Source organism: Rhopalosiphum maidis, chromosome 2 (genome assembly GCF_003676215.2).
Source record: "Rhopalosiphum maidis isolate BTI-1 chromosome 2, ASM367621v3, whole genome shotgun sequence".
NCBI classification, from domain to species: Eukaryota; Metazoa; Arthropoda; class Insecta; order Hemiptera; family Aphididae; genus Rhopalosiphum; species Rhopalosiphum maidis.
The window spans coordinates 45097196-45169284 of NC_040878.1; the positions used below are offsets into that span (position 1 = coordinate 45097196).

At 26.7% G+C, this 72089-nt stretch overlaps 1 protein-coding gene across 2 annotated transcripts; it reads left to right on the plus strand.

Moving 5' to 3' along the window:
- Positions 1–31913: 31913 nt before the first annotated feature.
- Positions 31914–48410, plus strand: LOC113553273 (ABC transporter G family member 23-like). Of its 2 annotated transcripts, XM_026956515.1 has the most exons (15): positions 31914–32023; positions 36310–36442; positions 36502–36656; positions 39165–39272; positions 39333–39426; positions 41921–42055; positions 42838–42965; positions 43044–43269; positions 43497–43662; positions 43822–43934; positions 44864–44934; positions 46512–46600; positions 46661–46843; positions 47724–47810; positions 47883–48410. In XM_026956515.1, the coding sequence occupies exons 1-15, from the start codon at positions 31914–31916 to the stop codon at positions 48113–48115; spliced, it is 2031 nt and encodes a 676-aa protein (XP_026812316.1). In that variant the 3' UTR covers positions 48116–48410. The 2 variants fall into 2 exon arrangements, with proteins under 2 accessions (XP_026812316.1, XP_026812317.1); XM_026956516.1 differs by lacking the exon at positions 31914–32023 and having other exon boundaries at positions 36518–36656; positions 47883–48115.
- The last annotated feature ends 23679 nt before the right edge of the window (positions 48411–72089 follow it).

Below are 72089 nucleotides of genomic sequence, written 5' to 3' on the forward strand. Positions count from 1 at the left end.
CGTATATTTTCCAATGCACGATAATCGTTCGGCATGTAAACAATATTTTATATTTTAGTATAGCCAATATTTACTGATTAATGTCCATTTGTCCACGTGTTGCATACTCGTTGTTCAGTAGGAATTATTAAGCTATAATATGATTTATTTTCATAAAAAAAAAATTTGTAAATTATTAAGAAAGAGAGTGAAATCAAGAACATCCCACGTGCTTAGAATGTGCTCTTCTTTACTATGGTAAACAATGTATTTTATGTAGGCATCTACTAAATATTATGAAGTAGACCGCGAGTAAAGAGTGTTCACTTTACCAATTTATGGTCTGATTTGAATACATTTAATAAACAAAAATAAAAATCACACATTTTGTGATTTCCTTTCGATTAGTCCGTTTCTACTTCTTTTTTGCGGAACTTATTATTTTAGTTGTCCGTTCTTTTTCACAATGAAGTACTTATTTACCTTGTTATCTGTATCCTGGATCATTAAGCGCGGCTATCCTATTACGCTAGTTAACAACGATAATAGTTGGTGTAATATCCAATTATCAACAACGTGTGAACTTCCAGAATGTTGAAGTCTTAAAAAGAAAGTTTATGTTATTGAAATTACTATTACGTCGAATAAACGATAACGTCAACTTATGCCGAACCGCTGAATTGCCGTTTACATGGTGACCGAACACACATGACCAAAGGCTTGATTAATTTAATTGTTTTCAAAACGACCCAACTCAATTCAAGTAGGACCTTTTAAGACCATTGTTTTACGACAAACTGATGCTCTAGATTTTGGTCGGAAACTCGCCAAACTAACCGGTGAATTACCTTCGTAGTGGTCAACTGAATCCAATCCATCAAGGTGACGGATCCTTGAATGACATATTTCAACCAGACTGTTAACAACCAGCAGCCTACAAAGTGAGCAAGGTTAAAGGTTAGCTAAGCACACCACGTATTATTGTGAAATCGGGGATGGGTAGTATCGAAGATTACTTGTATAATTATATGGCATTCTCGAAATAATTTTTCATTTGAAAAAATTCGATTTATTTGTGATTAAAGAATTCATAAAAATGATTTACATATTACAATTCTATTTTTTGATATTTTGTTTAATATCTAGATAATAATGCGTTTTTTTTTTCAAAAACATAATATATAATATTTGATTTCATTAAAAAAAAAACCAAAATCGGACATCATAGTCATTTTTTTTTTTTTTGACCTGAAATACGGTCTGTTTGAGCGAATAAGACAGTATGAATAGGGTTTTCGGTAAGTTATTATTTTATGACATACTGTATATTATATACTATACATAGTAATGTACTATTTAATGTAATTTTCAAATAAATAAAATCAGATACACCGTACATAATATTAATAATGGTCTCTAACTTTAAAAATATATTGGAATAGTCGTTTATTAAGATCTAGTAATTTACAATACAAAATTAAAAAATCAAATCACATGCACATCAAAGCCAATAATAGATACCATATTAATGGTATTGCTATTATCGACTAAAATACAAAGATTAATAAATAGTCATCGATTAACGAATGTATCCCTCTCCCCCAGACACGGTGAAAACCCGGCTTCGACTTTCGGGGTCTTAAACAACTACGACAATAACGATATATAATATTCAGTAGCAATTATTGTAATCTATTTTGTTCCCAGCTGGCCAGCAAGTATTTTACCGCCGTGTTTTTCGGTATTTACGATCGTTTTTACCATTACGTAATATTTTTATTTTTATTTTTTTTTTCATAATAGACAATATTATTTACTTTATTTTCTTGGAGACATCACGAGGCGCTACGAGATGTTTTGGCGGCGACTACACGCAAGTGTATTACTTATAACGGTGGCGGTGACGACATTGTACTTTAATGTACAACTTCATTTACCGCGATGGTGGTAATGGTCTGACGCCGTTTTATCCCTTATAAAACGTAACGTACAGTCATTATATTACCATTACATTAGAGTTCAGCAAGACCACGTGCAGCTGTGAAACCATAGCGATATAAGGTCTTCACCGCCAAAGCGTATTGCATAATTATTATTCACGTATAATGTAGTTAAATGATTATACATTTATATGTATACGTAGGTATGTATAATTAAACCGTATAATAACATAAATCACGATAATGTGTGGTTTACTGTAAATTTATTGTAACATACGTCTTGGAAAGAAAAAGAAAAACTATTGACATTTTTCTTTTTGTCAACCGTGTTAAATCTTAACTACGATCTATGACGGTTAGATACTAGAATTTTTTAAAATTAAAGTATATTATTGATGATTTAGCTCTTACAATATAGTATGGTGACCAGCGTGTAACACGATCTAAATTGAAAATTATTTGGCCGCAACTATTGTCTTTTCTATTGCATCGATTTTCCCGTTTATTTTTGTAATAATAAGTAATACCGCTCAATGCACTAAAGTTATGCCTCCGTTCGCATAATCTGTCTTCGTTATACTTTGCATTGTGTTTGTATTAAACGAAAAATATTTCTGTATGATTACAAGATACGGAAAACTCTTTAACCATAAACTCGTTAAAATATTGTTTGTATATTTAGGTACCCACACTAATTTTTGCTTTTGGACGATTTACAATTTGTTTTCCTTATGCAGCTCGTATTATTCGATTACCTATACGGTTTTATTTGATAAGTATTTTATTATTCTCAATGACGAACCTTAGTTTTGATGGTTATAACTATGTGTTTCACAGTGGGCCATATAATTAAATTATAATAATATTGTATTCATCTCTGATAAATTAGTTTTTCGCAAATAACTCATGTTATCTTATTATGGACTATGATGATGCATATTTAATTATTATTTCGTATTTAATATTTACTTATTATTAACGTTCGTTTTTTCTCAACGGTTTGGGATTATTTTTTAAGTCTCTATTTGTGTATAATTTGTGTATTTCGTATACAAACATTATAATATAAATGATCAAATAGTATTTGTGTAAACAATTTCCTTCGTTCGGTGCACACAAAACATATATTATAGTAAATATACAGTGTGTATTTGTGTGTGTGTGTGCGCGCGCGCGCATACATGACTGTGTTGTTTACCGTTTACCGTTTAATTTTCCTATATTTTCCCACTCAAATATTAAAATACTCTCAAAGACAAAACTTTTCACCGCTTATATTTCTTTTGAAATTAATATGTACCTATAGTTTTAAACAACAAAACAACAGATAATTTAAAATCAAAAGATTAACCTTTTTGAGCACTATTCATAATAATATGTTCTTTATGACGTTTTTCTAATCAACAACAAGAATAATATAATGATTATTTTTTTTGCTAACAATATATTATTACTTAGTATAATATCTGACTGATCGACATCCGTCATCATATAACAATAAGTGTTATTAGTTTATTACTACAATAATTATTACGTTCCGGGATACCAAGTATTTCCAATCAATTCAATCATATTATTATAAAACCATCCCCGTTAAAATACAGAGTAATTCAAAAGTATTCACCCGAATGAAAATTGATAAAGTCAGCAACCGTAAATTTCAGGTTAATTACCTGTGTACAATTGATGATATAGGTCAATCAAGTTTATTTTCGTTTTATTATTATTATTTTTTTATTTTTGTTAACGGTAAGCATGCATATGATCATTTGTGATAAGCAAGCTGCCGTTTTTAAATTTCAACTTTCGAGATGAAATATTAAAAATAGTGTATTTTTAATGTCAGTGGCCAAGGGGGTCATATTGTACATTTTTAACGCACTATATCAAAAATTGATTTTTTTAAGAATATCTTTTACTTCATCCTATCCCCGTATCATAATTTTTAAAATAAATAGGAATTTTTGAAATCGAATAGATTTTTTCATGACTGTATGTATAATATTATATTTTAGTGCGTTTCGTTATTACTATTTTCCGTAATGTTAGTTTTTCGTTAAGCCGTACGAGTAAGTAAATAAGTGCGTAGTAATTGAACTTTCCACGCGCAAAACATTAATAAATGTGTTGATAAATTTAATGAGAAGTAACATCAATAATGGGCTGTAAATTTGTAATAATAAACGATTAGGTTAGTTCGTTAACCCGAATCTCGAATGGTGTGGTGTTCGTTTCTGAACAATGGGCGGGTAGTAATTCTAAGTGTCTTGACATATGGTAATATAAATAATAAGGGTTGGTGTAACGTCATACGATATTACGTAATACCCGCACACACGTAACCATATAAAATATTTTATGTTAATATTAGTATATTATTGTGCCTGTAGATGTCACGGGGACTGGATATTTTATTTTCAATCCCTATACTTGACGCACGAAGGAAATAATAATATTGTATAATAATATTCCACATCAGTCTGTTATTATTATTATTATTACTATTATAATGATGTGACACTTTCGAGTGCAAACCATCTCTTTTCATTATGATAACTACCTGTCTATTCGTCGTAACGCAATTGCATGACTACAACTACCGAGCTGAACTTTATTGGAGAAAAAAAAACCTCGTCAGAAAGTCATTATCGATGTAATTTGAAACAGGTTCGACGTAGACTCCTGCGTATTGGCGCGGCGAACTTGACATGTTAACATAGGCTATACAATGGTCTATAACAGTGGTTTTCAACCTTTTTCACTAGCCAATCACTTTTTTATTGTAAAAAATGTTTTCTCGAATCATGCCATCTTGGTTAACTGTGGAAAAAAAATGAAGATAAAAAAGCCATTGCAGATGTATCGATATAATTATAATACGAACTAAATAAAAAAGTTGATTTATGTAAGAAATATTTTGTTTTTATTTTATGTGATATATATTATGTTATATTATGTACCTAATACAAAAAATAATTAATGCGATGTTTGGATTTGACTGTTTTCACTTAATAAATTCTACCTTGGTTCAATTTTACATAGTGTAATCCGTAAATCATGTTCGGTATGAAGTCAGCTTCTTTTTAGAGTTTTCAGATAGGACATATAGTGGAAAATCCCTTTCCACATAAATAAGTTGTTGGAAATATAATGGAATAATATCATATTAAAATTAAACGCTGCGTGAAAGGTTTTTATTTATAATTTATCGTAGTTTAATAATCTTATTATCTTTATTTTGATAAGAAAAGACCTGCCGCGACTGATTTTTAAATCTTGTGGAACCCAAAATTGGGTCACGACCCATCGGTTGAAGACACTAGTTAAAATATTCCGCTAAATCCCTTGACCAATAAGACAATAAATTATTATGAAAATGCTATCAATGTCACATTTTTACATACATATAATAATTATAATACCTATAATACTAGTTAATAGTGAACTATTATGCGTTGGCAATTTATCACACACACACCCACTAACCCAAATAAAAAGTCAGAAGTGTCCACCTCTCGATTATCCCATCGCTCTACCACTGCTACTACCCATATGAATATATCACGCGTTATATATATATATAATATGTGTTGTATTTTATTACGATATTGCACCGGAAGTTGGCAGCGACCCTCGTCGGTCGGACACGCACGTCCGATTGAAAACGTACTCTCGGGTATATAATATAATATAGTAGCAACGACCAAAGTATCGCCGTCAGTTTGTGCGTTGCTGGGGGATTGGGAGGGGGGGGTTAGATTTTTGCCGATCATTATAGGTATAATCGCTGGACCAGTCGGAGGCCCACTATAATGCGGTCGCGTTAAACGCTCGACCGGAACACAGCAGTCGTGTGCAAACGTCCCTGTACGAGTGTACATAATGCTTCATCGCTAGCTCGCGTGGGCTCGTGTGCGTATTAATATTTCCTTCTCGTGTGTACGTATTGATATTTTCTCCCGAGTGGCCTCACGTATGTGTGTACGTGTGTGTGAGTGTATGTGTCGATATTTCCTCACCACCCACATACGAGTATGTATGTGTATATATATATATATAATACATATTATGTACGGGTTTTATTTACTCGTCGTCGTCGTCTGTCGCGTAACGTCGTCACGTCCGGTCGGTATATCATCAAAGAACACGTCGCTATACACAAGCCATATATATATGTGTTAATGTATAAATAATATATATATATAGGAGATACGCTACGACGACGACGGAGACTATCGTGACAACTATGGACTATTCGAATATCGAGAGAGAGAGAGAGAGAGAGAGAGAGAGAGAGTGAGTGAGAGAGAAAAAAAAGAGACCGAAAACCAGAGACACACTCGTCGTTTTATCTCGAGTCGCCCCTCGTGTATAATAATAATATCTCGTCGTATTGTTTCGATACACTCCTCCGCCGATCGTTTCCTCACGTCACGTTTGCGCCAACGGGTTCGGTTTTATTACCCGCGTTTTACGACACCGCGTCGTCGTCAACTTCCCCCGCACGACTCGATCAATCTTACTTTCCGAATTCCGGTGCACGCCGGCGAAATTTACCACAGCGTATACCTACGACTATAATATTCATCGGTTATAATAACGACGATGTTTTCCACATTCTTTATGCGCACATCGCGATAATTACGAATCGCTGTTTGCGGATTTATTGTTATTGCACACGTTTCCACGCGATTACGGTAACATTATCACTCCGTCCGGGGGTGGCCTCTGAGCACCGGAGACGCAGAGTGCGCTCTATATATTATAAAAGTGCCCGTAACTGTATTATTTTATATTCCTATGTGCGTCACTCGTAACGTCTTGATAATTCAAAGTTAAATTAATATATTTACGACGTTTTCGTTTGTTTGTTTTGTATGATACTATGATATAATATATTACTTTTGCATACAGTTTTAAGATACGGTTTTATTATTTTATGAATTTCGGAGTGCGTTCAAGGTGTTTAGACTTACGTTGCGTAATATTAATATAATAACTAATAAGGTATATATATTTTTTGTTCATTTCTGATCCAGGGGAAGTTGTTATTTTACAGAGCTGTATCTACTGGTTAAGTAGGACGTGTACATATAGCAGCACATGCTGCGGTCACCAGTCATAACGATTAAACGCGGTTCGTTGACGGTAGGTCTCGACGGGCGACAAGAAAACAAGATATGTAGCATGACCAATATTTTTTAATTAAAATACAGTGTTGGGGAAAAAAAGGCCTTTAAATAAACAATAATATAATTAATACTATATGATATATTCACATTATTTGAAATAAATCAATTTCTATAAACGCGCGCGGTAGAAGTGTCAATACAGAATATTTAATCTAAGCCCTAAGGATTAAATTATGTACTACGTACTGTTGTTGAAATAAATACAATTTGACTATGAAAAAACTAATTAGATAAGTTAATCGTACTCCGTAATCTGAAATTCAATCATTTGCCATGATTTAATTTATTCAGCTAAATTTTAATTAATATTAAAATAGGTTTTTAATAATAATTAATAATACAATACACGGGAATATTTTATTGGGAATTATCAATTTTAAATAATAGATTAGTATAATCCTTACAAAGTTTTAATCGTCGGTAATCATAGAGCTTTTTCCATAACATTGTTATTAATTCGATTATATTGAAATTCAGAGATTACTGTAATGTAAATTTATAACTATATGTACTGCGTTTAAACCCTATGCCATTTTTTAAATATATACATATATATAGTATTATGGTGTGTTCTTCATAAGCATTTTTGATTCATTGCAGATAATATAGTGATTTGTGAATGTCCATCAATATAGCACATACAAGACTATTAGTGTATTGTGGATGAAAAACATTTACATAATCTAGGGAAGTCGCTCTGCTTTTTAAGTTTAGCGTGTACATCATCGTTGAGTAGATCAATATATATGTTAAAATTGAATACGAAAATAAATCATTGTGAATAAAAAAATATTATGAGTAGAGATAACTTGTCTGTGGGTATGCAGATATTTTTTAAGATATTATCTATATAATTCTATAAGTTTAATAATTTATTTTCTTATAAATATAAAAGGTAAGTTGAACTAATTTTAGTAAAAGCATAAAATATATTATAATATTAATGATTTAAACATTATTTGTATAAGTACCAACGTATATTATATATAATGGACTGAATGGAGTGAATAGAATCCTGTATAAATAGATTTAAATGAATCTAAATATTTTTAAAACGTTATCATGCATACAAAATAATATATTTAACGGTGAAAAGTTTTGGATCTCAATATTAATATGTTTTTTAAATATACCAAATTAAATTGATAAATGAAAAATACTTCAATTCCGTTTAAATATTTAATTTTTAAAATTTGTCATTATTTTAAATTAGTTGTACAATAAAATAAAAGGACTATATATTTTTTATATTTTTAAAATACTATATAAGTTAACATTTAAATAAATTGTGTATTACATTTTCAAGTTTTTTAACCAAAAATCAACAATTTTATCAAAATAAAAAAATGAAAAATACGAAATACAAAATATCTATGAATACGTAATAGACTAAAATAGAGAAATTAAGTATTTTGAAAATGATATTGTTTTTATAAAATTCTAATATGATTATATGAATAGCTTGTGAATAATTCAAGTACCTACAGTTATTCATTTTTGAATTATACAATATTGTAAAACCAATATATTCATCGTTCCGTTTTAAATCTTCTAAATTATTTTTTTTTCAGATATGGAGTATTGAAATACTCAATGTATGTAATTCGTTATGTTCAAATTTAAATATAATTTAATTAATATTTTAAACAATTGAAATAGAAACTTTATTTTTGATAGAATACTATTACTGTGAAAATAATAAATCTGAAGAATAAAGATTCTGTTGTAATTTTGCAATTTAAATTTCACTTTTTCAATTTGTTTTTCATTAATCCATATTATAATACGTATAATAATTTGAATTCAATGATATATCATTGTATACGAAACATGATCTGAGCTAAGAACTAGTGTCAGACTTAAAATTTACTAATTTGTACGGTTTTTATGAATAATATTAAAATTTGAACATTTAACGCACATAAAAAAATACTGAAACTGTAGATTCAAAGAATTTTGTATCAAATTTTCAAGAATTTCTACCCAGCAAAATACTTTTTAATTAATATTTAAAAAAAACGAACTAAAAATAATTAGAATTTTATTATAAATAAACACGATAATACAAACATTTTATGAAAATTTTAAATATCTATAGTTATTCGTTTTCAAGTAACATTAAAAAAACAAAAATAATTTTGTCAAATAATGTATTTACGTGAAAATTCTCGTTTTTTCTTTGACTTTTGCGGTGGATCTTAAAAGATCGATCCAGAATTTTGGGTAACCCAAAAAGTTGCTCTTTCCATAAAAATAATAAATAAAAATATTTACTGTTATAGTATTATATACAAAATGTATATTACGTAATACATAACACAATTATACTTACATAACATATCAAATGCCTCATGGGCAAAGCATTGTGATTTTTAAGCACAGCCTACTGAGTTTAAAGTACCAATTTATTTTAAAAAATAAGACTTGTGAGTGGAGTCTGGATGTTCAAGACCCGACGATTACAACCCACCCATCTCAACTATGAAATGGGTGCTTGGGCATCTTTTTAGATTCGTGTATCCGCCACTGACCATAACAATAGTGTACAAAGGAAACATTATAGGTAAATACATAATTTGGTAAAAAGTGCAAAAGATATTTTCTAGAAATATCATCAGTCGAACTTAAACCATTCTATTGGTTGATTTAAATGCCACTTTTCAGGGAAAAAATAATACACAAATACACATAAAAGATAAATATCAAAAATAAAATTATCTTACTTTAGTTTATTTTAGAATCCTATTTTTTGGTGGTTTCGAACTTCAAAAAACTTGTAACACCTTCCAAGAAACGGCGTATTTTTAAAATACTCACATAACTACATGTAGTACGTACAAGCAGATCAGAAATGATTACGCGCGTTTTATGTTTATTACTTTCTAGTTCCTACGATCAGTGTATAATGTAAAAAACAATAAAGATTATTATGTCCTATAAATCACAGACGAACGTGGTCACTTTGTCGTTTGGTGTATTTATTATTATTACTGTTGCTTGACGCACAGATAGCTGCAACAGATTGTAACCACACTTGGCGACATCGCATTATTTTTAAGTACATTTTAAAGCAGTTGATATTAAATCGAATAAGAAAAACATAAAAGAAAGTTAATTTGAACGTTTTCAGCAGAAGTGTTTGTAAGTACGGAGCTATGATGCAGAACGTACACGTAGTGTAACATATATGCGTGGTGTTTGTATGTGTGTGTATAGGTGTTTAAAATTCAAGAAGAATAAAGTATTAAAAGAACAAAGTTAGTAGGGAGCTGTAAAACGTTAAGAATACATACAAATAAGCAAACAGGGACGGAGAAAATAATAATAAAATGACCAAAAATACCTACGACTTTGCATATATAGGTACTATAATATATTTCCTGGAACGATTAAAGTTAAGGCGTATAGACGCGTCATTTCAATACTTAGCCATTGGTGCCAAAATGTTTATAGGACATTTTTAAAACATTATCATTTACCAGACATATTATTTTAGTTTATAATATATTATATAGTATTTAAAAGGTAAGTATAAAATATAAACAAATATAATGCAATATATTTTTAGAATTTTAAATTAGGATATTTCGATGGAAAATTATTGCTAAGTTTTTTGTCAATGCGATATAGCGATCAGGACTTTTAGTTCATATCCGTAGTTATAACTTGTACAAACTACAAAATAGTATTATTAAGGAAATGATATTGTTATTATTGTTATTAGTTCTTTATAATATACTATATTATATTAATATATTATCGGATTATCCGTTGGTAGTTGGTAATTTGTCAGAACATAATAAAAATATATTTGAATCATAAAAATAGGCGGTAAAGTGGCTAGGCACCACTCTACTGTGTAGTATACAGGATGATTCTTTTATCAAACATCACTCATTATTTCCAAAAGTATTAATGTTTTTGAAAATATTTTTTTACATAGTTTAAAGTTGTTAAAAAACAACGTTTTTATTAAAAATTTATATTTTATCCTTATAATTTTTTAATTTTTTTTTACTTTTTCGAATGACAACATAGTGTTTTAATTTCATATTCTAAAGCAGAATAATTTTCTGACTATTTTGATACATTAAATTCGAATTTAGGATGAGTAGCTTATGAGTTATACTTATTTAGAGTTTAGACAAGCGGAGTAGTGAACAAACATTTTGCGGGGTAACCCCGTAAAACTCCACTCCGCGCAACTAAACTTTAAATACGTATAACTCATAAACTACTCGCCTTAAATTCGATTTTTATGTATCAAAATACTCAAAAAATTATTTTCCTTTAGAATACGACATTAAAAAGCTATGTTGTCATTCAAAAAAGTAAAAAAATTAAAAAATTATAAGGATAAAAAATATTTAAAAATTAAATTTTTTAATAAAAACATTGTTTTTTTATCAATTTGAAACTATGTAAAAAAATATTTTCAAAAACATTAATACTTTTTGAAATAATGAGTGTTGTTAGATAAAAGAATCACCCTGTATATATATTTATATATTGAGAGTCACTGTGGCGGATGTGTTAAATTTGAATTCAATGATAAGTAAATAAAAAAAAAAGCGATTCTCAGTGGAGATAAACTAGTATATTTTGTGTTATGTTTTATTGATATTACTAATAAATTAGGTACATTTATTTATCTTACTACCATGATTTAAACATTTTATTTTATTTTTATAAGTTATACAGTAGATTGAATTAATTTTTTACCGAAAACTAGCGAAAACATTGCATTTTAAAATATCATTATTTGTACCTACATAAATAAAGTTGTTTTGGATAAAATATGACTAAATAATAATTCAAAGATAAAGACAAGTATTCAATTTCGTTTTCTCGTTTATATTTTTATTTTGCTTATCCAGAAAAGTTATGGAAATTTTTTTGCTTTTGACCCATAAAGTACTAACTAGATTTAATTTTCTACCAAAAATAACTCTTAAAATTTAAAATTAAAGCATTTTTGTCAAAAAATGTGATGGTTGCAGACACACAAAAAAAAAAACACACACCATTGTAAAAAAAATACATTCATTGCTCTGCTCAAAATTTAAAATCTGTATCTCGCAATGATATTTTCTGTATAATTACTGCATTATTATTACAGAAAATATGAGACGGGAATATCATATTTTTAATAAACACGATAATGGTGCAAACTCTTTCACACACTTGCCACAGCTGTTCTGTAGGGTATTTACAATTTTTGTTTTTTTTTTTGTAGCATGTGTTCAATTTTTATAAAATATTTTTGTAAAAATATCGATGGTAATTAAAATAAAATTATATTTTTGGGTGTGAACGGTAAGTGACCAATGACCATCTACAGTGGTGGTTGAAACTGCCTTTATAATATACACTTTTCTTTCAGAAAATATAATATATTGCACTTGGTCGTCGGCAACAAATACATTTAGACATAATGTGATTACTTAATGAATATAGACATAATACATTTATAGGTATTAAATTAAAAGAATAATATTTACCGGCTTCAAATACGCAATGCTATAATATTATAATATTAGTAGTATCTAAAGCCCATTTTGTGGGTAAATATAACGGGCTTAAATTATAAGAGACAACCGCCTACGCGGGTATTACGACACGGTATAGTATAATATTATACCTGTAGTATATGAATGACATTTTGTTCCGAGCACGTCAAGAGTTACATTAAATTAAATTAAATACATAAAGTTGAATATAATATTATTATTAGTCGACCCGTTGTGAGAAACAAAAATGTAATTACCTACTACAGGCATGTGTCAAAGTGAGTATTCCCAGGTAAAATGTTTCTACGTTTCAATTTTCTTATCAAACGTTTTGATTTCGTATGTTTTTAACTCCAGTTTCTTTTATAAAAGCTCAGACTTCATTTCGTTTGATTTTCGCCAATGTGAGTTCTATAAATACTAAAGTATTTCAAATCTCCAACGACCTACAGCAATACAGCTGTTAAAATTTAGGAAATTTTATCCAAACCGGTCAACGCTGTGCACACTCTACGCTCAAATGTATTGAAGTTTAGCACAAGACTAATAATAATAAAAAAAAGTTGGCTAGATTAGGTAATTATAAGCATAATGTTTTGTTGCTGAAAGATGTAGGCGAACGTAGTATCAAATTATTATAATAGTATATCAGCTGCTTAGAACGCCAGTAACGTAACACGAGATAATGACAGAGAAAATCGCGAGGGCGTTGAGGTATATATAAAATATAATATTATTTAATTATTAATATCCTCGAGGTATTTACGGACTTACTATCAAGTATTTTTTCCGCGAAGGACGTACATGAAGTCGTATTCTGTCTAGAGTCCATTGTATGCACGTACAAAAAGGTCTTTACATTATACAATGATATGCATTATGAATAAATTGGAATGAATATTCAACATGGAAAAATCAAAAATCACGCAAACGCAAAATGTATTGCGGAATAACCAAACAAAACTCCATCACATAAATGTTAAAATCTCCCGTACAAACATATGCCTATCCTGTTTCTATCGTCTCGCGCCTACAGTGTGATGTACAATACGTAATTACCAAATTAAAAGCAGTACGGCCGCGGTCTGGTCGCGATTCTGATCACATACACAGTCGACTATCGCACTCGTAATATATTGTAATAGGATATCTGCCATTTTTCGCCGTAAAAAAAAAAACGAATACGAACTGCACTGCAGTCTGAAAAATATATGATTTATTCTGTCGGAGTATTCTCCATTTTACGACGCACATTCTACGTATGCATAGATACACCCGTGTTCGATCACCGTCGTGATGTACGTATCTCGTCCGCACACATCGCGTGGGCCACGCCGTTTGATAAATCATACCGAAAACGATGCTGGTACGCACCTCCGCCCCCCGCCCCACCGCCAACAGCAACATAAGCTCGCTGGACCGCAATTTGTTTGCCCGCGTACACGGTACGCACACACGTCGGAAAATCTTTTTTGTTTATTCGTTTTTCCCACACGCACACACACACACACACACACACGCATATATATATATATATGTATATATACGTATACTCATGATACACTCGCACCGGTGCAAATATACGCACTAATGTGTAATATCCCACACGAGCGGGTATTTACCTACGCGAGATGCTGCGTCGGACCCGCATCGTTACGGCGTGTGTAATGCGCTCAGATTTAACAACATTAAGAGCCCGGCCGGGACCGGTGATCGTTCGTCTGCTCAAACACTGCGCGTGTGGGTGTATGAGCCGCCGAGCAAGACAAACAGCGCAGCATCCGTACTGCGCGCCGCCGTGCCGTGTCTGTAATCGTACGCCGCCGCCGTCCGACGAATTCATATAAACGTTCCGTTTTGTGTGTGCATTGTAAATGCGACGAACCGCGACCGCCACAAAATACTACTACATTATGTGTATATATATATATATACACACGCCACTCTGCCACGAAAGGATTACGCACACCTATGCCAGACCTACACTCTGATAATTGCGGCACACACACGCCCGTCCGCGATATGACATTCACGCGTTATATATATATATATATATATGTACGACTGTCATTTATTCATATAGATATATGTATATTTGTATTGTAACGAATCGTGCCGATGTGCGTTCACTCGTTCACTTCCGGTTCACCGTCAAAAACAACATCGCTCTGCATATATCTATATCTATATATTACAATATCAGAAACGGATGAGGAGTCGCAAAATAGCGAACCCTAGAAATCACCACAAAACAGTGGTGATGTGCCTGTAATAATATGATCTCGTGATGGAGAATTCAAACGGGAGAGAGAGAGAGAATATGAGAGTATCCGACCTAACCGAGTGGGAGAGAACCTTCGCAACGAGCTCGTAACCATCGCTAGTTCGGCCAACCGTACCACCTGTTCCGTGATAGGACGAGGTGCGAGAGTCGACACTGCTGAAATGCACACCGTTTGCGCCCCGCGGAATGGCAGTGGACAGAAACGAGACTATTGTCCGTGGTGCGCTGTACTATTTGTGTTTGTTCCTGATGTGCACCACATCCGATTTCATACACTGGCGTGATATGGTTTGAGTGTTTTCAAATTTTGTGCGGAACACCCGGAAATACACTTTCTAGTCATGTCGGTATACTTTATACCCAATCAGAAATATGCATATACAAATTGGTATTCGACAAATCGCATGCAAAATAATATCGTTACAATATATTATGTTATCGTACCGTGTCTGTGCGGATATTTTAGTAATAACTTTTATGTAACACATCATAACACCGTATAATACGATGGTGTACACACATCGATACGTTTATTGGTCGTCAATGTCATCATAATCATATTAGGTGTATAAGGTACATGTCCTTTGGGAATATTGATAAAATTATGATATTTTGTTGGAAAAGGTCATAAATAGTCAGCGTCGCCGCCCAAAGGTAAACCGAGATGACTGCATTTAACAAGCAGTATATACCTCTAAAAGACAATAATTTATTAGAATATCTATATTTAAACTGATCGCATACACTAACCAATAAATAATACGTACCTATCTACTTACAAGTCAAATATTTTACAACTACACGTTATTTAGGTTATGCTTATTTGTAATATAATTAATCAAAAGTTAAATTTGGTGTGCGTTGGTCGTTGTTCTGTAGAGGAGTTGATGATTTATTTAGAATGAATCACAAAATGTTATTTTTTGGTTAGTAATCTACGTTTTATTAATATCTCAAATATTGACATTCCATTATATTATTACAGTTTATACCTAATCAAATAATATTATTTAAGAACATTTGGACGGTTTGCATAATACTAATAAACTGAAACGCTTATTGTTTTATACAATTTCTTAAAAGCCAAAAAAAAAAAAGTTCAATAAAATGGTCGTGTTTAATTTAAAGTGTTGAACATAATAATTATCAAGTTTTTGTTTATAAAAAATATTAATAATTCAAAAATGTGAAAAAAAGAATATTTAATGTTCATGAAAACTTGGTCAATATAAATAGTTGCATAATTCGCTTGAGTTTTAATAAATTCATAAGATAATATGGCTGCGGGGAGTAGGTCACATTTATCGAATTTATATAAAATTAACAAAGGTATTTGTATCCATAAATATGCATACCAATGAAATAGGTGAAAGGTTCAGACTCATTGGTAATAAATTTATAATATTAATTATGTTTTATCTATTACAACATATACATTGTACAATGATAGCGTCGTATGATATATAGCGGAAATAAATTGTCTGCTATATGAGCGACATAGTCTTATGATTTTGAAACTAAGTATTACCCTATATTATTATGTGTCCAGTTTATTTATTACAACTAATTAAAACTAATATTTACATGGAATGAGAAAAAATAATATTTATACATAACAATATATTACCTTAATATTTTAACAGTTTTGTGACACACCTGTTACGTTATTATATGTCTTCAAAGTATTCTTATTTTAAATACAATTTTTACTGAATACTAAACTTAAGTGTTAATAATATAACATATCTTACTATTTTATCTAACATCAGACTAGTGATCTTTAACAAATTATTGCCAATTTTTCTTTTAATAATATAATGGTTTTTATAGTCATATAAATATTCGTAATAAATTATTATTTTTTTATGGGTTCAAGGAACGTTGCAAAAAAAACAAAGGTTTCATTAAAATAAAAACAAAAATACTCTGACAAATGTTTAGGGTCATTCTTAAAAGGTTGACTTAAAAAAAAAAACAATTTTATATTATACGAACAGCTAGTACAAGTTATCCAGAAGTTCAACATATATTGTGTTTCATACATAAATATAATATAAGCATTAAATATCACTCACTAAATATAAAATAATGGACAATTACTGTAAAAAATGTACATGAATATTTTCGGTGAACAACCAAACTGCTGCTATACAAAAAAATTGTCTTGTTTCCAACCGTTTGTAAATTGTTAATTTTATAATGGTAGAAATAAGAAATAATTTTAAACTTCAAAAGTATATAATTTCTAAAAAACATCAATGGACTTTTATAATGTATAAATAAGAAATAATTTAAAACTTCAAAAGTGTAAATAATTTCAAAATAAAAACATCAATAGACGACAATCTAATTTTCAGACAAAAAGTCGAAGACCCCAATAAAGCAATAAGAGAGTTTATTTTGGAGGAAATAGCAATAAGTTAATTATAATCCCATTCACTTTTCTCTCGTTTAAATACAAAACTATTTTAAATTAGATTGTACTTATTCTCATCAAAAGAAAAATTAAAAGTGATTTGTTTTTAAATTTAGTAAACTTTTTAAGTCAACTTAATTAAATTTAAATAACGGTAATTTCTTTGACTTTTATTTGTAAAATTAATATATATTTATATTTAAGAAATTATAAAATATTAGGTTTTAAATGAAAATTAAACTAACATTAGGTAACTTTATTTATTTTAATTTTTTTAATATTATTTTTTCTTTAAAGTTAATATTATAATTATTTTTTATCTAAGTAAAGATATCCAAAATTATATTTTATAAAATATATAATTTAATATATAGATATTTTTATTTGATTTTTTACATTGAATAGACAGCAGTAAAAGTGGGGATTCCATTTCGTGACATGATTCATTTTTGGGATTTAATTAATTGATTTAAATTAAATTATTGTAGATTTCTTTTTAATTTCCGAGCTAAGTGATATTTGTATTGAATTTACCATAATATGTAATAATGTCATGTTGTCAATTTTTCAGTTAAAAATATTAAAAATCTATAGCTATAATATGTTTTTATAAGCGCATAAAGTTCAAATTTTTACGACATTCGAAATTCATTAGACAATAATTTTTAATGGACATTTTCAGTTTGGATAAAAATACTTGTTTCAACGACAAATAATGATATGTTAATTATTTAGTTATAAATTTAAAAAACATTGGAAATGATATAATATCATTGAATTCAAATTTAATATATCTAAATAGTACAAAAAAGCCAAACGACAATTTCCCGCAAATCCTTTAAATCCTATTACCTCAACCACCCTAAATATTATTGTTTATCTATTATTTTTATTTTTCAAAAAAGTCTCCAGCTAATGTCATGTTAATAGGTTCTTATTAATAAAACTAATTATGTAACTTATTGTTAGCATAGATTGTGTAATATACTTAATCATATATAATTAGAATAATACTAATAATGGTAAAATAAATGAAATCAATTATTATAAAATATTATTTTTATTTATATAGTTGTTAGTTAGTATCTGATATATATATCACTCTACCCATCCTATACATTATTTGTTAATCCTTGCAAATCGCATAAGCATTATGAGAAAACTAAAATATAATGTCGTATAAAAAAAAACTAATTAATCATGTGATTCTGCACACCAACCGCTTTCATCACGAGCACACCATCGGTCTGCCAATCTTCCGGAAGACAATAGTTTAATTTCATTTACATACCCAAGTTTGACGGATTGCAGCGAAGTTCGCGTGAAATCGCATCGGATGTCATCGATAAACAATTTAGTTACATATTATACGAGCATGGACTGCCTCCGTACACTGAACTCAAGTGATCCACCGTCCGATTTGTTTGTATCAAGATCATGGATGTGGTTTTTTACAGTCACGTATAACACAAATCTACCCACAGCAGTGATGACAGTTTGTCGCAATATTCTGTATAACACTGCAATCAGCGCAATCTCTCGATTCGATAACTAACTAACTAGGGCCATAATGCGAGTAAATTCTCCTTCGCACAATCGTATAAACAGTGATAACATCATCTTTATTGTCTAATAATATTATCGTCGGTAACAGCAGCAATGGCTGAGCCGTCAATGTCGTTGCCCATGATGCTCGAGAATCGGATATTGTCGATTTAATATAGCACATCATCGCAGGTATTCGATATGTATATAAGCTCTTAACTGATATCCAATGAATCTTGTCGAGCTTAACCAAAATCGTAATATAATACTGAACACTCCACCAATACCTCCGCTACTGGGATGGAATAATATGTTCAATAACTTTTGGCTTTGAACATTTAGCTCATAACTCGTGCTATCAATTAACACTGTTAATTTCATTGTTTTACGCGATCGTTTATGAATTAGTGGAATTAGATATTTCACGGGCAAATAAATAAACTTATATATTCACATATAATTAATATATATCTTACTTGCAACCAACAACAAGTACTTTCCATCAACGCCAAGTACGAGCAATCAGCACCAAGTGCGAACCAAGTAAAATACTTTTTTACTAGAACTTTTACGTATTAAGTGTCATATTTATTTAGTTAGGTCGAAAATGTAACGAAACTAACCTTGTTGGCTATATTTAAAACTCTCAGGGGCACTAGTTGGTACTAGTACCACGTACTTGGTACTAGTTGCAAATTATTGATGTTATTAGTTTATTATGTTTTTCTGTAAGCGTAAATTATATGTTAATATAATATAATATGTTATATATATATATATCGTAATTGTATTTATATTACACTACGCGATACACTATTTATTTTGTGATTATTTTATTCTATTAAACTAGGTATTTTCATTTTTTAAATATTTGTAAAAATAATATAATAATATATTAGCGTTATGTATTTTATATGTATGTAGAATAGTATACAAAATACCTTTTTTAATTTTTTAATATTATTCTATGTTATTATTACCTATTGGTTAATATTTATTAGGATCCAATTATTATGCTGAACATGTATTTATATTTGATTTTTTTTTTTTTAAATTAAGATATGTAATATGTATATAACATTATATTACATATTATATTATGTACATTTTTGATATTAAGTTAATACTTAAACGTATTCTAATTTAATAAGTTTTGATCATAATTGTTTTATATTGTTTATTAGATATTGTATTTTATACTGATTATTTACAGAATAATGACGATTTATTATTTTAATAATTAAACCAAACATTGAAAATAATTTATTTATCAAGATATTATAATTATGTAGACGTTTTTTTTAATAGGTAAATTCTACATCGGTATATTATAATAACAATCATTAGCAACATAAAAGAAATATTGATATCCCACTCACAATATTATTTGATATTATTATGCTATAGACGATCTGACGATCTGACGATATTATATTTAATACTATTCACAAATCAATCATTGTTTTCTTTCATTCAATAAAAAAATCAAAAACATATTTTTAATAATGAGTATTAAATTCCAAATTCCGTAAATTGCAGATTTCTACGAATCAAGACAAGTAATGATTTTTTTTTTTTAAATTTAAACTTTGTATTACAATTAGTTTTGACAATTTTATATTAGAGAAAACCTAAAAGGAACAATATTAAATAGAAGTTATTTACGAAATGAAAAAGATGAATGCAAAACTAAATTAAAAAACCTGTACGATAAAAAAAATATAATATTAAGATATTCTTTTATTGGTTTGAAAGGATATTTTTGGTGTTAAACTGTTCAAGAGAATGTTAAAGGAATTGAAAAGGGATAACAGGCTAGCACGTTGGAATGATAGACTGGGGCAAGAGAAGATTTGGGGAAACATGTCACAAATCGTAGTGTTGTTGTGGAGTGTGCAGAGAGCAAAATCGTGCAAAAAAAATTTAAAGGAATAAAAATGAAGTAGAATATGGTCAATAGTCAAAACACAGACGAGACAGCAGGACGATACTAAGTTTTTTAAGAGAGATTAAGTTTGTGTAACCAGGGTAGTAAATGGGCTAGAGATATATTACTTTATCAGGTGTTTCAGCGTTTAAGCCATGAATTGATAGATTGGATGTGTAAATCCTAAAGTTGGGGATAAAGTCAGACCACGGAACTGTTGAATTCTGAGGGCATCTGAGGGACTGAAAATTTTACTAATGTTTTGTCGAATTCATTTCAATCTATATTTTTATTTATTTTTGTACTCGATGAACATTTTTTCATAAGAATGGCATTATATTTTAATCGTCTTAAAATGTTGATAGTAAACTATTTGTTAATGGGCAAAAAAGATTTATATTTTTTTTAATTGACATTAAAATTTCATTTATAACGAAAACATTTAAGCACACTATTTGGTACAAGTATTATTTTTAGAGAAAAATCAATTCCCAGCACCTATATCTTTGTATCACGTCCGGTTATTTAGTTACACAATACAATGCTTTACAAGGCGCGCCCTTAGGCAATATTAGTACATTAATTTGTATTATAGTTTGATGATTTTTCACAACGCATTCAATAAAATTGACTTTTATAGTTTTACTAGCTGTGCACTTCGTTGTTGCACCCATGTTAAGTTCGGTTGCCTATAACGCTGGCAATGATAACATTTAGCGTAGGGATAAAAACTATTGTTGGTGTTCTGATTTGGCGAATAGATGATATCTCTGACATAGTGACATATACATTTTACATAACTGTCCTCGCCTAGAGTTGTATTTTTTTCAATCGATTAACCGATTATGTACCATTCGTTAAAAATAATCTATTATTCGAATAATCGATTAAATAATCGCATAGCCCTAAACATAATAAAGAGGTATTGTATTGAGGTCATCAAACGGGATTAAAACTATCCTATCTTATGATGGAGATAAAATTACACGCATTGATCGAAATCGGTTGAGTAATTTCGGAATGCATCGAGAACATGCATATGTATTTGTATATTTATAGGTATACAATTTATACAATTTACAATTAGTAGTTAAATCAAAGGTTTTGTAACTTAGGCAAATACGATCGCGATAGAAACCTCTTCCGTAATATACTCTTTCGTTTAAAAAAAAAAATCAAGAAGATCTGTTAAGAAGTTCCAGAGTTTACCCTGTACATAAAGATTTTCATTTCACATTTATATACAGTGAAACCTCCCTTAACGGACGCCTCTAAATAACGGAAACCTCTAAATAGCGGACACTTTTTGGGGAACGGGGAAATTTTCACCACTTTTCTATAGGAAAACCTCTCAATACCGGAAACTCTAAATAACTGAAATTTGATGGCATTTTAACTTTTGATTTTAATAACTTTTATCATAACTTTGCGGAATTAGAAAATGCATACGAAATGGCTTCGCGTCAATATACGAAACTTATCTTTTTATCTTCGAATTTTTAAAAATACATAAAAATAATTAAAATAAATAAATATATTTTTTAGTTATAATTTCAATTTTTAATTTCTCTAATATTATATTTTTCCCTCTAAACACCGGACAATTCCAAATAGCAGACAAAATTTCAGCGACCAAAGGTGTCCGGTATTTAGAGGTTTTACTGTAAATAGTTAGATTATTTAATACATTTTGATTTTTCTTTATGTATATATAATCTTATAATAATAATAAATATGTTAAGTGCAATTTTCTTTGGGATGTAAATTTGTACAACCTACAAATATACTTATTTAAAACGTTATTGTCCACTGTGATTTTTTTTTATTGAGATTAGAAATAATTATTGTGCTATACTGAAATAGTATAGCCATATTAGTAATTAGTATATTACTAAAATGTATAATAATATTATGTAAAACAATTATATTTAACCCGTAATATTCAAAATATTCAATAATATGTTATAGTATAAATGCTGTTCGTTAACATTATAACTAAAATAAACGATCAAACAGAATGATTAATAATTGGCCAGATAGCAGATACACTTAACATAATATTATATCAACTCCCCTGTTTTTTTTTTATATATATATTTTTTAATCATTATTTATTAAAATAATTAACTGTGAACCTGATTATCAAACAATAAGTCATGAGTATTATTACACATTGATTTAAATGCATTAAACTATGAAATTATTGATACTTGGAAGTTAATTATTAATGCATTTACCTATTTATGAGTGCTATTATGAAAAGTAGTATTGATTCTTTTGTTATTTGAATACTTATTCTTTTTAGTCTCAAATTTTGTTTGTGAATGTGACTTGCTTTTAAATTGTTATTATAAATTATTTTCATGAGTATTTTCTATGACAGCGAATTTATATTTTTACAATACATAACATTATATACATTTTAAGTTAAAATTTACTTTTTTAATCAATTTCGAATTCTAAAACATTTATAAATCCCTCACAACTCCTATCTCGTCACATCTTAAGTCCTTACCTGTCTAACAATAAACTCCCACGTACACTACTTGTTCTGCTTCGGGCCTAGTCTTTGAGTATTAGATTTGCCATCTAAAGTATCATATTATCATGTAAGCGTGAAAAGAAAAATAGATTTTTAAAATACATAATAATCATTCTCAGTGAGATAATCCGGTCTGCTTTTAGACCTTTGGTCGTGGCTGTGATTTCTATTGTCGGTGTTTTTCCGTCGTTTTTATCATTCATACACGATCAAATATCCGGACGGTTAAAGCAGTAGTTCGTTCACGTATACGAATTGCTTAATAATAATAGATAACTGACTTATAATATACTGGCACAAATACGTTTCATATTGCGTGGCTACCACGATTATCCTTATTGCTGCTTAATTGCATGTACATTATAAACCAAATGTAGCGCTCAATTTTAAGTTATCTTAATAATTTCATACTAAGAGTAGTTCTCTATTTTGAATTATATTTATGTTTATTTATTCTCTAATATTAGTTCTTACCGAGTCCTTTTTCCATTTAATTATAAGTTAGCTAAGTATTTTAATGTTATGGTATATAATGACCAAAAATGTCCTACCTATATTATACAAACCCAATGGAGTCGCAATAATGGTAAGATAAATTTCAACAAAATGCCACAAATACTCAAAGGAACTCGGAGAAACTAAAATACTCAACACCTTAAATGAAACACTGAGGACCCTGACTAGACTCTGAAACTAATCTAAATCTATTTTTTTTCCTTAAAAAAAACCAAACTTATTAATGTTATATAAAAACTAGGTTAAAAAAATATTGTATATAGCCATTAACTATTGCAACCGAAATGTATTATGATCAATAAAATATAATAATAATTTTGTGTTTAATGAATGCTCAACGCCTTGTATATTCTGTTTAAGTCTAAAAATGAACACAATTACACGTTTACATTTGAAAATATGTAGCCAAAAAACATAAAACTTTTATACAATAGTAAAAAAATTCGTAGCATAAAACTTTTATAATTGTTTTAAATGATAAAAATAACTTATGACCATGAGTAGAATGTATACGTATGTTAACAGTCCATTATCATTTTTCACCGTGGTAATCTTCCGAGTCCAAGCGAGAGGAAAGTCCCATCAAAGGTCATCAATTTTGCCGTATGCAATTCACAGGGATATTACATCGTAAATTTCACACTTGCACAAAATTATCAGATATGTTTCCCATACTTAAATTATTATTCCTTCTTTTTTTTTTTTTAGGTAAGGAAAAATAAAAATTGAATAAATATACTTTTTATTGATATTTACTTTCAAAATATACATATTTTACAGTACAATAATTAATCGATAAGCATGATGAGTAGTTGTTACACTTGTAACATATTCTGATGCTTCAATTTTCAATTGTACATCTACTTACGAGGCTATCGCTGAATCATTATCTGTGTATCACAAAATACACGGTGATAATGTGGTAAGGTAAATAATTTTGCATAATTGTGAAAGTCATTAACTACCTGTAAATCATATGTGGTATAACTGATGATATTTGACAAGACTTTTCCCGCTTACACTTTGACGCTTACCACAGTAAAAATTGAAAATGGACTGCGAGCACAAACACATAGGTACTATTAGCATAACTACAAATCATATTAAATTGTATCAAATAACATTTTATCTTGAATACTCTTTGTGTCATAACTATATATTGTATATATTGTCATGAAAAATTACCATTTTTTATTATTAATGAGTATTCATTTATTTATATGATATAGTATGTAACGGCGTAACACAGTAACAATTAATGTTTCTATGAAAATAATAAGAAAAGAGAAATTAGGTAATAATCACTCTCCTGTACATTAGGCATTGAATGAATCTCGTCATTGAGAAATAAATTACTGTTAAGTCTACTACATTTATTATGCTCAATTTAAATTTGAATCGTTGTATATGAAAAACTATTCTGTTAATCTATAAGTAAATTTTGTGATATATTTATGCCCATTCCTATTAAAGTTATGTAACTATTGTAAATACTGTTGCTTGAATTAAATTTTTCTAAAAAAATTACAATTGAAAATGTAATTGTGTGTATATAATATAACATACATTAAAACTTTCAAATATTTAAAAATAATATTTTTAAATAACAGCAAATTATTTAAGTACCTAAAATTGTAGTTTTTTGTTTAAATATTATCTAATTTATTCATACAAATTTGAACATAAAATATGAATAAGAAACTATGTACATATATTTTTATTTTTTTTATATATTTATATAGTATGTTAACGGATAAACAATTTTGTAAATTTATATTATTATTTATATAATTTAAAAAATTTCAACTACGAAATTAAAATATGTACCTACATTTTTATTATAATGACGGATTTTTTTTTTAAATGTTGATTTAAAATGTTTATGAATACAAGTCAAGTCTATATGAACCTATAATATTTTATAATATATTTTCATGCATTTCGGCTCAACGAAAATTATCTTATTTTAATTTATAGAGAAAATTCCAAAAAAATTAAAATTCCAATGCTTGCAAAAACATTTAAAATATTTTAAAAATTGTATCATGTATTGAAAATTAGCATATCATAAAAATGTGGTGAAAATTTCAAATGTCTACGGTTAACCTTTTTTAATTAAACAAGATATTAAAAGCGGTAATAGAGAATTTATTATTAAACAGCATTAAAAACGTTAACATTTTAACTTCAAACGCCCATATAGAAGTAATGATACAACCACCGATCGCTTATCAACTTTTCAAATTTAAATTAATTAATTAATGTAAGTAAACTACATTTAAAAATATAAATAAATAAATGTAAACTTAAGTAATTTAAATAATTAAATATATTTCAATATTTGTGATTTAAAAAGTAGATAGCTATCGTTTCTGTGGCTAGATATATAATAATAATAAAAAAAAAAGTAAAATAACATGCTCGTAAATTTATTTTTATATTTAAGGTAGAAACGATTTCGAAGAATATTGTATAAAATGTTCAAATCGTGTGTGAAAATAAAAAATTATGAGTTTAAACTACAAAATAGTTTTCTAATTTTTATTATTTTTGATACATTATTTCAAGATTAACATTTATAAAAAACTATATATATATAAACACGTGTTTTGATATTTTTATAACTATTAAATGAACAGCTTAAGAAAGAATCTTGTATTTCATTTTTAAACTTTTTGACCCAATGAAAAATACTCTTAAGTTATTACGAATATGATTCTCGTTCTAAGACATAATACACTTCTTATTATGGTTATCAAGGTATAAGTTCTCAGGTTTATTCTTGTAAACAAATTATGTTCGTACAACTTTTGAGGCCAGCGGAAAAATGTATTACTTATAAAAGTAAGTGAATATGATTTACAGAATAATTTGTAACTATTGCGTTATCATCGCAGATACAAACTTATTTATGCTTCTTAATAATAGAGTAGTATTTACTATGTTATAATCTAAACATGTACATATTCTAACTTTGATGAATAATTATTTATGACCTTGACTATTATTTCAGTTCATAACTAAATGTTTAAGTATAGGATACCTTATGTTTTGAATGTATAACATTGACCTTCAGACAATACATTGATTTTCAACGTTTATAATTATGATATAATATGTGGTTATTAGACCTTAATCAGATTCAAGTTTGAAGTTGGTTTTAAAGTGATTTTACAAAAGTGTCAAAATACGTTGTTTATATGTATTATATCTCGAAAATTAAAATATTCAATATACAAGAAAAATGATAATTAACATACCAATAAGTCATATAGAATCTAATTCAAGATGATAAATTATAACAGCTATGCAGGGATGAAAATACCTTGTATCTTTTTTAATATTTATATATTAAATATATATATTTTTTTTAATTTAATGAAATATTTTAAATTTATCAAAATAAACCTGATAGTTTATACCTACGTAATAGACAATATTTATCTAGGCTAATTTTAAGTTTATACAAAACAAAATGTTTAAAAAAAATTATATTTTCACTATATTTTTTTTTCATTCGTTTTTTTTAAATTGTTTATCTTTTGAAATAGATTATTCATACAGGGTCCGGCAAAAAAACCTCTCATATTTCAAGAGGCAGTTGCAAATAAACAAACAAAGAAATAGAAAAATTCTTATATTTTTTACTAATAAATTTTATGCGATTTTTAATTATTTATCTTAAACATTTTATCGGTTAAGTGGTGTCCTCCATTGTTAACACATTCACGAAGCCTTTCCCGATAGTTTTCCATAACTCTTCGTGTCATTGCTGGTGTAATGGAGGCTAATGCCTGATTATTGGCTCCTTAAGTGCTTATAGGGATGTGGAGCAATGATTGTACACTGTGCCTTTAAATATCCATAAAGAACGTTAACAAACAAGGCGATCACGTTAAAAATTTAAATTTAGAAAATATTTTTAAAATCACGTTTTATTTTCGTTATTTTTGTTGGTTTTTATTTTGTTTTTTTTTTGTTTTGTTTTTTGTTCCTCGCCATTATATCTACTAAAAATAACACGTTTACCACTATCCATCGATACCCTCTCCACTGCTGTACCACCACCACAAACTCACACAGCCCTATTTCTAAATAAATGAGGTTTTTTTGACGGACCCTATATTTTATTTAATATTCCGAAACAAAATATTATTTGAAATATTTAGCTATAAAAATCGAATTTCAGACGAGTAGTTATAAATATAAAATGTTTAAAGTAAGTGATGAGTGGAGTAATGTACCAATATTGTGTGGTGTATCTCTGTTGAACACCACTCTACTCATTTAAACATTTAAAACTTATAACTTCTAAATCAAAAATTAAAATTGTATACATCGAAAAAAAATATTTTTCTCTAGAGTAAGGAATTAAAAATGCAAATTTTCATTAAAAAAGTAAATTAGTTATATAATGATCAAAATATAGTTTTTTTAGAAAAATTATATTTTTAACAACTAAATATATTATTTTAAAAATAAATTCAGATTTTTTAAAATAATTAGTGTTACATTAGGTATCTTCAAGTATATATATATATATTTAACATTTTTTTCGGTTATATCTTAAGTTTTTTGTAATTTAATATTCTTAAAGTCGATTGTTAAAGGTCGTATTATGTTAATTTACACGATTCCGGTATAAAAAAACTAAATATAATACAGGTTTTGTGATAATTTTACTGTTATGTAATTGTTTTCTTATTGTTATTAAAAAATTATAAAATTAATATAAATTATAAATCAACTTGTTAAGATTAAAAGAAATACATTTAACTAAATTTGTATATTAGAAAAGAGAATATATAAGCTATATTAAAATTTTTAATTTTAATTAGGAAATTTTATTTTATGTTTTCAACAAATTCATGTAAAAATATGTAAATATTGGTATTAACTTCAAAACCTTAGTTTTATATTATTAATAATAAATTATTCTATATATATCAGACTTAACAATAATTGTCAATTAATCTCAGGTTACGTTAATGTAGTTAGTGATAATAACAAAATTCTTAATTTTATGTAATGTTTACTAAATCCAAACATCTACCATGGTTATAACTAATTATAAGTATTAAATTATTTTGTTTCCATTTTAATCAGCTATTTTATAATTAATTAAGTTTTGTTTTACAACGATGGCATACGTGTTTTCTACTATAAGTTGACTTTTCTATGCTATTTGATTTCGAAAAACATTTGTTTAATTTGAATAACATGCGTATTTTTTTTTGAACATTTATTACAGTTATAGTTGTTAATTATAGTTGTTTTTTTGATAAATATTCAAAATAAAAATTATTAATACCATTTGTTGAGAACATGTATGTTTATATTTTGTTTGTTTTGTGTTGTTATACAGGGTGTTCCGTGAGGATTTACCCATTGCGATATTTTCTAATAAAAATAGAGATATCATAATTCTGTTTTCTTAATAAGATTCATAATAACTATAAATATTTCGTGTTTTATTTAATTTAAATATATTGGTAATAATAATTATTATTTTTTAAAAAATTGAAGATATCCATTTTGTAAAGTTCGTTTTTCTGAAAATATTGACGTTTCAAAATTTTAATTTCATTAATCTTCTGATTTTTAATATTTTTTTTCGAACATTACAAGTCACAGTGAAAGCGTTAGCTGGCCGCACAAGCACGTGGGCCACATGTTTGATGCAATTATTATACCACTATCGTATTAAATAATTCACAGTTTTTTTAAAATCAGGAGATTAATGAAATTAAAATGTAGAAACGTCAATATTTACAGAAAAACTAACTCTACAAAATTGTTATTTTTAATTTATTTGAAAATAATTAAATAAAAAAATATATTTTTAACTTTTATACCAAAACATTTAAATAAATTAAAACATGAAATATTTGTAGTTCTTGTTTCTGTGAACTTTATAAAAAAAAAAAAAAACAAAATTATGATATCTCCATTATTTCAGGAGGTATCGCGATGGGTAAATCCTTACGGGACGACACTGTATATGAATGTCTTATATCTGATAGGGAAGATTGCCAAATTCCATCATTATAATTATAATTTAAAAACAAAATTATCAAAATATATTTGTTTAAAAATAATTTTTGTATAGCAGCAATTATTTAGTAATGTGGCATACCTAAGATTATTATGTATACATTTATGAATTAACGTTATAATATATACGATATCACGTGAATCAATTTTTCACTAATGGATAAAACCTATATATTCTTAAGCTTATTTTAATTTATAGTTTTAGATATTACTATACTTGCAAGGTTACTTGTATTATTGTTTTCATTATAACATATTCAATTAATTATTCTAATTTAACTTGCTTTTTAATTATTATTATATTGTGAATAATTCGAATATATATACTTATATACATATATATATGTACTTGTTTTCAAATTTTAGGACGTACCCATAAAATCTCAAGGCTAAGTTATATATTCTACAAATTAAATTTACTACTTACTCAATTTCTGAATGTACAGATTTTTAAAATCATTTAGTAATTTTTGATTAAACAGTTGATTTTTATCAAGTTATTTTTTATAAAATTGTATTTTATTTAGGTTTACGATTTGAATAAGATTTTTTTTATTTTTATTAAGTTAATCTATATTATTTTATTGCTTAAATCACCTTGCAGTTGCAATGATATTTATCATTACGTCAAGTATGTATTGCATGGGTCTACGTTAATTAGTATCCATAACTTGTAGTTCGGATGTTTTGTGACTATACTTCAAACGTTTATATTTTTGAGTGATATTTTTGTATACATCAGTAAAAATATTCCCGCCGGCATAGTATATAATATCTATAATTACACAATTTCGCATTACATTGTTGTTTTTATTTTTTACATCCAAAAATATTCTTTGTATAATATACATTAGACTAAATATTATACATACCTATTTTAAAGTCAGTGTAAAATCATTAGTAAAGATTACTATCCTTGATAGTACATGATGTTTAAATATTTAAAATCATCAATAAAATAAAATAAAAATGATCTGATTAATAGTTTTGTAGTAAAAAAGGATAGTTTGCATTAGAAAAAAAATTTTTTATCATAAAAGAATACTCCTTAAATGTGCAAAAAAAATAAAGTACTTATTTAAAATATGGTCTATAAGTGGAGCTATTTAAAAATTTTAAAAATAATAATTTAAATAAATACAATTTTTATAATATTGTTTTAGATAATTTGAATTTTGATGCAGAAACATTGAATATTAAATTAATAAGCATTTCTATTCTACGTGAGCTGGAATAGAGAACACTCATTATTGTGAATAATAAACTTATGGTTTAATACCTAATGCTCAATGTTTATAGATATCAAAATGTTGAATGTAAAATGCTTGAAAATAATTTTAATAAATTTTGCAAAAATATTGAAAATTGTATAAAAATAATTGTACAATAATCCGAGAACACAGGGTTAATTATTTTACTTACTGTGATAAGAAACAATGATATAAATACAAAAATTTAAAATATACATATTTATTAATTTTATTTATATAGCATAAAAGTTAGCTATTAATCAAGAAAATAAAATTATTATTATTTCGTTATTTTATATTATTCGATTATACAAACATTTTTATAGCTTTTAAATGTCGATGTTAAAGCAGTACAAACAACTATGTTTATAGTTTAAACACATTTTTTTTCTTTTTTTTTTTCATTAGATTAAATGTAACAGCTGAAGAAGAAAAATTCTTGGTTGTTGATATAGTAACTACCATTATTCAAGGACACCAAGATACTGTATCTTCCAGACGCAAAGATTCCACTTTTTACGTTCTCCGCACATTATCGGCAATGCAGATTCTTACAAGAACCACCAATGTTTGAAGTATAGTTTATTTATAAACAGTCTGTGGCCAATATAAGTTATCAATATCCGAGAATTTGCGTTTGAATTTTTTCCCTTTTTTAAAAAAATTATTGTGAATATATTAACTTACTTTATCTTGCTTATTATTATTTGTAAACGTTTAAAAAATAAAATATAATCTGAAGAACAACAAAATAAAATATGACTGACGAAGAAATCCAATTCGATGTAAAAGTGATAAATGCATTTAAGAGTTATGGAAGACATAATGTATTTAATGGTTTGAACATGAATGTGTCGTCAGGTTCTATGTAAGTAGTTCTTTTCAATAATAACTGAATTACTTGAATTAGTTTTAACTCATATATTAGACATATAACTGTATCTATGTTTGAGTATTATTCATTTAGATTCTTAGCGAAACGATAAATGTATTGATTTTACAATGCTTATGTTTTTGTGTGTATGCATGTGTGTAAACACTTTTTGGAGCGGTAAAAATACTTCGATTTTCAAAAATACGGATTCTAATATAGATCTAGTTAGTACTAAAGGAAGTCAATATATAGCCGGAAAAAAAAACGAAAAATCGGAGATTTTAATTCAAATTTATTTTTTGAAAAAATTGATTTTAATTTCTTTTGGTGTAACTCAAAAACTTATAACCTTCGATACTTGAAATTGTGATTAAATGTTTACATAACAATTGTTATTTACTTACAAAATATTGTAACAATTTTTGATTTTTAATTTTTTCCATCTTAACTATATATATTATAGACTATATTTATTCATCGATTGAAAATATAATGTGAATCTTAAATATTAAAAATAGCAACAATTTTTTTCAAGATTTTTGTCAAAATGTTTAACTATTTTATAGTTAGAAATTCATAAAAACTTTTTTTCTTTATATCTAAGTTTTGAAAATTGAATACACGATTTCTTATTCAGTACTTTATACTGAAACTGTAAAATATAAAAAAATATATAAAGAAAAATGCTTCTTATAGACATTTTAAGTTCGAATCAGGAGGAAATTACTTTTTTTAACGATAAATAATAATGTTAATTATTTTATTATAATTTAAAATAATTAATCGTGGAAAATTATATTTTTATGTATTTTCAATTATTATTAATTATAGTATATTTAGTACAATATTTGATGTATTTTAAGATATTATCTTTTTCTTCGTCTTGTACTGTTTTATGGTATTTATTATTTAAAAAATAATGTTATTTTCTTTTGAGTTATATGAGTTGGTATAATATATATATAAATATCATTATAATAATTAAATACAAATAATATAATAAATCCAATATTTTTGAAAAAAATTATATAATTTTACTGTATTATTAAAAGTAAAATAAATATCTTTAATAACTATGTATGTATATCAAAAAACAAATTATCATGAAATATAGTTTGTAATATAGGCTTTCAAACCATCTATGATCACAACTATTTTTCGTATACAGTGATACATCATTGAAATCAAATTTAACACACCCATAAAAGTGACTCGTTCATCACCCAACGCATAGTAGATCCTGAGCTATACCAATTTGCCAATTTTTTTTTTTGTTATTATTATTAATGATTTAAAATGTTGTTTGAAATATATTTTTTACCAGGCAAATAATAATTGAAAAAATATATTTTTTTTAAATCGAAAATTTCTTAAACCCATAAAAATTCAATAAGGAACAAAATATTTTTAAATGTATATACAATTTCGATTTAAAAATTTGGTAAATATTTAAAGTATCTGTGATTAATTCAAAATGAATAACCACAGAAAACAAAAACAAAAGCAACTTTATTCAAAACTGATATGTTAAAATACTATTGCACATAATAAAATACGCTATCGATAAATATCAGTAAAATTAAAGTATTCACTCATTACTAACTCTTGACGAATATTTTATTCTTCGCATTTGTTGGCCTAATAGGTACACTAGAATGATATTTTAACATAGTGTTAACGCAGATAAACAACTATAGTAATTATTTGTTTCTAATGAATTCATAGTTGAATACCTATAGCGAATCAATTAGGTACCTATAATATTTGTTAGAAGAAAAAACGCTTTATATGTATAATACGTTTAGTTTAAGCTTAGAAAAATAGATTTTGCAATGATAGAGTTGTTATTAAAATATTACATCGTTACCATGTTAAACGTAAATATTAATTGTGTAATTATTATTACGACATACAAATATTGTTAGTAAAATTATCAACTAACAAATATAAACTCGTCTTTTGACTAAATGTTTTGATTTAATAGTTGTATTCAAAGGGTATTTTTTTTTAAATTTTCTATTGAATGGTTGAAATAGAAAAGAATTTTTATTTTACTAAAAATATCGTTTAAAAATTAAATTGTATCTATTCATGAATATTTTAACACATGCAAACTTTTACATGAATATTTATAATATTATAACTACATATTTATTGCAAAATGTCTGTAGATACAAATAATATAAAACTATTTCACCTTAGACATTCAACTCATTATTTCATACCCAAGTGCAACTAAGATAGTCTTGACATTTAATACCAGGTACCTAGTCAATAATATTACAATATTATAGTGTGTTATTGAACGAATTATAATAATCTCCATAATTTCTCTCAATGAGTTACACTTGCTGAAGCACGCCTTCTTATCAATAGTTTAACTGTTATTATTAACTAAATTTGTATTTAGTTATTTCTTATAAATCTGTTTGGTAATTATAGTTGATAAAAATTTATAAATAGAATATAAGAATAAAATGATTAAAATTGAATAAAAAAAAGGTTACGAGTTTTTCTACAATAATTAGTGTATGTTAGATTATATTTTTGTATTTTAAATTTGATGTAAAATCTTCTAGCATTAAAAATATACTAAAGAGACCCCAGGATTAAAGAGTAATGTTATCAAGTGTGCTGTAAGTGTAGTATTATGAACAGAAAGAAAACAAAATTAAAAATAATATCCCTAACATGTTTTGAAGTTGTATCGTCCGTCAACCAGAAAAAGATCTCCCACGTTAGCTACACAATGCTAAGTAGTAATAATAGTAATATGAATGAAATATTATTATCTTTTTAATATATATTTAATAAAATAATTTTTATTTACGATAAAAGCAGGAGGAGGATCTCAGTGTACTTAATTTCTTCGGGACACTGTTGTCCTTGAACATATTATTACATTTGGAATTTTATACTAATTATTAGTTTTTGAGATGATACTTGAAGTAACCTCAAGGTTTTGAATTGTTTACATTAAATTATTTGTAATCTTTTTATAATAACAACGGTAATATATGTACTATTCAAATAAAGATTAACTATCAATGTTAATTGAAATTCTGAAAAATATTTCAGACACCTTGGTTTTGTAGGTATATAAAATACAATAAGTAGGTTTGGATTCCCGAGTAAAGCTTTTATTTTTTTGTGAGTAAAATCTAGTTCAAATTCTTTGAAGATCAAAATTAATAATCTCAGTATATATCCAAATAATTGAGAAAAAAAAAGACAAATAGAAATTTTTATTAAAAAAAATCAGTCCTAGTCCAGTAAATTTACAGGACATTTCTACAAATGGTATAATTTTCAAATTATTTCGAATCGAATATCTTTAAATTAAATTTAGATATAAGCATTTAACATTTAGATTTTTTTCATTTTATTAATTTTTTTTTTATATATATATTGATAAAATATATTCGTTAAAAAGTTATAAACCTAATTATTACTATAGCTATTTAAAAATATTAAAAATATATAGTCAGAATTTTTTTTTTTTTTGAGCATTATGAACATTTGAAGTTTAATTTTTTTTTTAATTACTCAAAATCATGAAAATGTGTCATTTATTTTCTGATTAAAAATGTATATTATATTGTTCGATTTGTATAATTAATACTTGTTTTTGAAAAATGTTCGTAATACATCATTCATCCTAAAACCAAAAAATATAAAATATGAAAACATAATTTTGAACAGGCAGATATCTAAACAACGAATAATGATTTTATTATTTTGGTATAATTCAAAAATATTTTTTGGTAGGACTTAAATCTTCTAATTACAATATTTTATTTTATATAATATATAGTGGCATTTAAAAAATGTGAATGATTTTTATGCTATTGTCTAAAATCATTCTACGTACCTATTCATAGCATTACACAGAGAGTCAGTATTGAATCAAGGTTATTAATAATAATATATATTATTATAATAACTGAATATAATAAATCCAATGTTTTTGAAAAAATAAATAGATACTAACATTACTAACAGCAAATAAATAATAGTTTTGATAGGAACATAAATATACGAGTATCATAACATTAACTTAGTAGTATAAACTTAAAGACCGTATTCGTTCAGAATCGTTTTTCGTACGCAATGTCTTATCATTGAATCAATCATTATGCATTATACGCTACTGTGATTTACTTAATGACGAAGCACTGAACATCAGAATGGTTACCTACTTTCACCATTTTTAGTGTTTAATGAAATAGTTATAAAATTATTACTTTAAATGTATTATTTTTATAATTTTTTTTTTACAGCTATGGCCTTTTGGGACCGAGTGGTTGTGGTAAATCGACACTTCTTCAATGCTTAATAGGAATAATGAAATTGGATTCAGGATCTATTGACTTAAAAGCAGTAAACTTAAAAGACGTTGGATATATGCCTCAAGTAAATATAGAATTTTAAGCATTCATTTTTATTGATTTTTAAAACTTGTGATTTTGAAGAATTTATGTTTGGAAGGCACACTGACCATTAAAGAAACCTTTGAATATTATGGAACACTTTACAGCATGGATAAAAAGAACATCGATATTAAAATAGACGAACTTAACACATTCTTACAGTTACCGAATTTGAATAGTTTAATAAAAGATATAAGGTACGATATACTCCATGTTTGGAACGCCTATTTTAGTATTGGCGTATCACTTATCATTATTCATTACATTGTTTAAAATATGTTTATAATATTCAGCATAAACATATAATATCAGTTATACTACTATGCTATTTGTATTTTGTTAAAGCTAAAATTTAATACTATCTGATCAAGTGTAATTAAGGAATTAAATATTTAAACTTTAAATAAATATTAAATTAGATTTGTTTTAATTAGTATGGAAATTCTTATGTACAGGTGATTTCAGTATTTTTCATACAGTAGGATAAAAAAAAAATTGAGTTAACCATAAAATCATAAGCCCTACAACCTCACAATAATTAATATAATATAAAAAAAATTATTATGACTTATTATATAACTTATTATTTAAATACTTCTAATTATATAATCATGTAAAGCATTACGGCGCTTTTTTTGGACATTAGCTTAGTAGTTCAATCAGTTACGTATATTCTTCGTTAAAAAAAAATTACAATTTAAATTATCAAATCAAGGTCAAATATAACACATTTTATAATATATGTTAAATACTCTACTGAAAATAATCTGAATTCTGAATAAATATTAAAAACCTGATTAATAATAAATAATATTGTATAAGCAGTAAGTCGTATCAAATTATGTAAATATCTTAATAGTTTAACTATTAGTATTGCCTAAGTATCTACATACCTGCGTATTATAAATCATCAACAATTTAACAAAATAGTTTTAATTAACAAGTAACTAAAAAAATTAATAGTATAAAAAAATAAAAGTATTGAATAAAAAAACAAACAACAAAAACTACTAGCCACTACAGTTTTAGTTACCTACCATAATATTATGTCATAATACTGTATGACAATCGTGTCTTGCAGTATGGTGATATCAAAAAACGTTGCCTATCTTATCATATTTATTGCAATGTTCTATATTATAAATTTAAGTTATTATTGGTATCATAAAATGATACGGGATCCATTCCGTGGAACATCCATAGGTACTTATGATTATTAAAATATTTTTATTTACAACATTGTTTATGTTTGTTTAAAAAAAGTAATTTTTATGAATTTTATTGTGTATACTGTATACACACAACATACTTAAAACTTATTTTATAGTTTTATTGATATTATTAAAATGTCATAATATTATAGGCACAAAGGTACATACTGCGCATTTTCCAGTATGAATAATTTTCTTTCTTATAAAAAAAAAAAACTGTAGAATAGAAATACGAATTTATTAAGAATTTGAATTTAGAACCATATTTAATCATTGCAGTAAATATTAAATCTTAATATTTAAGTTTTAATGGATTTATTATTATTATAAAGCTTCTCGGCTACAAAACTGAGGGGTATAGTTGCAATCTTAAGATAACATCATAATATTGTACGTTGAACCTTGAGTGATGATTTGCATACTATAAAAAAAATAACCTAACGTGTATCTACACTGCATGCAGATACATTGATACATGTTATGTCTTAAGGATACTGACTGAGGGGTTCTCCGTACTCGGATGGTTTTCTTTTTTTAGGCAGAGAGTAGAGCCGGTTTCGTTCATGAAGCCACGGTAACACTCTCCGAGTCGCACAAAAAAATAACTCCTCCCCCCCAGACATAATTCACATGCACATCAACATGTATATACTTACTTAAGTTAGTTATTTTCACAATATACGAGTATAATATGACTGTGTTAAGCTGATTTACCCAATTCATTTAAAAATATAAATAACTTCAGGAATCAAAAACAGACTATGACAAAACACCTATTTTGTAAATTACTGTTTGTGATTTTTTAAAACGCATTAATTAGTGAATTGCAGTAAGTTATTAGATACGAGCAAAGAATAAATGAAATTTGTTCTATGATACGAGTATAGTGAGTAATATATAAAAAAACAAGTTGTAAACCAGTCAGTACTTTAGATATTGTCTTTTTTATGTATAAACATACATATAACCACTTTTTGTAGGAAACAAGTTAAATATTCTGTATGAAAAAAATTTAAAAATAAATCATATTTTTAATAATTTTAATAAAAATATCTTTAAAATAATCTTTAATGTCTGGTTTCTATCATATTAACAAAACAAATAATCAAAAGTCAAAATGAAATTAACGTGTGAGCCACCCTATAGAAGTATAATAGTGGTTGAAAAAAAATCAAAACACCGGTTGAATGTTAAGGAATCTATTGATATAAATTATATTCAAATCGGTCAAGTAGTTTCTAAGATTAGTCGTTAGCAACTTGCGTTCGTTACGGTAACGTGTTTTTATTCGTTTGCACAAAATACTATAGTCATACATGTTCTGCTTATAAATGTTTACCCAATAATAAATGCATTTTCTAAATTGGAATATTTTAAAATTTTAAAAAGTTATTTTGATTTATCCAAAATGGTTATAATTTCATATACCATCTCATTATTCTAATAAGATGAGATAATATAATGTAATTTGTTTAATTTATTCATTCTTTCTAGTGGTGGCCAAAGTAGACGAGTATCTCTTGGTGTTTGCTTACTACATAATCCTAAGCTTATTATATTGGATGAACCTACAGTTGGAATTGATCCTTTATTAAGACAAGAGTAATTCATTGAATGACAAATACGTTAAATTCAATATTAATAATTTAAAATATATTCTAGAATTTGGAATGGGCTTACAACGATGGTCGAAAAACATCAGAAAACAATCATAATAACTACTCATTATATTGAAGAAGCCAATTTAGCTAATTGTGTAAGTCCGTTTATTTAGTTACTGTTTTATATTTATATACTTGTGAAGGTTCAAATAATATGTCTTATATTATGTATTTAATTTAAATTTTAAAATATAAGATATATTAAATCAGACTAGGTATAGAACAAAACGGTGCATCTCGTCTAAACACCAAAATATCAGAAACGAACATTTGGTTTATACTACAATGTTTCGTATTAAAATGGGTTTTATTATAACAATAATCTAATATGAACATTTTAGGATAGTTACAATTTACCTAATACAGTTAAAACAAAATAATATATGTGTATATTTAATTAGATAATAATATAATGATTTGTTTAAAAGAAAGGTACACCAGTGCATCTTTGTGATGTATTATCAATAGGGTTCGGGTTTGAAGGCAATATAATCAATAAAAAAAGCATTTAAAATGTGAAATAGGTATTTAATGTATATGAACAAAAAACAATTAAAAAATGTACTACAAAATTAAATATTCTAACTAGTTGGTATTAAAAAAAAAATTCACTACCATGTACTTTGATAAGTTGTCTTAAGTAAAACTTTGACGGTTTGGACTCAAAATATTTTTGTACATGAAAAATGATCTTTCCACGTCCACTGAAGTTATCGGGGCGTATCTTATACATAAATAATTATCCAAATTAATATTACAACTTATTAATTTGCCATCGCTTGTTTTTTTCTCCAATTCATACTCGGTTGATTTTTTTAATATTTTCCCATCCTTTGTTTTTCGATATAACTTTGTTGAATTTATCCAAAACCAATTTAGCCACTTTGCCGCTACATTCTTCAAATTTAATTTGTTTATTATTCACAATATCTACATTTTTCGATAATAATACGCAAGTTATATAAAAAAGGCAAAAAAAGCAAAAAGGCATTTATATGTAAAAAAAGGCAAAATAATACATTCATCGTCTTAGAAATTAAATGAAACACATTTTTATATAAAAATTATTTTTCCATTATTATTATTATTATTATTATTATAAAAAGGTTTCAAATCCGAACCCTAATTATCAAGTTTGACAAACTTATGATATTGTAAATTTTAGTTAAGCAGAACTAATATGAGGGGTGACATTCCAAAAAGTACTATGGCAAAAATATACAAAATTGAGATATGCATAGATTCTTATTGAAAAAAAATGCGAGAAATCGATTGGCGTCATAAGAATTAAACTTTAATCATCTATTCCATGAGAAAAATCGATATTAAAACGTATTACTTACACAGTAAATTTCATCCAAAATGTACTATTTTTTTTTTTAGTCCATCTATTGCAGCCCATATTAAAACCATGTAAGCAACTAATGTAGAAGGGACAATTTTTTTCATAACGCACCATTGACGTTTTTACTTAATTTTAATATTTTATAACATTAAATCATTTAATACATTTAATTTTGAATAAAACATGAACATAAGAATTGTGTGCATAATAGTATTATTAAATATGAATAAATTAAATGACACACTATCAAACCAAAAATTAAAAAATATAACGTGTTCATACATTGGTGTATCACGATATTTTAATTTTTGAGAGATCGCGCGATGAACATTTTTATATTGTTATATTTTACATATTTATAACTTACTTTGGAATCAAAATAACCAACTTACAAACACAGATTATTCTCAGATTATTAAGTTCGTTTATAGGTCAGTTCATTTTAATATTAATACTAACAACAACAAATTAGTTGTATTGCATGAAAAATTGCCATGTTGTATGTCTGTAAAATGGTGACAACACATAGAGCATCTTTTTATTTGTGAATCTACACAATACGGGTTTACTTTCAGTTATTCAACAGAATAATAAAGTAGTGTAATAGTTAAAAAACAAATCTAACGATGGTCGATAGGTTTTTAAAATAATTATAATATACTCGTTAGTAACTATAAAATTGCAATTTGTAGTTGTGTTATATCATATAGAAAATAATATTATACTATAGAATATATAGTAAAAAAATAACTCTTATTTAGGTAGTATTATTATCCAATATCAATCATTAAGTATTAGTTATTTAGTCATATTTGAAAAAAAGACTAACTAGCTTAAATCATATAACACAATTTATCAGCTAAATTATAACTTGGAATATATAACAGTAAAACATGTAATAAAAATAGCACTTTAATACATAATCTAAAATAGAAGGTGATAATAACTAATAAATTATAGCCCGAAATAACAGAATAATGTAATAATCAACCAAATAAACAAATAATGACTGAGTTGAATACTTAGTATTAAATAGACTATAGTAATATTCGAGTAATACGAATTGAATAAAATTATAAAAAACAATATCACAAACAATTTAAAAGTTGGTAGTATAACAGTATGGCTCATAACTTATCTATAAAAATTTGATCAATCCGTAAAACAAAATATTACTTGTATAAATGTATTAAATAATTTTTAAAAATATCATTTTTATTATTTTTTTTTAATTACTGTTGTAGATTGGTTTAATGAGAAATGGAGTGCTAGTAGAAGAAGGATCGCCTCAAGACATTATGTTTAAATATGAAGCAGATTCATTGGAATCGGCTTTTTTAAAACTATGCTCTTATCAAGATTCAAATGAAGCACCAAAAGTATTTGATATAAATATTAAATATTTTTTTATAATTTATCAATTTTATGTATTTGGTGAAAATGCTATTTTTTGAATAAGCATAGTATACAGATTGTCCGTTTTTAAAGAGTTATGTGAACTGTTTGTACCTTATATAAAATTGTATGTGATTGTACACGTCTTTTAGAAAAGATTTTTGATAACTAATTTGGATTTTTCGATAATTTAAATTATATTTTTTAAATCGTTTACTTTAAAATTTGCCAAATATATTAATTTTTTTCTAATTTTAAATAACGTTATTAAAAAAAATCGGATAATTTCTTTAATATAAAATAATGTTGTTGACAAATTCAAATATGATATGTTCAATATTTTTATTGAACTATTAAAAAAAAACTTGCTACAACGGACATCAGACCATTTATTGTAACGTAAAATAAATAAGCAGATTAATGATATTAGGGGGAGTATCCTACGGGAAACATATATATTTACAAAAAAATACTACGTACTTAAGGTTTTTATACTTTTCGGTTTCTACGAGCAGTTTGTACAAATCTAAATTGCCTAAATCAAATAGCAGAATATATAATATAAAATATATTGTTAAGTGAATACAATATTATTTATTATCGTTTATACATTATAATATTTGAAGATTCTACTTACCTATTAGTTTAACAATAATCTAATAAATATTAAAGTTCCTATTTTTCTACTTGTATACAATTTTTTTTTTTTTACATTTAATAAAAATCAAACTGTTTCAAAAATAGCTGTGTTACTTGTATTGTTTAGATTCTTCCTAAAGCTGTTAAAAACCCGCATCAATCAAAAAATTTAATTAAAAATAGTAAAACAATAGATTTCATAAGAATTAAAGCTTTGCTGAAAAAGAATGTTCATGTATTATGTCGTGATTACTGGTAAACAAAATTTAAGTATAATTTAATTTGATATGCATACTATAGTACATATGTTTATTTAATATTAATATTTTCTAGGTTATTGTTTACCATAATGATTCTTCCCATCATACAAACATGCATTTTTTGTTCGAGCATCGGAGTGATTTTTAAACGAATGGAAATAGCAATTCAAAATGATGAAATTAGTTTAAATGACTGCAAAAAAATGTCCAATTTCAATGAATGCATTTTTAATAATGATACAACTCAATTAATGAGTTGCGTTGCTATACAATATCTTACTTCACTCGATTATGTATTAGTAAGTAAAGAAAAAGAGATTTAAGAGGTAGATATTTGCTGCAAATTTTACAATAAGTCAATGACTTCTCAGCGTTTAAACCAACAGATTATTTTTTAGACTTTAAGTAATGGTCATAACTCATACCTCTGTTTCATTTGAAACATATTTAGCCTCATTATTTCACTAAATAGCTGGGCAGGCATTTTAAGGTGTCAAATCTTAATATTTGTTATACAATTATTTAGGTTGAAGTGAAAGATCGTCATGCTGGTGAAATTTTTGTAAACGATAAACATTTTTTAGCATTTATACATTTTCCTAAGAACTTTACACAAGACTTAACTACATTTATTGACACTCCAAATGAATATCATGAGCAATCGCTGTCGTATATGCATTTTGCCAAACACAGTATGTACTTATATATATACAATTTTAATATATTTTTTTTGGATAATAGTTTATTTTTTATTTATTTATTTGTATATATATATATATATATATATACTAATAAACGCCAAACAGCTTTTATATCTTATTGTTGTTAGTATATATAATTTGTAATTTTAGATATATTATTTAAAAATCAAATAATATTGGATGTAACAAATGCAATGCGTTCTCTAATACATGATACTTTAATTAGTTGCTCTAATAATCCAAAAACAGCTGGATTACCGATGGTAAGTTCACCATTAATTTAGAATTTAAAATATATTTATACAATTAAACATGTTGTACGATGCTTAATTCGTGGCCACAATAGCTACATTGTTTATTGATAATTATTAAAGCACAATGTACAAACATTGGTGTTCTAAAGTAATATTAATAACAATAAATTTTACTCAGTTAAAAACAAAAAAAAAAAATCATTTTAAAATACAATGAAAAAAGATCATTTATATTTAATTTATTATTGTAAATTTTCTTATTCGTCGTATCATTTAGTTATTTAGTACCTAATATATTATACAAATCATACCAATATCGGTTGATATTATTGTATTATTATTATTCGACGATGTCAGCAGATGGAAATTATTGATATTTGTAATTTTAGCTCATAACTTCTCATTAATATATTAATAACTTACTGCCGTTGTAAATTAGTCAGTAACCATAAGACAAAATAATATATACTTGCACGCAGTCTGGATACTCAATAGATTTTTTTTTCATATGCATGATCATTTAAGTTTTAAATGTATCATGATACTCGTAATTAATAATTGTAAACAAAGAATGGTTTTGAGCCGATTTCGTTAATACTATGATTAATAATTTCAAAAAATAATTGGTAGCACAATTGGAGCATACCTTTTATCAAAAATATAAAATATATATTAATATAATATTTACAGAAAATTTTGTTTAATAAGTTAATTTTGGTAAGACTAAGAATCTAAAATTATATATTCAGATATATATTTTGAATGAGCATGTTGCATGCATTATAATAACCCATAATTATTGTGCTTCATAAAAAATAATGATCATATTATCTAAGTTTTATGTCGAAGAATCATTACGAATTTATGGTTTTATTACTATTTTGTTTTGATACGTATTTACCAAAATGTGTATATAATTGATTATAATTTTTTTTTAGGAATTCAATCCATTATACGGAAAAGAAGTGAAGGTTCACGGTCACAGTACAGCAGCAATTTTTTTAGCAATGTGACTAGAACTATTATTATTAATTAAATTTATAACTTTTATTACAACTAAATTTAAGTATAAAAAACTATAAATTTATATTTATAATATTCACATATATTTTTAACCACCCGAAATATGCATTAAAAGTCAGTATTTGTTTTTTATAATATGAATATTTTTTGCCAATATAAAATTGTTTAAATGTTAAAACATTTCTTTGATTAAATCATAATATATACATATATTAGCTATAGGCCGTTCACTTCGTTGCACGAAATCTTAATAGCAAATTTCAATAAATAATACAAACACGACATTTTATGATTTTCCACTTCTTAATTCGCAGGAATGCTGTCATATTTTTTTATGTAGACGCAAAAAACTATGGAATTATTCAAAAAAATGCTTAAATGCTAACATATATTCAACATTGTTAAGATTAGTATTCGTTTTTAAGTTTTAACACCCCCTAAGCCCTGGGCGCCTGTGTCTCAAAATCTCAACTCTCAATAAATCTAGGACCAATATATGTACATTTTATTGAAATTAATCCATTAGTTTTTAAGTCTATACTGTATACTCTATAGATGTTGAAATGAAACAACTATTTTTATATTTAAAATAGTTTATTTTTTTGTTTTAGTAATAATTAATAACTGATTAAAAAAACTCAGAAATTCAATTATTCAGATTTCGGATAATATAGATTAGATACATTTGAATACTTCGATTATTCGGATAATAGATTAATTGATTTGTGGCGTTCGTTACAAATAATTAATTATAATTAATATTTTTATAATAATTATAAAAATAATCACGCTGTAATAAACATTTAATTTATAACAAGAAAAAATTGAGGTTATTAATAGAGAAAAAAATTATCTTATCTTATGATATAAACCAAATCACACATATTGATCATAATTTAATTTAAATCGATTGAGTAGTTTTGTAGTGCATCGACAGTTATGTCGTACACGAAATTTTTATAATAAGATGTATTCATTTTATGTACCTGTATGTTATATGAAACTTATGATTTATCAACATTTAAATAAATTACGAGTTGGTTGACATAATATAGTAATTAATTTAAATATAATGTTATCCGTGAATATTTCTTTAATTTTAAAAGTTTAAATGAAAAACACGTTTAGATTTTACAAAAAAATGACACGCACCTCTTTAAAAGGTGGTGTTTTTAGATTACCCGATACTTTTTAAGAAAATTGAAATAAAAACAACAGAACGTCCACAATTTTTGAGTGAACTGAAAGCATATTTAAATGGATAGTTGAAATTGATCGGGCTAAATAGTTATTTGTATTTTTAATAATTTTGGTCCATATTTAATATACAAATAAACAATATCAAGCTTTTAAAATTAAACTATGTTTACTATCTATATTATACTGATATATTAAATGTATGCAAATTGCTGATTTTAAATTAACTAAAGATTACAATCATATAATTACTTAATATAAGTTCCATTTTCAAATTCCAAAAATAGTTAAAGATATAAATAGATTTATGCACATTTTATGTTATAATAATATGTATACATACCAATTATTTTTTTTTTCTTTTAGGGGAGCATTTTATTTTAGTAGTATTTATTCAGTGAGCATTATGCTTTCAGAAAGAATGGATGGAATCCTAAGTCGATCGATGTTTGCAGGTAATTTAATAACATTTGAACATCAGAAATAGTTTTGATTTCAAATGAATTTTGTTTCAGGCGTTACAATATTGGAATTGCTTATTTCAATGTTTTGTATTTCGAATTTTTTAATTTTGGCTCATTCAGTTACCGCTGTTATTATCGCATACGTATTTTATTCGAATCCCGTTCACTTAACCAGTGGTCTTTTCATGTATGCTGCGTTGATAATAATTATGTCATGGATAGGATTTTTATTTGGTGCGTATGATGTAAAATAAATATGTATTTATTTATGATATTTCGTTTTAAAGACTTTTAATTATTATTCACATCAATGAAATATATATATGTCACATGACAATACTGTAATACTACATTCCAATTGCAATTACTAAAACAACATATTTTTTTTTTTGCATTTTCCTTTCAAGTACTCATCATATCAACAACGTTAAACTATTTATAATCAAATAAAAACCTATTAACATCAAATTAAATCAATATAATTTAATTGTAATTAAACATTTTTTTTATATATATATATGCATTTATTACGAATATATAAATCATAATATTAAATTTGTGAAGAAATATTTACAGTAGGCATAATTTGGTAAAGTATTACAAATCAAAAAATACAAGTGGTAGATAAAATAAATGCCCTTGTAATAACAATTCGTTCTTATCTAAACAACGTTTATTATTCTAATTTATTAAAACTATTTTTTAAATGTGTTTAAAATGATATTAACCTATACGTATGTGTTTTTAGGTAGTAACTGGTACATAATATAATTATTAATTACCTTACCATTTTCACCTTATTGACCGACTGATTTATTTAATCATAATTTCAAAAAAATCTATTATTTTATATATTTTCCTTACATTAGAGAAAATATCAAGTAGCAAGCTACGTTTTTATTTTAGAATATTTTTACTTGATTACTAAATTAAGGTAGGTGAACAACTTATTTCTTTAAAATACAATTTATATTTTAATGCATAATACACTATGCATATCATAAAGCATACCTTATAGTTTTAAATTATACTCTTATATTAATATCGTGATAATTTCATTAAAAAAAAGGTACAAATAAGTAATTTTTATTTATTTTGTTTTGTGGTCATATAGGTTTACTTGCCGCTGGAATAACACCAACTAAAGCTGGCGGTGTTCACATTATGAATGGATGGGCTCTATCCCAGATGTTATTATCGGGTAAAAAACCAATCTTGTTGCGATTTTGAAATAATAAAAATATAAATAATATTATTTCTACTGTTTACATAGGCGGAGTGTGGCCAATTGATGGACAGTCACACTTATTAAGAACAGTATCTGAGTTACTGCCTATGCGATTAGCCGGGAAAACGATGAATGACATAACATTGAAAGGTTGGACGTTAGATCATCCATCGGTCATAAAGGGTACCTCAGCGACATTTGCTCATGCCATATTATTATTATTAATTTTAATTGGTCTAAGTAAAGTTAAAAAGAACATGTGGGTTATTCACAAATAAGAGCTTCGGACTTCGGAAAATATGTATTATATTTATTCTTAAGGTATTTATCGTTAAGTTACTATTTTCATTAAGCTATTAGATAATGAAAAATTATTTCAAAAATGAATTGAACGATACGTGTTATATTAATTCGTTAAGTTTCCATAAGATATCCGAGAAGATTGTGTTAGAAAGCAAGACAATATTCGGTGTGTGTGTGTGTGATTTAATCAGCTGTTAAAATATTTTTTTTTAAATCAGCATTTAAATATTGTTATTTTTGTTATTTTTATTAATAATACACGTATCATATACGCCAACATGTTTAGTTTTTTTCCAATAGCATTTAAAGGTATTTTTATTCAAAATGCTACTTCCTTGATATGTATAGATATCATCGTCTTTTTCAATTCCAACTATAAAAAAAACTAGAAATCCCTGATAGTACCTATACATAAATTATACCTACCTATTTTATTTTCTTTCTCGTAATAAAATCAACTTAGTTATATTACTAATTATAAAATAAATTGCATATATATATAACATACATATTTATAAATAAATAGTAGTAGTAATATAAATATATCATAAAATATATTTATTAATAAGTTAATTCAAATTTAACACACACATTATGATTATTTACTTAATAACGAGGGGCACTGTAGGATACATAAATACCTATTACGTATAATAAGTATACCGATTAAGCAATTAATTACTTTTCTATTTTTTTATCAATAATCAATAATTATTATTGTCTTTTTGTTTGATTCCTGATGATAACTTTTTTAAATCTTACAAAAAATTATTTAAAAATAAGTACTTAAAAAATACCACTACAAAAAGAAATATTACAACTAAAAAAATGTTAACAAGATTCAGTTAATTTGGAATAGACAATGAGGATTTATACTTAACAGTTAGCAATGAAAACATAAGATGAAATCATTTAATCGACGGAAGACTTACGCGTTTTAAAGTAGTTGTTAATATTTTTTGATCAGCTCATTTTCATCACTAATAATTCCTGTTGCTTGTCAATCAGTCGTTTATTCTTCAGTCCGAAAAAGGCAAAATATGAAAACTTGATATTTTATTGAAATATAGTGCTATTAATTAATTAAACTTCTGATAATAATAACTATTAAATATACAACTGTACAGTGTTTTTAAAAATATATGCAAGTGGTCTTACGATCGATCTCAGAACTTGGAATAGTGTCAGTGTGTCACGATAAACTGCTGAAATGTCTTAGTTACACTAAGCTGCCTCTTTCAATACAATACTGTAAACTGTCTCTAGTGATGGACTGTATTATATGTCATCTTATAAAAATATTGATAGCTATGTTGTGTATGCTAACTAGAGAATTGAATTGTAATTTAAATGGTCTGTATTTTGGTAACTTTAAAATACATTTTTTTATATGTACATTACGCCGTTAAACCTGTCTAAAATAATAAAATATTTTACAATAAATAGTTATCTCTAATCTCTATGCAATATTGTGTGTTCGTTTTACAGATAGTCTAATTTTATTATTATTATACAGGATAGGTATCACTGATAAAAATAAATTATAACTTTTTTTTTTTAAATCTATTAGTTTATTGTATTGTACTTAATTTAATTTATTCCTTAGATAGCGATAAAATATTTCCCAATAGTTATTTTGAGACATGTTTATTCAATTTACGGGGAATAAAATTAAGTTTGATTTTACTGGAAAGCGGACTTAAAATTGGTGATAATCTAGTTTATAGTGATTATTGCTAACAATTGTTGCACTCGCTTTTCTTCTACTGGATCCACGATATAAATTTGTAGTATTTTCGTTATCATTTTTATTTTCAGTAATATCATTATTATAACTATTTGTTTGTTTAATAATCACACATTGTAGGTACTTGATTTCACGAAAAAAATAAAACTTAACATACCCAAGAATAATATTGTGTACTATTATTATAGAATTTTCATTATACGCCGTCGTTGCGTCTTCATCGTCATCTCGTCTCCCGTGCAAAATACGCCTGAAAATAAAACTCCGTGTCACCGATTGTTTTTGAAGCGTCGACGTACGCAATAAACGACGACCCGAAGATTTTTTTCTCGTTTTATTTTTTGAACATCGACCAAATAGTGTTATTGTTATACATCCTCACCCCCACTCTTACCACCGTCAATCCGATATTATTTTTCAATAAAAATACCGTCGTTGGTATTATTCTCTTTGTGTTTTTTTTTTTTTTTGGCTTTCCCCCTAAGTAGGAGTATACAAACTCTTAAGAAAAACGATACAACGAGGAGAGTGTGTGTGGAAAAAAAGTTGTAAGAACAACGCTTTTATACGATTTTATAGCCATAAATGTCGGTGGGGACAGAGAAACAACCGGTGTGCCGTGCCAAGATAGGAGGTCGCGTGTCGTGCTCGGTTTGCTGACAACTAAGCGTTTATATCGCTTTCAGATACTCGTTTGCGATACAGCCAGGGGAAAACAAAAATAACAAATATCTGGACGGCCTAATGGTTAACTTGGCAATGATATCCGTCTTCCGTTGTTTTCGAAAGGAGAAAAAATATATTACGAAATGTGTATAAATACACACACACACAGGTACTATATATATATATTATACCTATAAAAGAACATGGCATTTTTTTCTTTTAATTCGCTTTCCGATGGCTCTCAGTCGTGATCGCATACAAAGGTATACATGCCACGGTGGAGGATGAAAGCCGTTGGAAACATTTTACGCAAAGATCCACAAACGACTAGATAAGTATTACATCTCGATGTATCGAATTAAACGTTTCTCAAAAAAAAAAAAAGTTCACATATATCACGGAATCTGCGATAAAAATGATATAATATCATATCAAAAGTATGCGCATTAGACAGTCTCGAAGTCAGTGCAAAATATTCTTTCTTTCGTAAAAATAAATAGTTCTGCTTTGACTTGTTACAGCCATTATTATTACTATAATAAAATATATAATACGTTGAAACTATTATCACTATTATACAGCAATAATTGCTATAATTATTATAATATGTATTATAGTGTATATACAATATACACATAATATGATAACGTAGCTTCAACTTGCATCATATTTTGAAGAAAAATATGAATTATTTTTTTCTCTATGAATATAGAGAAGAAATAAAGAAATATTCATCAAAACGAAATACTAAGAAAAAAAAAACAATATCATCTAGTAATACTATAAAAAAATCGTTTAACAATTATATTATAATGTAAAAATAAAAACGCAATTCAATTCTAAATAAACAGTAATAACTTTGTTGCTCATGAAAATATAATGTCGGTTATTCCAAATGATCGAAACAATGTTAATGGACGTAGGCTATTATATTTAAACCTCTTATTAACTGTAGTATACTAATCCGACTCAGTTCAAAATATGTCTATGTGATTGGACGGTGTATCGAAATGTACATTTTGTAATAATATTATATTAAAACGTTATTAGTAGCGATTGTGAGTATTGCATTATTGGTTTTAGTTTTGATAAAATTTAATTGATAAGTATTATATAATGCAGAAAAGTTTGATAAACAAAAATATAATATGTTCTTAAATATATTAATTGATTTTTATAATTATCTTGTACTTAAATTTACTGATGACAAAATAAGTAAATTATTATTCAGTTTTTGTTTATCAGATATATATATATATATATATTATAATAGATATAAATAAGTAAGTATACGATGTTTTTTTTGCGGTTTTAATGTTGATAGTAAATGTCTGACGGTAAAATATCTAATAAAACAAATTTTCAAACATTTTCTATATTTTCCAGGTTATTTAAATTTTAAATTATTGAATAAAAAATATGTGTGTTTAGGTTTCAATTTAACATTTTAAAAACTCTTAAAATGCTCTACTAGGCATTTCTTAAAAATAAAATACAATGCAATTTAATATCACCATAATTGGCAATATTTAATAGAATTAGTAACGAATTCAAAATATTTTAATACATCATACAAAGCATCAAAGAAACCCGATATTTATGTGAAAATATATGTGCAGTTGGTGTTGATAAGTAGTATATGGTGTCCACTTGAATTTACATCCACGATTGATAATAATGTAAATAATTAAATAATTTTACAAGAAGTGCATGTGATAAATTTTAAATTTATCGTTTCAAACCATTCTCAATTAGTGTACCTAAAAAAAAAGAAACCAGAAGTACGACCAGTACGAGTGCAATACAAGTAATAAGTAATACAATAATATACCCGTCTCAAATATCACTGCAGACATTTTACTGCATTTGAATTACGTGCCATTATCTTAGAGGTATCTGTTTGAATTGCATCCCGCTACAATACAAATATTATTATTTTTCGTCATGTATTGATAGATTGATTTATAATAAAAATTAAATATAAAAATTGCTTTCGTTCTTTTTGTAATAGTTAAGATGTCAAAAATCCTTATAGATAAAATGTTTTTTATAAGTATTTATTTCGATTTTAAATTTAAAAAAAATTTAACAACATATTTTCCTAATTATTTTATAGGTAAATATTTATAATAAATAATAGCTTGTATGTAGTTTTGATGTAATTGAATATTTATAAAAAAATTAACAATTTTTCATTAAACGATTGTTATTATTTATTTTAATAATTAAAAAAAAAAATAATTAATTATTACCTAATTTCAAGCTTTAAAGCTTTTCATCATACCACGAACAGTGCTAATACAGCTCAAATACGATAAGACGAGAATCCGTATAACGAAATATCATAGTGTTTAGATCTGCAGGAAGAAAATCCTCATACAAGTAGTGTAAGTATATAGTACGTGTCAGCGTCAACGATCAAACTGCGAGTTCGCACCAAAAATCGATTCGATACCCAATGAAGTACAATATAACATATACCGGTGTATCCATAATCTATAGGTAGGTCACTATACCTATGAGGTAGGCACCTCATATTATAGTGACTTACAACTATTACGATATTTTACGGACTGGACCGGATTTCGTGTATACGAATACGGTTTCGTTTCGGGCGCAACGCATCCGGTTTACACGTGTAGTTCGCAAACAACGAACGGCTTATATCCGCTGCAATATTTCCGCGTACATAATAATAATAATGATGATGATAATAATAATAATAATAATACAAACAACGAAAACACACCACTCCCGTGTAATAGTATTAGTATACGGTAGGTATGTACAACGTTTTAAACGCGTAATAACAATATAATGTACCCAAACGACCGGGTGTATTATATACTAAATACCCGACCGCAGCCGTCTGCTACCCACCGCGCCGGTTCGTCCTCACGTGGTCGTATAATAATAATGATGATAATAATAGTAATGATAATGATAATAGCAATAATAATAATAATATACAATAAAAACGCGGCAGCGGTGATGGTCGCGAATTTCATCAATTTTTACTGCGGAGAACTCGTTGCGCGTATTTTCGTATAATTACATCGCTTCTTTTTATCATCATAATGAAATTCACCGTGCGCGGACTCGAACACGATTTTGAACAGCGATTTGTATCATTACACCTACTGCACCCGCGGTTTAATTAATCTCAATAGATACGCCGCGAGACGTGTATTAATGTGTATTGCGTTGAATTGCCTGTATCGACAAAGACAATATTTAATGAAACAAAAATACATTCTCCTTCTATTGCGACTCGGCCGTTGTTTTGGTCGCCCAGGAAGATTATATTATCACTAAACAGTAATCATCTGATTTGTAATTTAAATCAATAGTTCAAAATAATTGTTTTTTCCCTCCTCCCCCCCAAAAAAAAATAAAATACATATTAATGATTAAAAAAACCCCCCTATTATCAGCGCATTATGGTTTTGTGTAAAACGCATACTGCTTGCGTCGTACTATAACCGTATAGTGACATATCAAATGCATGTGCGAGAAGATCGTCCTATTTTTATTATTTTTTTTTTTTTTTATGTATCTGTCCATAATGAAACGACAATGACTGCAGTTTCTCAATACATGACGGGCGCAGATACGGGGAATATGGTATACCTGCATAGAGTTAAGGCACTTTGGATAACGCTGATATACGTAAATTATTAAATACTTTCGACGCGCCGTACCTATAGTTTCTTTTCTTTCGTTGTGATTGAAATCCTTCGTATCAAACATAAAACACAGTACGACGTAGTACACGGGATATACGAACGCACAGAACATCGGTAAAATCAAATAACTAAATATATGGCTAACTTTGAAGTTAAACTCTACATGTGTTGTTTCTTTACAACGCGCTTATATTCTTTGAATAGCACTGTATCATATTCGCGCGCGCGTACAAAGAGTTTTATCCCTTTGAACTTTACTTGGAAACGAAACAACGTAAAAAACAAACAAAACTTATTGCTCGATACGATAACAAAATCTGCAACGAACGCGTAAAACATTTGTGTGTTTCGGGAACATTTCTGATCACATTTTACACATCTGGGCTATATCGCTTAGGGCGTTCTGGACACTTAGCGTGCGGTCAATTTATTATCAATCATATTCTGTGTTATGTATAGTATAATCATCAGTAATCTATCGGTTTTATCGGAATGTTCTTAGTGAAAATAAATCGAAATGTGTGTATTGCTATCTATGCGTCTCTAAACTATGAATTATTATTTTGTTATAGCTGAAAATTTCCAACTACAGCTTTTGGTAGAAAGCAAGTTTACCTTGTTGTCAGTTATATTTTTAAAAGGAATAAAGTGGGAAGGGGGTAAACCACAGTATTTCCATAAGTAAAACGCAAGTTGAATAATTCTACAAATTCGGTGTCTGCACGAGACTCGAATGTATAACATTTTTCGACAAACAGTAGAATGTAAATGGATGTTTAAAAGACATCGTTCTTTAATTAAAAAAAAAAAAAAATAAAAGAAGAATCTAAAATAAAGTAATTTAATTTTTAACGGTTTTCTTCCGACGAAACAAAAGTCATTATACATACTGCGAATAATAATAATCGTAAACATGCAGCGCGTCGCGACTCGTGACAATATACAACACCGCCGCAGCCAATGAGTGCTGCTAATGATTTACGACAGATGCTATGCATTGTTCGCGAAACACGCCTAACCTGTCTCGCCGACTAAAACGTAAAAACAGCAGCCCAGAAACGTATATACACTTCAACTACAAAATACGGCTGGATAATCCGCCACTTCCAGAATCCGAGTGGGACGTTACGTTTATTTTTTTGGCTTGGTTGAAAAACTCCTCAAGTCTTAAGATGTTACCGTAATTTTATAAAAGCTTTCAATGGTTTCCGTGAAAATTGAGAAAAAATAATACCATCGAAAATATTGAATCGAAAAATAAGTAAGTATAAATAAACGAAAATCACATTTTTTTTTTTTTTGACAAAATATATCCATCGTCCTATGATTTCCACGACGATTACGACGATATATCATCAGCGCACACGGGACACACACGACCTGTATTATTATTGAAGCGATGCGACAAACACATACCACAGTGCCATCGGCCTGTATTTTTCCATCGGTTTCCCACAGTGTAAATGCGCCTGTGCGTACTATTGTTTCGCCTGGACCGACCGGAGTATTGTATTCCAACACGTGTCCAGAACACCGTGCTGAAGTATTCTTTCTGTCTGGGGAGTGGACGTACTATGTGCAGGTCACTGCGCGATATTCACAGACTTGAAAACTTTTTCCCCTATCTCCGTACGATTTAGCCTAACACAATAAATGTTTATATTAAATGTATTGATTTATGTTTCTCCAAAAATCTTTGCGGCGTCTACAAGGGACACGTATATTATAATAATACGACCTCACTACTCTCCAACTATACTCCGTTTGGCAATGATGATTTGTTTTTATGCGTTGACAAGTTTTGCGTGATGACCGGTAATATTACAACCATAATAATAAATAGGTATCGCTGCAAACAAGAACATTCCTGAAGGCGGTCCGCGCTGACCGTTACCTACGCATCTACGCATAGCTGCGTAACACTCGGACTTGGTGTACGTGCGTGTCTGTGTGAGGAGTTAAAAACTTTGGTTATTCTACACAATATTTATATCAAGTATACGAAGTATATATATTTCAAGTACAAAAACTGGTGGAGTATCTCTGTTGTTTAGTGTATTTCTAATAAACCTCTGTTTTTCGCTTGATGCGTTTGACTAATGAAGACTGATCATTTAAGTTTATTTAACACTTCATAAACCAACATAAGTTTTTTCTACCTCTGAACTGATCATTTCTACTTATTTCTCTCTGTTTTTTTTTTTTTTTTTTGCTTTATTCGCTGGTGTTAATGCAAACATATTTTTTTATACTCAGGTCAGTTTTTTGTCATTAAATTCATAATTAAATAAAATAATTACGTATGTTTGTAATTAATAAACCTTTATACGTTTGACGGATGGTTTTGAACATTTCTATAGAGACGTTAGTAATTGGTGTAATTTATACCAAATGGCTATTGAATTTCACTATCAAACAATGTTAAGAAATGATTTAACATTTGTAGCTATCACTATTTTAATTTCATAAATATAAAAATATCTATAAAATATTGTATTTACTAATTAAACCCACATTTAACAACTACCTAGCTTACATTTTAATCCTCTCTTCGTATTGCATTTTATTGAATTAAGATATTAACAACCATACATTTAATAATTTTATGAAATATTAGTTTAGTATAATAATATTCATCAGCTCGTTTAAAATTAAAATCAAACATAACTTTACATTGTGTATTTACAACAGTATATTGACGGGTACGTCGTAAACTCTTGGTGGTATGTATAAACTTTAACCATCTGCAGCTGATGCCTCATGCCTGGTATTCTGGTTAAAATATAATTTCAGCTTATACTAGTTAATTCACAATATAATTAAAAACAATATACTTCAATAACTTGCAGTACAGTATATGTATTGTAAAAAAAATTACAATTAGGTAATTTACATATTATTATATAATGGTTTATAATGTTTATATTATATATGCGTATATTGAACTTCTTGATTAGTAATTCACTGAGCCGACAACAACAGAAGATCAAAAGTTCTTTGAAAACCCTTATGATGACCAAATATTTCAATAGTTTATAAATGTATATAATTGTTAAACTATACTCAACAATCCAGGAGTTTATGCACTGCTTAATGTAATTTAAACAATATTAATTAATTTTTCTTGGGTTCACAGCGAAAGTTTATTTATAAGTAAAATTAATATTTTATTAAGTCATAATTCTTAAACTGCAATATAAAAATATATTACCTATGTTAATTAATATGTAATCGTATTGCATTATATTTGATATTTGTATTACATAAAATTCTAGTTTTAGACTCGTTGAACTCTGATGAATGCATTGGTTATATAATAATGTATGTTTTTATATACCGACAATTGTTTTCAACATGTTTTGACATCTTAAACTTAAACATATTATTTATACAAGATTCTTCATATGTCTTCGTTTCTGAAATTTGATTAGAGATTGAAGTTCAAATTTTTACGAGAATTGGAATTAAATAATCAAACATATAACACTGTTCATAGAAATTTTATATTAATTTAAGAAATATTATTCGTAAATAAAATATATATATATATATACCACCTATTTATTTTTATAAAATAAAATTACTTATGAAAATTTTATTTTAAATTACTTAAATTATGTAATTAAGTTTTCAAAAGCGTTAATAGCTTTTAAAATAACGATTATCTAACGTTGAATGGATCACTCGGTTAATTATATTATTTAATATTATATTATATTTTATTTTACAATGTAATTTATTGACAGACTGATGAAATCCGATCAGAATCATTTTCAATATATACATATTTATCATTGATTAAATTTAAATATTTTTTTTTTTTTTTACAAGTAATAAACAGTCTGTATCAATTATACTAAACACAATAAGAATATTTGATAAATGTTACAATGTCATGAAGTTTTGCTGAAAAAAGCCACCCATTGATAACACTTTTTGTTAACTTGATATTAATTTAATTTAAGAGATCTCGAGACCAATTACGCTTCAAACGTCTCTGACGATTACCAGGTATTGTAGGAGTGGCCAAATTTTTTATTAATGGATTTGGATGATTATTTAGACGGCTATGGAATCTTTTATAAAAGATTTTTGCTTCATCATTTATTGTTGAAAATTTAAATAATTGAATTAGATTCCTTTTAATGTATAACTCAAAAGTAATTATCATAGCAATTAAAAAAATACATCGAAAATATGCAATTACAAATTTATTTTTGTTCATTCGTATGACATGTAATCTACCAATCAAAAACTGAATAAATAGTATATGACTTAACTGTATTACTGGATTTAAGATTTAATATTTAATCTATAAAGATAAACCTATACCTACGCACAGAGCCGTTCCATAGGGTACCAAGGAGGCTTGCGCCCGGGATACAAAAATTTTAAGGGGTCGCCAAAAAGTCAGGTTAGTTAATGGAGGGGGGCGAATATTTTTAATTTTTCTCCAGGCGTCAAATTATGACGGCACGGCCGCACGGCTCTGACTACGCAGCGACAATAATTATATAAATAAATGCATTATGCTCGGGCCACAAGTGCTTGCTTATTTTTATAATTTAGTTATATAATTACTAGTGTTTATCTACAGATAATCGTCAACCTATCTTATTCGGCTTATTCTATGTTTTCCAATATTATTATAATAACATTTTCAATTTTAAGTTTCAACGCTCTTTTTTCCTAATTAACCGAAAATAGGGAAAACTGTTATGTGAAAAATACTCCTCTATCGCCATCGTTCATTGATGTATACGATTGGGAAAGTTTCAACACCTAAAGCTTGAAAATAAATACCAACATTCCTCATGTTGTTTTTTTTTTTATTGGAAATTAAAAAAAAAAAATCAGTATAAAACAATATATTTTTTTCGAGCAATTTAAGTTCACATTTTAATAATATTGGTTAACTTTTTAAGCGATAAATAGTGATTTTTATTATTTTTAGAATAATAAATTACTAATTGGAATGCAAATTAATTTAAAATAACATTAGAAAATGTATAGACTGATACACCACCACCGTTCAGCTTATATTTTGTATACAATGTTGAATCATTGAACACACAACCTTAACATACTCGATAACGAGTTACACATAACATCTACTATATGCTATTTATAACAATAGACAAAATAAACACAGATATATTATACAAGAGAATAGACTAAATTGATAATGTAATTTTACATTAACTAATATACTATAAAAGGCCTTATTAATATTTTAAAATTTCACAAGATAATGTTTTTCAATAAACAAATATTTTAAATCTATAAACCATTTTTTTTTTAATTTACAAAATGTTGTAAAAATACATCATTAAAAAATGTTTTTATAAATTGACAAAATGTATAAACGTCACAAGAGATTATTACAGAAATTGGAAATTAAATGTATTTAATATCATTATCAATCCTTCACATTGGATCTAAATTCGTATCTTATTTGTATTATATGTAAATTCATACATTAGTTTCAAATAAATTAAGCAGTTGTTACAATAATTATTCATGGCTATGAACATCCATAATAACTATTTATAGGTATTTTGAATTCGATTGTTTACCCATTTGCTAGAGTGATATTTCAAATTGATATTCTCCTTGTCTTTATATTATGTTAAATTATATAATTTGCGATATAAATTCAATATACATAATAACTTATTGGAACCTCACGTCATAATAAATCGAAATAGAGTATTCATACATATACTTAGCTTGAGGCTTAACATTTATAAAGGAAATATAATTATCCTGTCAGATATAAAATTTCACTATTAATATGAGGCTTCTGTAATTTGAAAGCTTTCAGTTTAATAGAGATTTTTCCACATACAATATACAATAGTATATATATATATATATATAAAAATAGTTGTTATTCATTTTAATATTTATATTTTAATCAACTTACTTATTGAAAAACTTATTTTTGATTAAATTTTGTTTATAACATTTTTAGATTGGAAATCTTGTGCGTAAAAAATATAATATTCATTTTAAAAACGAGTAGTACAAATTAATTTTAAATTGATATTAAGCCAAAGAATGTATGTTTCTTTTTGTATGTGAAAAAGAGTAATCTTGATGCACATTGTCAATTTTAAATTTAATTTCTATTTTTAATTTTTTATCTTAAGTGATATTGTTAAAACATGAATGTCCACAAATATTATTTTAATGAGACATTGTGCAGTGTAGGTTGCATGATCAAGAATAGCAAGAAATTATGTTAATTTTTCCAGACCATTGGTTGACAGTAATCCAGTTGGGTGTAATTCGTAAAAAAATGTACTTTACATAATGTAAAAATAAAAAATATTTATCACGTACAATCAATTTAAGTTTACAAAAAGTCGATTACTATTAGTTTTGAATTTAGTATATAAATATTTCGATAAGTTCGAGATCATACCGGATTAAGATTAATTATCACTGATGTTTGATCATCGTCTCTAATAAAATAACTACCTTAATTTTAATTTTTCCAACCGTTTGGAAATGTACCAATCGATGTAGTTTATTTTTACCATTTCAAATGTTCACCAATACGGTACGCACTACCCATACACAGATAGAAAAAATAACAAAAACAGAAAAATACCAACTTTGTGTGCCATGTACATTTCATCATGACAACGGGCCATGATAAGTAATAACAATAATAAAAATAAAACATTTTAGTTCAAGTCCGACACACATAATAAGGAACGATTAGTGACATATATATATTGCGTTCCATGATGAAACTCGCATCAATGTTGGTACTCAGCGAAAAGGTCGGAGTGAAACAGTATTAAGCCTATTAATATTTTTCCACAATTCAGTAAAAACACCTAATGAGCAGAAAATGAACGGTAAAAGCATTTTGACATAAAAGAAAAACGTGTCAACGTATAAGGAGATAGGAGGTTAAAAAAAACTCTCAACAAAAAAAATCTCGACCGGAAGCTTTTGAAATAAAACTGTCTAATAACGTCTACCAGGAAAGCAATGGATTTTTTGAATCTAATAAAAAAGATTCGTTAAGTCTTTACACTGTAGGTCGTGGATTTCAATTGAGTTTAAGATAGTGAAAAAATAAAATCCTAAAGCATATTATACAACACAAGTATTAGCTATCCCTAATAGTGAAAGAAAAGATATAATTTTGACTATTAGATTTAAAACCTTTCCAATTTTTTTTTGTTTTGTAGATAATTTTAAGTTAATAAAACAATTTACTTTTACCAGCACGTGAAATCGTAAATTTAAAAAAAATGTTATCATACATTTTTGGATATTTTTTTGTTATTTTAAGAACAAAATAAACATTTTTTTATATCCGTCATATTATCTTAGTGTCTTTACAAATATAAAATATTCTGTTAAAATTTTCAATTTATTATGTTACAGTGTGTACATTTTTTGACTGGTAATTCAAATAGTATTTAGTTGCATAATACAAATACAGTTATAGTTGAAAATGGCTTTTAAAATGTTTACATCATTTACTTATACTCTGAACATTTTTCACTTAGATGTGCAAAAATGACAAAATTTGTTTAATTGTCTAATGTACATTATAAAATACAATAAAATTATGCTTAGTAAGAATATTAGTAAATCAATAACAGAATAACTGCACATTGTTATTGATATTATTTGATTTAAAAATGAATTCAACAAAATTATCAGTATCAAATCGTATTGAAATACTACATTTTTGAAACTACATCCAATAGTGTATAAATAATAGTTGGGATAGGTTCCTTTGGCTATTAACATTAAAGTATCGACCAATTATTTCCTTATAAAAATAGCAATTTGAATTAGTCAGTGATAATATTTTAATCAAATTACCGAAGTATTAAATTGTTAACTTACAAATATTATTAAAATCTTTAATAAGTACTTAAAATATTTTTTATCATCGTCGCTTCTTTCTCAAACTATATATCACATAAACAACATTTTATCCAGATTTTTGGTTTAAAAATAACTAACGTAATATAGTTTAAAAATGTTGAATACTAAATATTTAAACATTTTTTTTTTCTGATTACTTTATACTCTCACTTAAATAACGAATAATTTATATTTATGATTAATTGAAAATCTAAAAAAGTGTAATGTGTACACTATACACGCATGAATAAACTAATTCAAGATATAAAATAATTAATTTTCACATTATTCAATGTCTTTCCATGGGACAAGTCATTAATCCATCTAAAAACAATATTAAAATGTATGATTAAAATATAGACCAACAAAATAATAAAATTATATTTTATATGTTATGATGTTGATAGATAAATTTTCAGATAAATTATATATTTATGAAAATAATTAAGTATTGAAGCCTATGTATTTAAAATTTACTGATAATATCATATTTTTATTAAAGTTACAAATTGATTAAATTCAAAAATTTACTATGAAAAAATGAAAAATATTAAGTTAATTCATAACATTTTGAAGCTGTTAAAACTATGAAAAATATTGTAAAACGGGAGAAAATAGGTAAGTAACCGCTTTGTTGTTCAGTTGTAGGTGTCGAATATGGGAATGGACCAATAGCGCCTAACACAAAATGTTTGTTTAGGGTCAGTATACTAATTGGGCTCCTTATATTTTAGGATAAGTATACTAATTGCGCTTGTATAACACATTTAGGTACTAAAATGTTTGAAAATTAAAACTTAGTTTTTGATCAATTGATTACTGGTTTAAGTAACTGGTTATAATACATTTTATAACAGTATCAGTAATTTTATGAAACGAATTATAATGTAATGTAACTGAAGGTATTTAATTTTGAATAATTTATTGACGATCAAAAGATAACTTGTAAAATGCGAAAAAAAGATTATTTATTTATTTCTGTTATATTATATATTAATTCACACAAACAAATTGCAAGTTAGTGTTTTCATGTATTATATAATAATTATTATAAATAACATTTTCCTTAGGTATTGTAAAATGTTTTGAGCGCAATCGGTCTATCGGTCCTAAAATATTTAAAGCGCTATCGGTATGTATATAAAAAAGTAATCTCATGCGCAATTGATAAACTGCCTCGAATGTACCTTATCATTGAGTAAATCGCTGTAATGTATTCGTTTTGTTTGAACTCAATGAAAAGTTATTGCATACAAAAAATGATTCTGAGTAAAGACGCTCTGTCAGCCTATTAATAAGTATATTTTATGGTATATTTATGTTGCTATTTAGTATTTAAGTATTTTGCTATTTGTACGAAACTGTATTCAAAACCATATTTTTTTCGAAGACATTGCATTTTAAAATGTCATTACGTGTACAAAATATATAATAATAATAAATAATAAATTCTTATAATCGTTATTAGTATTTAATTTTATCGAATTTTGAACAGAAAATTTTGGCTGTATATGTTTTAAATATTTTTGTTTCAGTACAAACTACTTGTAAGCTACATATTAGGTGTTAACATGTAAAATGTTAACCAAGAAAATTTAATACATACATAAAATTCATACATAGGTATTTAACTATAAAAATAGTAACTTAGAAAATGTTTGTGATTTTAACGAACTTCGTCAACAGTTATAACAACGTATTAAAAATCTTGTATTAAATTTGGAATTTTCTATTTTGTCCAACTCAATACAAACAGAAACTACCCAATAATTGAAAAACGAAACATTTTATCTATTATATACCGTGTGACACAAAAATTGCTCCATTTTGAATTTAAAACCAGCATAAAACCTAAGCATAAGTAAAAATACATTATGTACGTGCTAAGTATAAAAACAATATAGGATATTTTTTTTTAGTACAATAAATATTAAAAAAAATAACTAGACATAAAAATAAAAAAATCTGACATAATCACAAATTCCATTAGACTTTAAAAAAATGTAAATATTTGAAAACATTTTTGAATGTATTTATTTTTAAATTATTATTTTAAAATATGCTTAAATACACAATACTAAAAAAAAATCATTCAAGTAATTAAATAATTCCTATAAGGGTATTTAAAATACTTTTAAAAACTATATCTAACACTAGTAACACTAGTATAAATATATTTTTCTTAAATATTATGAGTCAATTTAACGAAATGTAACGTAGAACGGTGAGAATATAACGCTAGGTTGTATGTATATATATATATAATATAACCAAATACTTTGAAAATATTGTGTATAGAAAATAATAGCTTATAAAATGAAAAAAAGGTACATAATTTAATATACTTTTAATTATAATGTTTCTAAAATATATCGTTTTAATAAAATACAAACATTTATTTTAGTTTTTCCTGATATGTAATTGGTTTTTTAAATAAATTATTTTTATCTTGTTCTTTATCATTAGTTGAAATATTATGTTGAAATCCGTTATGATTATTTTTTTTTTCAAATAATTATATTACTAATTTTAAAGTGTATATTTTTATGATTTTAATATCCTTTATAAATATCGCCCAAATATTAATATCATGTATGTGAAAATATAGAATTAAATATATATTTTTTATTTTTTAAAACTAAAACATTATATTAACAAAAAATTCAGAATTTATTTTTTTTAATTGTTTAAGAATTGTCAATAAAAATTTATAAAATTCTGAGTGATGCCGTGGTTATATTATATTTTACAGTAAGATAATATACAAATAATACATTACACATGCACTTGAACGTCTTGAACTTTATAGAATATCGTATTGACAAGAAAGTTTGTTGTAATTTACTTATCTTCGCTACTTATTTCAGTAATTTAACCGTTATTAATTACATGTACCTATTTGCAAGTTTTTGTTATCTAATTGTACACACATTGTGGTTTTAGACATTATAAATCATAAAATACAATTACATAAATCATCATTTTGCCTAATACTGATAACAAGTGATTGGTGTTCTAATTAAAATCAAAAAATATAAATTTTTGAAAAGGTAGTTATTTAAAAACCAAATATCAAAAAGTGGTAGACATATTATAAATCACTGTACCTTAATGACTTAATTCACCACATTTAACAAACTGTTGAAGAACGATGAGCACATGGTCAATTCGTACCTATATAAAAAACGCTTGCGATCGGCATGTAAACTTTCTTGATTTTCAATTTTTAGAAATTTATTAATTGTATGCAATATGTATGTTTAATGATTTTATTTTCATTTTCATTTAGTGAGATAAATCTCTGAACCCGGAGAGCGGATTTTATTGTTTATGGTCTTGTTAGATTCACATTGGCTAGGAGAAGTGCATTGAAGATTTTCAGAACTTTATCTTAAATAGTTAATTCACTAAAAAATTAAAACACATTTTATTGAGTGTTTTTTATGTTTTCAGCTTTATAGCTTAATAGTTAACGATTGAAGATAAAGTTCTGAAAATCTTCAAAACACTTCTCCTGGCCAATGTAAATCTGATAAGACCCAAAGTAACAAAATCTGTTCTCCAGTTTCAGTAATCTACCACATTAAATGAAAATCTAGCAAAAAATAACTATTTTTTTTAACTGTGAAAATTATAATTGATAATTTTTTTTAAATTTTTTAATCTCACATTTTGTATCTACTTGATAATCCCTTTTTAATGAGCTATCAACCAACTTTTTAGCTATAACAGTTTTGGGGAAAAGTTAAAAAAAAGATATTTTGGGACTGTTCACGCCGACGTTTTTTTTGGTTTCAAATCATTATACCGCTTGGGTGTGATATGGGATTCCTCTCATTAATATTTTATGTTAAATCTAGCTTAATTATCCACCTAATCATTACAACTGAGTTACATTTTCATCGTTTTCCTATTTAACAAAAATTCTCGAAGTTTTATAAATTCAGGCTTTTTTTATTTTCATTACCATACTTACTTGATTAAAAATCAAAAAACTAAAAACTAAAAATATTTGAAACCAAAATAGTGATTCGACAATAATTTCATAAAATAATGTGTTTAAAAATAATTTTACAATTTTCTATAGAAAAATTATTCACATGACTTGTTTCATAATATGCCAAGCTAAAAGGATTATAACATAATCTACAGTTTTCAAAACGTAATTGAACAAGGGGCCAATGATTGTTTTCATCCTTAAGTTTCACGGTGTGGTTAAGACGAGTCATTGTAATAGATATTGTGGTAATGAATAAAATACACACGTGTTATTTATGATGAAAAATGTACATTTGTACGTTATTTTGACATCCGATACGACGGCTGTTACAATATTGATTACAGTTCATCACGACAGCCATTACAATAGTCACTGTAATCGAAAACAACGGATATTAACATTACGTAATCAGTGTTCAGTTAATTAGAATCAATATGTGACAAATAATAAAATATGTAAAAAAAAAAATAATAAATTGTTTTTTCGTTAAAAATTAAAATTAAATAATAACTAAATACGACGATGTGTTCTTTTAAACGTATTAACAAACAGTAGACTTTACTCATACAGTCATATGTGTTGCTTGCTCAGTTAGTACAGTGAACGGGTGAGGTTAAAACAGTAAAATTCTAATAAGTCACACTGCTTGTTTCCCGAAGTAGTCACTAAGTAAAACCAGCATCATTATCATTAGTACTTTGCAGCATAAATTTGTAGGTATTTACTGTGGGCAACGTCAACATAATACACTCTTGCGGGGATTAAGTGAAAATAACAACTGGACATTATATTTACAAACACATTATTGGAGTCGTTTAATTTTTTGTTGCTCGCGTTGTAAACGATCGCCGATAAGTCTTACTAAAATAACAGACAATAGATTATAATATTATTGATTGATATTCATTTAGTTTTCTGTGAAAGCCGACGGGCACTAAATAAAACTCCATGTAGTGCGTGAAACGGATACTTACCAGTGAAAAATATCGGCAATACGCCGAACAAATACAATTCCAATTTATTTCACACCGACCCTCTGCGTCTCACCCCTTATCGCGGACTTCAAAAATTAAATAAAGTGACTCGAAAGTTTACAAAAACACTACGGGGACGGATATTCGTTAAACATCGAGTGTGTTTTTATATACGCAAGTCGTATAATAAATTCAGAAAACAATAATAAAAATAATCAATTAACTGTTGTCGTAAACATTATTTATTTCCTATATGTATTTGGAAATAATAGTGATAATAATAATTATAACAGAAGTTTGTTGCAACGACTTTACTCGATGTAGGTAAACTATGTTAACACGCTGCAAAATCACGGGCCATAGCAGCAATGGTCGTATACTCGAAAAACTCGATAAATAATAACATTTGTGTGCGCCGAGTGTATTTTGTCGTTCTACCACGCCGCGTAATGGTTTCCAAACACAAAGTATACCGTACACCTGGCAATAATAATAATAATAATAATAATTGTTCCTACTATTCCACAGATTTGACAAAAGTCCCTGTACGGTAAAGGGGTAAGAGGGAGACGATTTGGTGACATTAATGATATAAAAAATAAAAAATAAAACCCTAAACCATAATATTATATTATTACGCAAATACGTATATAACATGTATAATATGTATAAAACACAAAGGATTTTCTTGTCAAAAAATAAAAATCCCAAAACCACCACGTTAATGGCGGCAACAACGTCTCGAACCCTCGCGTTTGTAATCCTGGTGTGACTCGTAATGAGGATCGACTGCGGCGTTACACCGTACACAAAGGTTGTCAAGCTGACGTGCGTCGAGATGAGAAACGAAAAAAAAAAAAATAATAATAGAATCTCACCGAAACGAAGTATTTTCCCAATACAACTGTTACAGTAGGCATCAGCGGGTACGCGATATTTACGGTCCGAAAGGTTGAAACCACAGCCTAATTGTACTGGACCCAGGACTCGTCGAGCGGCGCAGTCCATACTTCATAATATTTTCTGACTAGGTAATACTATTGTCGTCGTTTATTATTATTATTATTATTATTATCAACATCATTATTATTACTGCGTTTTGTATTTAAATATAATTGTCCGTATTATACGTAGACGTTCGTTGGCTTAAAATATTTTTTCTCGTTATACACGTTATAATAATAACAATAATAATATTATATAAAACTCGGTTATGGTAGTACTAAAAAACAAAATAATACCTACTCCACGACATGACTTGGGAATAAATTACTCTGAGAACAATAATAACATGTTAATCAAATTACGACTTTCGACTTTATGGACTTATCTGGGCTATTTTTTTTTTGTTGTTGTTGTTGTTGTTGATGTTGTTGACTTTTATATAAATGGGCATGCCGTTACATACATTTCTATTACATTCTGTCGATAGAGCATATTTCTAGCAATATAACAAAACAAAATACATTTTATATATAAATATAATGTTCTTAAAATGAATCAAGTTCAGGTGCACAATTGAAGCTATATTTTCTTTACAATTATTTTCACCATATTTTTAAACTCTTGTTGGTCCCCTCTACCCATATCATATAGTATTTCCAGGTTACTTCCACACAGTAAAAACTATGGAGTTTTTATTTATTTTTATTGCATTTTGGCAACTTCAAATACAAACTATACAATAAGATATATTATATCATACATCTTATTTTATTGTTTGGATTCGATTAACTTGTACCGAACATTAACACTACGACGTTTTAGGTATGATATAATATTATGTTCTTAGCGAATTATAATTAATTAACTCGGATTTATTTCCACAAACGAATTTCTTAGTTACAATATTTAACTGATGCTAATAAATTGAAAATCAGAGATGCGGTTTCACTTTGAAAAACCATAATATTGAAATCGTTTATATTAATTATGATTTCTTCGTTATTTTAAGATAATATTGAACGTTAATAACATTTGATTATATCAACATTTCTGAATATATGAGTTAAGCTTTTACATTAAACTCAATACCATAATTTATTGTTATTTAAAATATAGTATACTGAAAATACACATTTAGTAATCTATTATTTTATTTAAATTGTAAAGTTAGCAAAACAGAGCGACGATATATTTTAATACGTAATGTTTTTTTTTCAGAAAATTTAAGTGAGTGTTTTATTTCTTTTAATAATTATGTTTTAAGATTAATAATGATTAAAATGTTAAATAACAAATAATATCGCTCTAAGACTTTGCAAAATTAATTATTTTTCCATAAGTTCATAATTTTAATCATATTTAATAAAAAAATATGGTACATAACATGTTCAAAAAATGTTGTAAATATGGAATTAACAGATTAAGATTATTTATAAGAATCTGGAAAATTAAATTTTAATTTAAAAAAAAACCTAATAACATAATATGGAGTTTATGAAAAATCATTCAATTTTATCACGACATACAAATAAAATATTTACATCTATAATTACAACGAAAACTACTCCAGTTTGATAAAATTCAAACTAATACAATTTTACATACCTACATTATGTCGTTATATATACAACGGTATTATTAGCTTAGAAAATATTTTTAAAAATCTAATCATTACAGCCATATAACTATACCAGGCTTAATGCAAGTTTCCAGTATTCATATTTATATTTCTCATACTAAATATTGTATAATATTATGATTGTAAAACTAATTATTTCGATTAATATTCAGTACATCTATTAGTCTCGAAATTATTTATTAATTTATTTATTATTTATTACAATGAAATAACAATAAATACTTAAAAATAAAATACTAACCAACTAATTATTTTAATGAATTTCCAAAGAAAATAGTATTTTAAAGTTTTTAACAGAAATGAACTTTTTCTTTGTTAAACTTAAACCGACGGTATAAAATCCATTACATTTTATTGCTTGAAGAACGAAGATATGTCGATATCCAATTCAATATTATTGAAAATTAATTAAAATATATTAAACAATAAATTATTATACATTTTATTTTTTCAATCACCATTTACGTATAGACTGAAATATCTTTATTCTAATGATAAAAAAAAAATATTTAATAAAATTGTTACAATAAAATATAAATCATTATAAAATAAAATTATATTAAATTATAAATATATATATATATATGTTATTATCTATATTGTGAGAAATAGTTGCAGAAGATATAATAACACATATTATTATATTTTCAATAATCGGTAACAGTACTTTTTACCTAACTATGTTGTGACAACCTAATATTACAAAATAATTGATTATTGTACCTAACATAAAAACAATTGAACAGGGATAAAAAATAACAAATTAAAATTATAATATAAAATATATTGAATAAGTTTTAGAAAAAATCTTTTATCATAAATTATTTGGATAAAAGTCTATCAATACATATAAGTTGGTACCCCAGCTATTTAGTATTTTAGTTGATATTTTAAATGTGTTCTAATTTTTCTTTTGGTATACCACTATTAACTCTTAAACAATTTAAATGTTTCACTTTATGTAATATATTTATTATACATAGACAATTTTTTAATAATTAATTCGATTATTTTTTTCAGCGAATACATAGTCTTCACTTCAAAACAAAAAAATTATACTAAAACCTAATTGTATTACATACGGCATGCTTATTGGTGTATTTTTATAACAAGGGTGGCCATACTGAGGCTCGCGTCATAGACTCATGCGACTCGTTCATATCGTAAGATAGAAAACATTTTTACAAAAAAACAAAAAATATTTATAGAATATTTAATGATATGACCTTTTTTTCATTTCGATTTTTTCATATTTATTATATATTGAGCGGCTCACGAGTCTCTTCTTGCTGGCCATTCCTGTATTATAGCATGTACCATGTTACGTGCTCAAACCACCTTGTTTGTATATTCATAATTACATTATATAACATGATGGCTAGCGTTCGCTGCTATAATAATACACTTACCTATCTAATAAATTGACCAGAATTTCAGAAAACTAAAAAACAATTTCAACTAAACGTGTTGCGGAAAATGGTGTCCTGATAGTGTTAAACTAGTGGCGTACGCATGATTTTTTTTAAGGGGGGTGTCATAACTCCCTGACACCCTCCTCCCTGCGTACGCCACTGGTGAAAACGATAAATAGTATTGTTGATAATAAACTATAGTAAATTCGTTTTACTGCCCGGCGGTGGTGGTTTAGTAAAAACATATATTTTATCCGTCCCCGGGTCCCATTATGATAGTATAGGGAATATGATATTATAAATTTATAAATATTATATACCTAATCGTTTGAATGACCTTGATTTTTGATGGAGTGGATAAATAACGTGTAAAACCGATTGTTTTCCTGTTTATCTCGATAACTGTGTCAAATGTAGAATATTTCTACGGTGCACACAGGTATTATTATTATTATTATAACATATAAGTTTTTTGCATGTGTGTGCATGTGCGCATACTTATACCTATACCACGCATTGTTCGGTCGACTGAAGGTTATGTTTTGCGGTTGGATTGTATACAATTTTCATCGTAATTTACCTCCCGTCCCCGTGCTCTACATAACTAACACTCGTTTCATGGGTGTGTAATATGTGTATGTATTGTGCGCCGGGCACAGTGTATTACTGCAGCGGAACGCAGTAAACGTGCGGGGTAGTATAGGTATACATTATAGTGTACGAGTGTTGTGTGGGTGTAGTGATCGGTGGCGCGCGGAACAGACGAGAGAGGGAGAGATAAAGAGAGAATTATACGGATGCTGTTACGGCAGTCGAAAAGTCCCTTTTCTTCGATGAAATATATAAAATATTGACTTTTCCAACAAACCGCAACGAAAATGATGGTGGTGGAGGTGTGTAATACGGGAAAGGGTATGGCCGAGTCCGAAAAAGGGAACACGAGCAACGAGAGAAAGACAGAGACTGCAGAGTAACGGTGGG

Coding starts and splice junctions, on each gene's coding strand:
- LOC113553273 (XM_026956515.1), top strand. CDS start 31,914: ATGACTGACGAAGAAATCCAATTCGATGTAAAAGTGATAAATGCATTT. Junction 42,966..43,043: donor GTATTATGTCGTGATTACTG/GTAAACAAAATT, acceptor AATATTTTCTAG/GTTATTGTTTACCATAATGA. Junction 46,601..46,660: donor AAGTCGATCGATGTTTGCAG/GTAATTTAATAA, acceptor ATTTTGTTTCAG/GCGTTACAATATTGGAATTG.